The 56,313-nt window shown below is 43.0% G+C and overlaps 3 protein-coding genes and 1 long non-coding RNA gene across 6 annotated transcripts; 2 read left to right on the top strand and 2 right to left on the bottom strand.

Annotated features, from left to right (window-relative positions):
* Positions 1–7,266: 7,266 nt before the first annotated feature.
* Positions 7,267–12,733, bottom strand: RPS12 (ribosomal protein S12). Its single transcript, XM_079971063.1, has 6 exons — positions 12,626–12,733; positions 12,422–12,467; positions 10,246–10,362; positions 8,980–9,082; positions 8,456–8,557; positions 7,267–7,356 (listed from the first exon to the last, which is right to left on the bottom strand). Exons 2-6 carry the CDS (start codon positions 12,433–12,435, stop codon positions 7,294–7,296), a joined length of 399 nt encoding a protein of 132 aa, XP_079827189.1. The 5' UTR covers positions 12,436–12,467; positions 12,626–12,733; the 3' UTR covers positions 7,267–7,293.
* A 2,576-nt stretch (positions 12,734–15,309) lies between these two features.
* On the top strand, positions 15,310–32,629 carry SLC18B1 (solute carrier family 18 member B1). 3 transcript variants are annotated; one of them, XM_079971239.1, is made up of 14 exons: positions 15,316–16,875; positions 18,419–18,558; positions 19,945–20,040; positions 21,072–21,145; positions 21,806–21,953; positions 22,721–22,877; positions 24,781–24,917; positions 25,997–26,098; positions 26,633–26,724; positions 27,789–27,884; positions 28,565–28,639; positions 30,580–30,673; positions 30,768–30,817; positions 32,068–32,629. In XM_079971239.1, the coding sequence occupies exons 1-14, from the start codon at positions 16,842–16,844 to the stop codon at positions 32,132–32,134; spliced, it is 1,362 nt and encodes a 453-aa protein (XP_079827365.1). In that variant the 5' UTR covers positions 15,316–16,841; the 3' UTR covers positions 32,135–32,629. The 3 variants fall into 3 exon arrangements, with proteins under 3 accessions (XP_079827367.1, XP_079827365.1, XP_079827366.1); XM_079971241.1 differs by lacking the exon at positions 30,768–30,817 and having other exon boundaries at positions 15,310–16,875; XM_079971240.1 differs by lacking the exon at positions 15,316–16,875 and having other exon boundaries at positions 18,432–18,558; positions 19,949–20,040.
* LOC307213382 lies at positions 17,221–18,403 on the bottom strand. Its single transcript, XR_013837496.1, has 2 exons — positions 18,134–18,403; positions 17,221–18,099 (listed from the first exon to the last, which is right to left on the bottom strand). It is a non-coding gene; the product is annotated as an uncharacterized lncRNA (long non-coding RNA).
* Positions 32,630–35,166: 2,537 nt separating the features above from the next.
* On the top strand, positions 35,167–53,175 carry LOC307213025 (pantetheinase-like). Its single transcript, XM_079970683.1, has 7 exons — positions 35,167–35,422; positions 35,680–35,810; positions 40,611–40,803; positions 41,776–42,070; positions 43,225–43,595; positions 45,027–45,197; positions 51,742–53,175. Exons 1-7 carry the CDS (start codon positions 35,207–35,209, stop codon positions 51,856–51,858), a joined length of 1,494 nt encoding a protein of 497 aa, XP_079826809.1. The 5' UTR covers positions 35,167–35,206; the 3' UTR covers positions 51,859–53,175.
* The last annotated feature ends 3,138 nt before the right edge of the window (positions 53,176–56,313 follow it).

Below are 56,313 nucleotides of genomic sequence, written 5' to 3' on the forward strand. Positions count from 1 at the left end.
GCGGTCTAAGGTTTAAGACATAGAGCTGCACGCCACGGCTTTGAAATGGAAACTGAACTTCAATAAAGACTTTTGTATATAACGACGACCTGGCATTGATCCTCTGTGAGCTGGGATCTTGGGCAGCTCTGACAACTGAGATCACAAATATGTAAAGATCACATCATTTTTACTCCTAATTGCTCCATCCAAAATAAACAAGCATCTCCTGGCTGTGTACTCAAGGGAAATTTAAAACCACTATTCTACACAGCAACACAAGTCAAGAAAGTAGCTCCCATAGTGCTGGTCTGCAGGCTGAATTAGTGGCTTCTTAGTGCTGAAGCTCGGCTCTCAATACAAAACTGAGCTGGGTCTACTTGTTTACAACTAATTCTTCTTCTTCTTCTTCTTCTTCTTCATCATCATCATCGTCGTCTTGTAATACAGAGTTCAGCAAAACTCAGAATGGATCACTGTGGTCCGCAAAACTAATGCAGTGGAAAACTATATAAAAAATGCAGCAATATTTTAATACAGATGCCATGCGCTCTCAGAATACAATAGTCCCAATGTGCTCCAGAGAGCGAAAGGAGCGTATATTTTAACAACACCCAGGACAAAAGCTGACAGCTTACTGTTCCAGTTTCTCTAAAGACAGGTGTTTATTGGGGGAATCAGGGGTCCTCACGTATATATTATTATTTTTGTGCAGCAGCCACTCAGATTAGTTGATATCAAAAGACCAACCTGTATTTTCCCCCATTTGCTTCAATAAGTTTAAATCAAAAACAAAAAAATCTAAACACCTTGGCAGTAACCTGTTTGCAAATTACGGATTTAAGCCCCCCTAGGCTTAGGGATGGATGGCTGTAAAGATCTTTCTTCCTCAGTCCTGATTCCACCACTACCATCACCAGCCCCTCTGTGTTACAAAACATACAGTAGGTAGAAAGAAAGGAGATGGAAGCTGCTGATTAAAAAACACCTTTCTAAAATTCTGTTTACAAAACAAAACTCATTTGAATATTTTTGCCAGGGAATGGGCCCCAATGTTGGAAAATGCACAGTCAAATTGCACTGTGTTCAGTGGCACTAAACAAAATCGTTTCACATTGGTTTCCTATGTACTCAACTTGAAGAAATCACAGCAACACCTGCTGCTAAAACTCCACCAGCAATCAGCACCGGCTCCCCGACTGCTCTTGGCATGCACTTGCTGCTTCTGATCTGCAGCAACACTGCCACCTTCTGTTTCACCCAATTTTAGGAACTCACTATCCTTCCTCATATACTGGAGCGTTCCTGGTGGTAACACTGTCGTATTATTATTATTATTACAGAGTATACTACAGGGCGCGCCTTCCCATAGAAAGTAATGCAAAAAGGATTCATCTGTTCCAGACTTTTAAAAACAACCCCTAAAATAGCAATTTAACATGAATTTTACTATCTGACGAGACCAGTGATCCTTAAAATGAAAGCAATAATCAATGTACTGTACTATAAAATAAATAAGACAGTATTGTAGATGATATTTATTTTTTCTCACCTGCGCTGATGATAGTCATTGTTTGAATGGTTTTTTTTTATCCATTTCTGCAGTCCATTTTTTTATCCATTTCTGCAGTCACATAGTCAATCAATCAGTATCTAAACTGGGTTCCACACAGTCACAAAAACAAATTAACCGGAAAAGCCTCAAAAATAAAAACGCAAAATAAATAGCAAAAGCAAAAGCGCCAAACTTAATCTGTTCTGAAAGTCTGTTTGACTTCCGAAACGTTCAAAAACCAAAGCGCAGCTTCTGATTGGTGCAGGTGCCCTGGAAACAATAGTCGGCAACTGCATCAGACGTTTGGCTTCCGAAAAACGTTCAAAAACCAGAACACTTACTTTCGAGTTTTTGGCATTTGAGAACCAAGGCATTTAAGTACCAAGGCGTTTGATAACCAAGATCCCACTGTACTGCAAAGGTTATGGAAAGGTATTGAAAATACTGGTCAGGCCTGAAAACTTCACGTTTCCCTCCCCTCTTAACAGAGCAAACCAATTCCTTTTCACGATGCTAGGGGTTGCTTCCACGGGACCTCTTAAATGACCATTCATATGGATTTGTTTGTATGGGGGTTAGATGACCTCCCTGATAATGCCACATTTGTAGGTTTCATCCCCGTATGAGACAGCTGCATTGCAGGGGGGTTGGACTAGATGATTCTCAGGGTCCCTTCCAACTCTATGATTCTATGACCTGGCTTGCTATCTCACTTTCCTGTGTCTTTTCCCACCGCTGTCCTTATTGCAAAAAGTCCCCATCTTTGGGGGAAGTGGGCTTGTCATGCAAAACCTCCCCAACTGAGTGTAATTCTGCAACCAATGGCTTCAAGTTACAAGAAATGAGATCCCAATGAAACATCAGGAATAACTTTCAGGTGGTAAAGGTAAAAAGAAAGATGGTCCGAGCTGTTTGACAGTGGAACGGACTCCCTCAGAAGGAGATGGACTCTCTCCCATTGGAGGTTTTTAAGAGGAGGTTGAATGGCCATTTGCCATGAACCAGGGTGCCATCTTGAAGAAAATATTGGGTAGGGAGGTCAGACAAGGAGAGTGATATGGGAGAGAGGTTGGGGACAGGGAAGGAGGAAGAAGTACAGCTAAAAAGAAATTGGTAAAGCTCTGGACAATATCTCTCAGGGCATTCTGGGGCGTGCCATTCTTGGATCAGCAGAATCTCAAGGCACTGTCCCTCCTGAAACTATGCCAGTGCTGGAGTTCCATTGTTCATTTCCCTCCCATTGTGATCAACCACTTTGGGAAGGGGGGAAACAGGAAGAGGAAGAGGAAGAACTAAAAATCATCCTCACCTTCCATCCTGGTCACAGTGAGCAAACAGGATTTTGAATGTAGCACAGCAATTGCCACAGATTCAAGCCCCCTGCTCCCCGCTGAGAGGATTTTGGCCTTAGAAATTTAGGCTTTACCCCAAAATGTTTTCTACACTTAAAAATGTCAACCTGAATGCATTTGTCATTTGTTTCCCTATGAATTCCCCACCCCCCACATTGAATAAATGTGCCCCTCACCCCTCAGCAGTCCTCCAGTATATTTATTAATCAACTGTGTAAATCTGAAGTCTAAAATTCCACAAGTCAGATCTGTTGCTACTGTAATGCCATTAACTTGAGCGTAACTACAGAATGGATTAATTGTTCCAGATACCGTGCTTGCTGACCCAGTGAACTCATATATATACACACATATAATTTTTAGAGACAGCACACATCAAAATCAGAACAAGGTTGTAATTTTGCATTAACGTTGATGTTAACATTTACTTTCTCCATTATGGAATACAGTATTTATTATTTTTATATCTCCCCTTCACACATAATAATCTCATATGTCAGCAATATGAAATATCATAAACCTTTTTAAAGAATGTTTGTATAATAAGCCAACCAGGTATAAGTAAGATTTTTATAACAGTTTATAAATTTTAAAGCATGCAGTGAGGTTAAGTAAAGGGGAAAATGGGATAGTTACAGAAGGGGGGGTGGGAGCCGTGTTATACAATCCCACATTGTTTGTGTGTCTCATGGCAAAACTATTTAAATACTTGCACTTTAAGTGTGTAAAAATAATGTTCTGATTTAGGTAACCTTTTGCTAGCCTCAAGGGTCTAAAATCAATTTTAAAATTATTTTTGTTACATCTTTTAAAATGTAGACTTGAAGTTTTATAGCATAGCTTTTCTGGGAGTGGAAAAAAGCAGGTATGGGTCTTAGTGCCTGAAAAGGAATCTGAAAAAGCAACAAAGACCCTACCTTCCAGAATGGCATAAAATGTTTACTGAAAGTAGCAATAACCAACTTCCCACCACCCCAATGGTCTATATCTCAGTGTGGTTCTGTTTCTACACTATCGAGCAAGGAAACTAGCCATCGCACAACACTGGAGGCAACCAGGAATACACGCCTTGGCAATACCATTGTCTGGTCTTCAGTTCCACCAGCTTCAGTGTGTGTTGTTGCTACTACAAGAAATTGGCCATCTATGATCTGTAATAATAGAGCAGGATTTCAACCTGCTTTCCATTATCTGAGCTGTGTCACTGCTGCCACCTCTATTATAGTTGTTCTCAGGGTACTCTGGTAATGTGTAAAAACTCCACTATATGCATCTGGCAAGCAATTTGGTTGTGTGCCCACACAACTTGGAGTTCTAATCAAGGGACCTACTCTAATCGTGTGCAAGTTTTGCCTCTTAACAGAATGACAGCAACCTGTCATGGCTAGTCTCACCAGATATACTGTAAAAATCTAGTCACCGCTAGACGAGTCCAAGATTTTTAATCGGAAACTTGCAGATAAGGTTGTTACTTGAAATGAATCAATGCTGGAAGCAACCAGAAATTCAACCACTGTTCCAGCTTCTCTATTTTTTATATTTCAAGTAACAAAACATACCCATACAAGGAATACAGAGCTTACAAGTGGTCCAGAAAAGAAAGGAAAATATCAACTGATGGTTGTAATTTTAAACGTTCCAAGAAAGGCAATCAAATTTCAGCGTTTTAATGCTAAGGATGTTGGCATGTTTGAAACATATGGCAACAGACCGGCTGGAATGAGACAGGTCGTGTCGGAGCCAAAAAAATGAAAATGAAGATTAGGCATAATTGGCTCTTCTCTGAAAGCACCTAGACATCATGACATTTGTACAAGTCCTGAATTGTATTTCTCCTTACAAAGCTTTAGTGCAATCTTAAGGTTTTGCTTTGGGGTAACTTACATTTTGATTTTGAATGAATGTGCGCCTGACTTGCAAAAGTGTGCAAGTAAAATAAGCAAAATGTTTTTTAAATGTTTTGTAAGGTATGAGGGGTGCTAGAAAATGTAAAGTGCAATGTTTCTCCTTAACTTGCAAACACAGGATCTTGAAGCAACATTTTAAAATTACTTATAGTAAAAACATTAGTTCACATAAACTTCCATACCTATTTGCATTTTGTTTGTTGCTTTCTATTAAAATATATGGGCCATTCTGTTGCTCACCCATCCTTTTGGAGCTTGTGTTTTCACCATCCTGAATAACTGGGTGCCATTCACAAACTTGACCAATCTATTCTTCAATGAATTTAATCAAATACCAGCATATGCATTTGAAAAACACCCAGCAGGTAGAGATGGCCAGAGAGATGGTCCACTCGTAAGCCCTCCATAGACCACTGACAACCATTTGGTAATTAGCAGACAGATGAAGGCAACCTACTGTGGTCTAAACCACAAGCACGTGAGCTCCATTTGCTCTGTTCCCAGTTCCTGCCAACTTAGTAGTTCGAAAGAATGCCAGTGCAAGTAGATAAAATAGGTACCGCTGCAATGGGAAGGTAAAGGGTGTTTTGTTGCGCCAGAAGTGGTTTCATCATGCTGGCCACATGCGAATTGTCTGTAGACAAACACTGGCTCCCTCAGCCTGAAATGAGATGAGCATCATACCCCTCGTCATCTTTGACTGGACTTAACCACCCAGGGGTCCTTTACCTTTACTGTGCAAAGCATTTGAGTGCATTTTTACTACCAGATTGTGTATTCCTTCATTGACAAGGATATAGTGTAGCTTAAAAGGAATGACTGGAACCAGCAACCAAGTGCTTGCCCAGTCTGATTTCTTGCAGTCAGTCCCAAAATCTTTGCCACTGCAAAACTTAGCAGTGTATTATATTGGGAAATCTTAATGTGAAATGAAAAGATCTGTCTGCATGATAGATTTTGAAGTTATTTATGCAGACATTCAGCTCTCATGGAACACTGGCAACTTGAACTCGTTTCAGTACAATTTGCATAAGGGACAAAACTCAAACATTAGTCACCCAGTTTCAAAATGCCACGCAAGAAGCCACGTTGAGAGAAATCTTGGCAAGAACTAAGCAGGAATATTAAAATCTTTCTGCTGACCTGTCGCATTACTGCAAAGTGATACTGAGTGTTCACAACACCTTGGTAACACCCTAATTTTGTGCGCTATGGGAAAACGTGAGATATGGATACCCAGGTAGTTGCTGACACCACAGTAGAAAAAGCTGGGAGCAGCTAAAATGGTGCCATCATTTGGAGCAATGAGCACGGATACTAGGCATGCCGTTTCTGCGTTTTTCTGAAATGACATCAGACCATTTTGTGCTTCAGCACAAAACCAAGTTTAATGTCTCTCAGCACATGTAAAAAACCACCACTGTGCTCTGTATTTGACATACCTGTGTTCTCTCTTGCATCACTTTTTTTAAAAAAAATCCTTTATTTTCTGTACATTCATTTGATAAAATGGACTCTGGCCCATTAAACCTATAGCCTCAGTACATTTGTTCTTTCTGGCAAAGACTCTTATGAGAACCTGAACAGACTATGCTTGCAGTCCTATTCATACTTATCTGGGAATACCACCATTAAACCCAAACACTGTGGAACTCAGTGGAGCTTGTTTCTGAGCAAAGTGCATGAACTGCAGTGTTGTGTGGCCGCCCCTTAAAACAGGCTCCCAGCCAGACTGTTTGGCTGAGCAGGCACTGCCTGCCCCTACCAGAGGGTCCAATGCGAGCAGAGGTGGGTGGTGCCAACTATCCTCTGAAAGATGGCAGCACCTGCACTTTTCCCATCTTAAATTAGTATCCCAGCTAAGACCCAAGACCAATAACCTGGCTTTAGTCCAGAAACTTCTACTACTGAACAATATGGCAGCAATTATGACCTTATTGCACTGGTTTGCTCCTTGACTGGGTTTTCATTAGCACATGTTCTGCCTATACACCCCAGCATGGCATGGGACTTCCATACCAAAAAGGAAGACACGGCTCTCTAAAGTGCCTACTTAATGGAGGGTGGTTTCAAAGAGTGTTCAAACCAGCTGTCTCAAACATGTCTGCAAGTAGAGACAGCATTATGTATAATCTGATTCAAGTTGCTTCCTGTATGGTTTCTCAATAAACTTACTGAGATTGACTTACGATTACATACATACAAAACTGTCCTGGAAGAAAATGGGAGTAATCTATCTGTAGCCTCTCTACATAATTAAAAGTCCAGAATGAACACAATACCCATGAACATATGACATAGAATTCAAATCACTCCATTCTTCAATTTTCCTTGTATTAAGACAGACAATATTACTGTTCCAAAACATACACCGGTACTTTAGAAATTAATGCATGTGAAGAGACCAACTAGTTCCATTGGGGCGGAGGGGGAGGGGAGGTTGTCTATCTCAAGACCAGCAAAACACAAACACTGTCAGGCGCAAATATATTTTATTGGTTCATTTCTTGCACTTGAAGTACTCTTCGATGACATCTTTGGCCTGAGATTCCTTGCCATAGTCCTATAATAAGACAATGCATTAATAAGACAATAAGCCAAATGTCAGAGCCCATTTTGGGGTACTAAAAACAGGGCATTCAGTAAAATAAAGTCAACCCATATTTAAAAACAAAAATGTAGCCATTTATTGGGACCTCAATGACTACCTAAGTCTTCAAGGCTCGTACCCTGGCTTTATTATTGCCAGCAATAGTTTGCATTTCTGCAGAACACTTGAAAGTTAAGCAGATTTTATCCAGCTGGCAGTGCTGCCCATTAAACAAAAAAGGGAACAAATAATCAGTTTGTGCGCCATTACAGAACAATCATTTAAAATGTTTTACTTATAAGAAATATGAGGTGCACGTTTTAAATTTGGCAAGTATTTAGAAGATTAAAAGAGCAACAAAACATCAGTTAACTGTATGGGTAGGGAAACTGCATCTCTTTCAATATTCCCACATGCAGAAAGCCCCCTCTAACCCCAATTTCTCATTCACCCACCACAGGCGCCAACCAAAAATTTATTTCTCTTCAAACAGTAGCAAAGCAGCAAGTGGTGTGCTTCTTTGCTGTTAACTTTTATGCTGATAGGGACGCAGGTGGCGCTGTGGGTTAAACCACAGAGCCTAGGACTTGCCGATCAGAAGGTCGGCGGTTCGAATCCCTGCGATGGGGTGAGCTCCCATTGTTCGGTCCCTGCTCCTGCCAACCTAGCAGTTCGAAAGCACGTCAAAGTGCAAGTAAATAGGTACTTGCACAGGAAGGTAAACAGCGTTTCCGTGTGCTGCTCTGGTTCTCCAGAAGCAGCTTAGTCATGCTGGCCACATGACCCGGAAGTTGTCTTTGGACAAGCACCGGCTCCCTCGGCCTATAGAGCTAGATGAGCGCGCAACCCCAGAGTCGGTCACGACTGGACCTATTGGTCAGGGGTCCCTTTACATTTACCTTTATGCTGATAACAGTTAAGACATTCAGGTCTGGATTAATCAAGCTCAAGAGCTGCAATTTGAGACCAAAATGTAGGCAACAGTATGTAAAGGCACAATAAAACACTTAGCGAATAAAACTGCTCTAAAATATGTACCCATTTTTTTAGAAGAGCACTTTCCTCAACTTACTTTGACAACGACACAACTGCAGCCCACAACTTTACGGGGTTTTCCTTCTCTGTCGATCTTGCAGAGACCTACCCATTCACCCAGCTTCTTGTTGTCATCAACCTGTCAAAGATTTTTATATTCCATTAGTACTGCCTTCAAAATACGATGGTAAGCACAGAAATCAAGCAAGCTGTACACTCAGAAATAAAGGGTAACGTTAGTGGTTGTTCTCCTCACAAGTCTCAGTAGAGGGAGCCAAGTTATCATCACTGTACAGCGTGAACAGTACTTAAAAAGTCAAGCATCTAGATCAGGCATAGGCAAACTTGGCCCTCCAGATGTTTTGGGACTATAACTCCCATCATCCCTAGCTAACAGGATCAGTGGTCAGGGATAGTGGGAGTTGTAGTGCCAAAACATCTGGAGGGCTGAGTTTGCCTATGCCTGATCTAGATGCTACATTCAGTAGAAAATATTTTACTGAACGAGCAAAACAGCTTTTGCATTCAATTATCAATCTAAAAGATGTACATAATCATTACCTTTATCAGGTTGATTTGATGTTCAGCACAAAGTGCTTCAACCAGTTTGACATACATGGGCTCGTCACAATTGGATGCAAGAACACAAAGGTGGGCTTGGCGTCTAAAACAACAGACCATTATTAGTTACACACTGGACTACAGCAAAGATCCAATTCCAAGTTGCTCTTCTGTTCACCCAGAGAGGCCAAATTCCACTGACTCCCCACCTGCAGTTTCCCCAAACCATTCCCATTAGTCCACAAATCAATAGGACATTATCTGGGCAAGTATAACAGGAAATCTCTTTCTGTGTGTTCTTTTCAAGTAACATGAGGGAAACTGGGATCAATGTCATGGATCATAAACAGTATTTTTCTTTTCTTTAGACTTTGAAGTTAGTACCAAAGAACGGCACAACCAGTATACTAGTGAATTTCATACCACTGCTGCAATTTAAATGTAGCTTAAAGTACCAGATGCCCTGTCAGTAACAATTTAGTCCAGGTTTTTAAATGTGTTTTATTTACCTAGTTATCAGTAATGTTAACACAACCAATTAGAATTTTTCAAACCACACTGGGTGCTTTTACCGTATTACTCCCTCCACCATGACCTTACTAGACTATTTGTGGCTCCTACTCTTAAGACCAATCTGTATGTACAGGTTTGTCAGACTATTATTCTCACTCATAGTAAGAGTGAAGGGGTATCCGACTTTTTAAGAGAGTCATCATTCAAAACCTGTAGCTCTCATCTCATAAACTGTTGAACACTTTGTCCTGCAAGCCATAGAAGTTCTTTCTCTACCCGTCTTTCACTAATTTCTAAAGACATTTTTATTCTAGCAGCCTGTTACCTGCTAAATACAGTGGTACCTCGGGTTACGTACGCTTCAGGTTACAGACTCCGCTAACCCAGAAGTATTACCTCGGGTTAAGAACTTTGCTTCAGGATGAGAACAGAAATCATGTGGAGGCGGTGCGGCAGGCCCCATTACCTAAAGTGCTGCTTCAGGTTAAGAACAGTTTCAGGTTTAGAACGGACCTCCAGAACAAATTAAGTACGTAACCAGAGGTACCACTGTATATGCGGTTTTAATTTTTATTTGTGGTCTCTGCCATGGTTGTATTTTAATTTTAATTATATCCTGTAAAAATTTACAGGATATAAGGGTTTTTTTTTACTATTGTAAGCTTCCCTGAGCAACTTTCTTATCATTTACAGGAAATGCACGACCAAACTCCAACATGGAGGCACACATACTAGTTAACATCCAGCACTTACTTGTCTAAGGCTTTGGCAGCTTCACGTATTCCACGGGCTAAGCCATCGTGGATAAGTGCGGTCTTCAGCACTTCTTGAAGGGCGGTGTTGACATCCATTACACCTCCAGCAGCAATGCTAGCAAATGAAAAATCACAGAAGAACATGAACTTGCTTTATCTCACCAACGTTCACCTAGGCCCCTTTTGCTGTTAACATTGGCCAGCCAGATATTTTTGAACTGGCATGGCACTTAAATCAACATCTGGAATTGGACATACATTGTACCCAAACACTGATTCATTCAACTGCTACAGCAACGAGATTTTTTTGGCACAGGTATTAACAAAAGGTCATGGCTTAATTTGTTAAATGCATGTATTTCTTAACAAAGCCCAGATCAGCAAATGTCTAATACTTAAACAATACAATTAGAACTTCTAAAAACACCTTACTTATAACAGTGGACTCCATGACGTCTTTGCATTCTAGTTCCTCCTGGCTACCCCAAACTATCATTTTCATTGACAATTTGGGTTTTAGGATGGCAGGCAATACCAATGTCTTCTTACGTATATTAAAAGTACTGAGAATTTCAAAAGACTACTTCTGGGTATCTTTTTAAAACAAAAGCAACAGCAGCTTATACCTTTCCTTATAGGGGAGGTCTGCCCTTGTTCATCTTAGTTGCACTTTCCTGAATATTTTTGAATTTTATGATCTCATGAGAAAGAGCTACCAGAACTGTACGAAATATTCTACATATGGGCACAATGCGTATTTATGTTTCCCAGATTGTTCTTTCCTAGAAGCTCCTAAAATTGAATTCCCCACATTACTGACAACTTTAAATGTTTGGGAACACAGAATATTAAGTTTGCACACCACCTTGTTTAGTAAGCAACACTACCAGACTAATAAGATCTGTTTAAATTGTGTATGCACAATTTAAAAATAATGTGCCATGGAGTTTTTGTTACTTGCAAGCTTGCTAACCTCACTGATCATTTCCCCCCCAGATCAAGTAAGAAATAAAGTCACTGTCACTCCAAATATGTTATCCTTTCACTTCTCAAGTGGCAAAAACTGTATCCCCAATCCCTAATTTTGGACCCAGTTTTCATAGGTGTCTTTAATAAGAGTGGCTGGAAAAGGACAGTTCTCTTTTAAACAGTCCCAAGTTCAAAACTGCAGCTTATGAGGCACAATGCTGATTTTAAGCTGATCAAGGCCATAAAAAGAATGAGGTCTATATGAATTAATGGAGTATTGTTTCGTAAATTACAATTCCAACTCTTCCACTCTGCATGCAGCAACCCATGAAGCTGCTGACTACAGCAAAATCAGCACCCTGATAATTTAATATGTGGGAGAAAGGGCAATAAGCCAAACACTGGAGATATACCACTAGTAACAGTGGTTTGGGATGGGTTTGTAAGGAGCATATCAACACAACCAATTACAACTCAGAACACTAATAATTCTGGGATAAACTTCTACAGACTTTAGTGCAACTTTATTCTTAAAACAAAGAGGCAATGAAAAATACATGGAGTAACACCAAACCGTAACACTCCTAGGGTGCCATAGGGTTACGTTGCATAGATTAAATAGGAAGGAGGATCACGATGGAGGATCAATGCTGTAATAATGGCAATAGCAGTGAAGTCTACACGGGACAGGATGCTTTTTGAGTCTCTGTACAGCAGGCTAAAAACCCCTCTGAAATTTGCCAGGACCATTTGCTGCTCCGCTGGGATCCCACGATAAATCAAATTAATGTTTACAGACGTCCAGTTTCCCATCATCCTCCCCATCTCACATTGGCGTCCAGAAAAACAACAACCCCGTTCCCTTTCACCGCATGGAGACTCCGGATTCGCGGGGGGGGGGGAGGGCGCGTGCGCGCACAGGTGTCCGCAAAGAAGAACTGGAAACTTTCTTCCTGCAAACTTTCAAGCCCTCCCGCAACACGGACGGAGTGGCCTATTTTGCACTGAAGCGCCGTGTTCCAGTTATCTGAAAGAGGAGAAAGGCTCTGCGGGGCCTTCGCTAAGCACGTGGTTCAAGCAGCCGCGAGGAGAGCAACTTGGGCCCAGCCACGTGCAGCCAGAAGGCGAAGTCCCCGCGCGGGGCCCGGAAATGGGGGAAGAGAAGGAGGGAAGCTTCCGCCCCGTCGCCGCCCGCTCGCACTTACCCTTCCTCGGCCATGGTTGGTGGTGACTCTCCCGCCCGGGGGGTGGCTGAAACAAAAGAACGGAGCCTGTTAAACGGGGAGCGGCAGAAAACGAGAGGAAGCGAGCAGTAAAGAGAATCGTCTTTTCCCCTCTCCCCCCCCCCCTAAAAACAAGGAGAAACGGGGGGGGGCGAGAGAAAGAGACGCGACACGCGCTGCACCCACCTCACAGCTTCCACGAACCGATGGTGAAAAGGAAGGGGCGGAGCAGCCCGCCCGCCTATTTAAGGCCGCGAGGACCCCGCTCTCCTTCCTCGCGCAGCCGCGCGCGCGCGCCTGCAATTTTAGGCGTCCTACCATTTCGCCTGCTCGGAGGCGAAAAAAACAAACGGAGGTTAAAGCCCCGTTGCCGGTAGTTCCTCAGGAAACCTTGCGGTTTTGCTGAGCGAATCATCAGTTTGCCTTAATATAGAGGAGCGCCCCGGTGCTATAAATGCCCGCTATATTGCCCGGCTGGCGGCAGCGGCTGAGCGAGGCACTGAGTCCCGCCGTGCCTGCTCCGCCTCCAGCTTCCCCGTTGTCCTGCGCAAACACGCAGCGCTCCTCACACTCGCAGTTCGAGACTTCTTGGCGGTTACTGCGCGGAGAGGAGGAGGCTGCCTAATTCTCCACGCTGGATAGACAAAAACACACACACACACAAAAACACCGAATCATTCAAAAGGCACCGGCGGGAAAGTCGGCGGGCGGACCAGGCTGCTCCGGAGGAGGTTCGGGTCTCTGCGGAGACGCCCCTCCAGGGTCGCCCTCCTCCTCGCCAAGAGTCGCTTTTATTGTGGATCTTTCGGGGTCTCTTGGGTAGATTAAGTCGGTGTAGGAACGGATGATTTGGGGAAGAAGAGTCCCGAGATAATGGCAAGAGATGCGCCCCACTGTTCCTTGGAGCGCCTGCTGAGAATTGGCCGGAATGGGCAGGAGGGGCTGGGATTGTAAAGATGGACCTTTGCCAAATACCGTATTTTTATACCGGTGGTTGGCTGGGAGAGGTTTTTTTGTTTTTTAAAAAACTTAAATGGTGTAGGCATAAGTTGGCCACATCACTGGTCACATAAGTTGGCCACATCACATACACGTGGTAGCTTTGGCGCTTCCTAAAGGCTGCTTGGGGTGTTTGTGGAATGCCCTACGCAGAATCCAGAACAAGTGCATTTGCTGGACTAAGATTTAGATTATCCAAGTAGCAAAAGTAGACTGCATCATGTCCTCAAAAATGCTGTGCTCTGCAGAGATGGCAGGATCCAGTGCAACACACAAGAAACAATGTGTGTGTACTGTACATCGTGCTAGAAAGTACACACACATTTGAGTACACTCTGCTACATGCAATAGGAAGGTTTTGGTTTTTTGTATTCTTAAAACCTTCTGAGTGACAAGTTCATTTGTTATCAAGAAGTATATCCTGCCTTTATAAAAGATAGTCAAGACAACTTACAACAAACCAGCAAGGAAAGTGTAGTCAATGGTGATTATGCAATAGGCAGTTATAATTCACAAAACAGTTGTTGGTAACACAGGCATCCTGGTACAGTATTGGTAAACCACTGAACACATATACCATGCAAATCATTCATTGTATTGCTTTGTATTAAGTCATCTTGAGTAAGGAGGACAGAGGAGCATCCATTTCAATGCAATTTGCTTTAAGTAAGCGTGTTCAGTATTTCAGGCAGCTCATATTTCCTGATCCATCATGTAATGATTTTGGGGCAGATGTCCAGCCAGCAGAATGAGTAGGACTCTCCCCAAATGGGGCTGGCTTACCACACTCTGGAACACACATGGCCACCTAAAGGGGTGACCCTCTGGAAGGCATGGTTGTCAAACAATAGAAATACTTAACTAACTGACCAATCACGTCAATTCTGCCCCAGCCCCACAAAAAGCCTGGCTACGCCCATGCTGGAAGGTCAGTTAATGCAGAGTCTAAAATTACCAAATTGCTTCTGGTAACAAGTTATTTTTAAAAATAATAGTTCTATCCTCCTTCTCATTCCAAAGATGCTCAAGCTGGCTAACAGTAATACACACAGAATAAAAACAAACCTAATCCCTACAAACTCCCAATGCACACTGACCTTAACAAGTTATCAATAACTAACAATTCTGCCTTTGATTATAAAGTCAGTGATACAGAATAAGCAATTAACTATTTCTGATCTGACCTTGCAGTTTTGAATTTCTGCTTCTGCCATTATGTTAATGAGGCACAGCATTACTTGGAATACTATTGACCATATTTTGCTTTAGAGAGAAAACTAAGAGTTAATACCCTTGATAACCTCTGAATCTCCACCAAGTGTCTTCATTACTTTATTTCTACTAACATCTTTGGCTTTCTTTTCTTTTCTTGTCTATCTGTGATGGAAAACAGACATACTAGGAATATTGCTGTTCTCTACTGAAAAGCTGAATCTTTTAATTTGTTTCATGTTCAGCAGTAACTTGAAAAAACATAGTATGCTGCAGCTTAAAAGCCTAGCATGCAAGTGGGTTGGATTTGAAGGAGGTGGGGTGGTGAAGTTATACCAGACACAATTACAACTGCTCAAAAAGAAATGAGATGCTTGAAAAGAAGTGGGAGAGCATCCCTCCCCATTTCAAGAACCTGGTGCATCAGATATTAGTTTAAAGGCCTGCCACTCACTTTGAAGCAAGGCATTTTGATGACAGGACTGGAATATAAAACAGCCCAATTACAGGGTTGGGAATTTTAAAACCAAGAAATGAATCCTACAAAGATACACATTTTTTTTTTTAAAAAAAAAACAACTTTATTCCACTGTGAGTAAATTGTACACATATATAACTGCAGAAGTAAGCCAACCATTCTAGGCCTGAAAATTTAAATACATTATACGTGTGTGTGTGTGTGTGTATGTGTATGAAGTCCTAGGTGCCACTCCTAAGCAGCAGTGTGGTGAAGCAATACCACTTACATCACAGCAAAGGTCAGTGATATCAACTCTTGGTGCAATAGTCTGTGTGCCAAATAAATGAGCTTTTGTTAGAGAGACAGAAAAATACACACTAATGAGGCTGAAACATGCATAGCTAAGTCTTAAGCTAACACATTTATTCTGGAAAATCCCAGAATTATTTTAGTGCAACCAACCAAAATATCACAAAATAGTGAGCAAACTCTGAAGTGAGCAAACTTTTTATAAGGCTGGATGCTTTGTAAATGGGGTGGGGAAGCTGCCTTGATTCCGAAGCCAAATTGGCTGCATTGATTAAAAGTTCATTTTTGACATATAGTCTTAGAGGTGTGTTGCCATCATGAAATGAAAAACACAGCACTTAGCTCTGCTCCTACATTTATGGAAGAGGAAAGAAAATTCATTGATGAAGTGGGTTCAAGGCTGGACTCAACACCATTTGGTTAGAATTACAATGGCAATCAGAGAGCATGTGCATTGCACTTTTGAGAATACAAATGTTTGAACTGCTCCTGGGCTGAAACCACAGAGAGGCAAGTTGCCCACATTTCCGTATGAGCGCTCCATCCTAGGTAGTTTTCCACAATGCAGTTCAGACATTTGCTGGAGATGCTTCACATATAGAAGAAATGAGGTCTGTTTTAGCTTTCTTCCTATTCTGTGGTCAACACGTCCACCCCCTCACCCCCTGCCCAGAGGCATGCAAAAATAGCCATTGAAATACATTGGCTCCTTCCAGAGGAGGGAATCACATTTCTGAATGGCCACTGAAACCAGAGATGAGCTGCTTACATCACTGTCGCGAATGGGTCGGTTGCACCTTGGGAGTTGGAGACACCCACGTACCTGGGAGTAAGATACATCGACTTCAATGGGTCTCACTTCGAAATCAGGCATGCTTGCAGTCGCAGCCAAGTTAGCCCCACTGAAATAGCTCCATCAGATTATCAGCAAGACAGTTTACGGATGTCTTAAGTCATAAAAAACGAAAAACCCCTCTTTTCAGCTGCAGGGTCACTTCTAAAACTCCCAGCGGCCTCAGGCTCTAAGACTAACAGTACCTGTGGCTGAACCAGAGGAGGAAGTTTTACGCCTTTAAAAAGCCCCCACCCCGAGGAAAGCTTGCGGGATGAGGCAACTTCCGAGCGCAGCTTTCAACTAACCGAAGTGAAGCCTGCCGGGATCCGGAGCGGGATCAGAGTTCGGCGCCGGTTTGCTTCCGAAGCTGTTTCCTCGCTGCCGCCCGGCAAAACCATTCTGCCGAGTGGATGCCCCGGGCTTGAACCTACTGGGTCGCAGCAGCTGAAGTCGTTGCCCCTCCTTGCTGGGAAGATCCGGTTGCTACTTGTGGAAACCCGGGGAGCCATCGCTCTTTTCTCGCGGGGGGGAGGAAGTTGCCTGAAGCTACAGCATCCAGCCTTTTCTTCCCTTTTCCTTATTTTACTATGGGCAGCCCCGAAGCGACGGGCGAGCTTCCAGGTGGGTGTAAAAATGCTCGGAAAAGCTGCTGTTGGGTTAGCCTCGCTTCGAGAGAGGTCTCTTTCCCTCTCCCCGCGCTCTCTATCTCCAAATCCCCGGGAGGGATTGAATCCTAATACTGTAGCGAGTTGACTTGAATCCTAATAGCGAATTGCTTTACTCAGAAATGTATCCCACTGGTTTTAGAGTTTACTCACAAGTAAGGGTGATAGGGTCGCAGCTCGCATGCAATTAGTTATGCTTTAGCAGCCTTTTGCTATACTACACTCCAAACAAGATAATCAAAACAAAAATAACAAGGTAAATTGGCTATAATCCCAACAATTAATCCGTGTTTTTTTAAAAAATTGTGGAGTTATATACAATGACGGGGTAGTTTTATTCTGGTAAATATATGTTGCTAGAGAGCTAATTACTTTGTGCTAGGCTTCCTTTCAACATCTCATTAATTTGACTTTCTGCCTTTTTACCTAACTGTATACAGTTACATGGGAGTAAGTCCCATTTGACTCATTGGGGTTTACTTCTGAGTAGACGTACATAGCACTAGGCTGTTACTTTCCCCCACCTGAGCCAACTCCTTCCAATTTTATTCCCCAAGAAGTGAATAAAAGGGGGTGGTCTTAAGTTTTGAGTGTGTAAAGATATCTGAATAGTAGAAATGACATGAGTCTCCCTGAAAAAATGATTAAATCACAGTAGGACACACCCACTGACACTGCAATTGCATGTGGGCTTATCTTACATTAGAACATGAAGGTAACAAGGTACAGCTATTTTAGACCCCTGTATGTACTGCTAGCCTGCACATGTTGCTTATTTCACTGTACTATTAGACTTAGGTGTGGTCCTTTCTCAATGGAGCTCAGGGTGGTTCTTTCATACATTATCCACATAACCAAACCGGAAAGGTAGGTTATGGAATAAACTAGTGTGTGTGGCTAATCAAAGGTCAAACACAGGTTTTGTCTCTTCATTTCTCCCCACTCTCAAATATTAATCTGCTTTCTGCAATAGCATTGTACTATAAATATTGCAAGAAACGGTCTTTTGAATGGAAGAGTTTACTAATTTGGACAAAATGCATGTATAGAAATGCATTCTCCTTTCCAATGTCAAACTTAAAGCTAGTACCTCAAGGATAATCTCCAGCTCACCATGTTTGTTAAGAAATATCTCTATGACTTGAGTTTCAAAAGCTCTTAGCAAATTAAGCATGTGGATCTTAAACTGTATGTTCTTGATCATACCAGAAGACTTTCTCAGGCTAGTACAAAAATACAACCTAATATGTGCTTTACAACTTAATAAGTTTCTTATTTCTACCCTTTTAGCACAAGTTTATTTAGAATGTTGGCCCAGATTACTGGACTCTGAGGGTGCAAGTGGATCAAAGGGAATTGCACTGGACTCTTGAAAAATCTGAACTTTTTAGTATTTCTAATTTAACCTGTGAAAACTGTACATGTATTTGTTTCTACTTTTAAAGTCATATGCTATCTTGCTTTTTACGTTCTAAGAAATATATTGTTTTCCTTCTAAGACAATGACATACCACAGGTGGCAACTGAAGAATCCCGAAGGCTCTCTAAAGAACAGATATTTATACTGGTAGCTACAGCATCTATCAACTTCAGTTCAATGATTTGCTACTCAATCCTCGGACCTTTTTTCCCAAGAGAGGTAAATGGATATACAACTTAGCAATCCAATGCTTACATCATTACAACTTTTTAAATGAAACCTTTGATAGAATTGCTTGATGACACTTTGCCCAGCAACATGTCTAACAAAAGTCTCGTTTCCCATCGTCTTTTAAAAATCGGGTTTTTCCTTGCAATTTTCCATTGAACTGCAAATAAGGAAAAATGAGGGAGGAGACACTATATAATTAGAATCATGAAAAGCAAAGGTGGAATACAAGGAGGGTTGGGAGGAAGAGAAGGTTAGAGAGGAAAGTGTGCTGTGGTGTTTGATGAAAGAAAACCCAACAGATAAACTGCAAAATGTTGCTGGTGAATCCAATTTCTCTACCCATAATTTTTTTAAATCTTATATTTGGGAGGTGTCTGAAGGCACTTTTTGCCATTTGTTCTCATGGATAATACTTGAAGGGTTGTGAATTCTCTAGACCAGGGTTGGGGATCTTGTAGCCCTAAAAATGTTGTCATCTCTAAAGAACAGATATTTATACTGGCAGCTACAGCATCCAGCATCCATTAGTCATAGTTCCTGACCATTGGCCATGCTCTCTGGGGCTGATGTGAGTTGGGAGTCCAAGGACTTCTGGAGGCTTCCAGATTTCCCATGCTTGCTCTGCTAGACCTCTTCCCGGAGACCTGTCCCACCAACAACTTTCTACTGTGGGAGAAAATATTTAGATTTCTACTTTTCGTGTAGGTGCATTCATACACCCCTGTGTATAAAATGCAGTGTGGGAAGCAGCTTTGAACCCATGCATAACAAATGCCGTATAAGCAGAGATGGGGCATGTGGTGTGGTGTGGTGTTTTGTTTTCTTTCCATGACTAGGTGCAGGGCACATTCTCTTCTTCAGAAAATAAAACACTTTGGCTAAGTGCCTGGTAGATTGCAGGTCTGTTACAAAGTTCTGCTCAGGTGAATTTTGCTTTCTCTCTCTCTCTCCTTCCCACATTCATTTGGTGCAGAGATTCATAGATCCACAACCACAGGGTTGTTCAGCAGCAAGCCAGCTGTTCTGCTACTGTGTTTCTTTGGACTTCCTTGTCAATACTAAGGGAGACTTGAGAGACTTCTGAATTGGAATTCCAATGTTCAGCAGCAACGTTTTGTAACAATTAAGCCATTTTAATTGCCAGTATTTCTGGCTTGACATAGATTTTTTTGTTCCAAGTCATTGTGTTTAAAGGAAACCTTTTCTCTGGTGGAATCCACACACACATAAAAACGCTGTAAAAATGCTTTTAAAAAAGTTTTAAAAATACATTGAATTTTGCATAGCTCACTATTTGTATATTACACTTTACAACACATTTAAAGTGTTTTATTTGCATCTGTGCAGCTGAGTACTCTTTCTTTCTTGTTTAAGGCAGAAAAGAAAGGTGCTAGTAACACTGTAGTTGGACTCATTTTTGGATGCTTTGCTTTATTCAACTTCTTGACTTCTTTGATCATGGGAAAGTATGTAAGTATGTTTGACAATTTCCATAATGTAAGCTTCGAATATCTTCAGAAGAGCAATGTCATTTTCATTTGACTATCTTAAACTCCTGTCTGTGTACATCCTTACTAAGGTGTTCTAACACATCTAGAAAATCTCAAGCTTCCTAAATGAATTGCCATAAATTAAAGGGAAGGGTTTTCCATGCTTATGGAGTCGTTACTTTGAATACCTTTCAGTCTGTCTTGTACCCTTTGCAAACAGGTAGACTCATTTGAAAGGTCCTCTCAGCAGATCCCAGAATGTGATGAGACAGGAGGTCTGTAAAATTCATACCACCCAATGAATCCAGATCACTATAGCCTCATACCCATTATCCTGAATTGTACAGACAATGAAGAGACATGTGGCTTGAAGCAATGTGCTCCCATTGAGCTTCATCCACCATCTGCTATACCAGTTCTTGGAGGTGGTGATGGACTTAATGCGGGACAATAAATGGAAGGTGAATCCTAAGAAGACACAGGTGTTATGTGTGGCAAGATCTTGAGTCCAGGAGGTATAAAGGCAACCTGTTCTGGGCAGGGTTATAGTCACCTGGACAGAATAGATCTATACCTTGGGAGGATCCAACATGGTCACTGGAGGCTCAGGGAGCCTTTGTGGCTAGGAGTGCTTTTTTCCATCTGTGGCAGGTTCACCCCCGTGACCCCCTCTTGGACAAATGACTTGACCTTTGTGTTTGGACTACTGCAGTGGATTTATTAGCTAATGGGAGTGCTGTGGTGCAGCATGGAAAGTAGCAGCAGCAAAGAGTGTTGTAACAGTTAATTGCACCTGTTGCTGTTGTGAAAGTAGGTTAATTCACTTATCCATTTAGAATATTTTTAGGTGTGATAATGAGCTGGATGTAAATCTGTAGAGTGGGGATGTTAAGCTCACAGATTTGTAATTTTGTTTTCATAAAAAACTGAAGGAAGAACAGTAAATTTGAGTACTAATCCTTCTATAAAACTTGCAGAAGCACTATAACTTTATTGTTCTGTAATTTGCAGCTTGTACAGATTGGTGCAAAGTTTATGTTTGTTGCTGGAATGTTCATCTCAGGAGTTGCCACAGTTCTCTTTGGGTGAGTGTGTGTTGGGATTATGATGCATCTTAAAAAAATAAAAATAAAAATTACTAAAAGTATACAAGACTTCAACTCAGTAAGCTAGGGCCTAAACCATTGCTGTTCTCCTGGACCTTATATATTTGGCAGGATATAGCATCTGTTAATATTTTTTATATTTTTGGCCATTATTGGAACTGCATTTTTAAATTTTCCATGCTTTAAGAAATATAAATCTATACATCGTTTGTATGATCCAAAAGATTACTTAAATGCTTTGCCCAAAGCAGCTCCTAACCCTTACATGCAAAACGACACAGGCTCAAGATGTGGATATGGATTCTGCTTCACTCCAAAGTACATTTCCCTTTGAAATCCCGAAAAAGTGGAAATGTAAATTGGTTATGGGTCTGTTCATTGATGCCTGATGTCTTGTCCAAAGCAGCTCCTAACTTATCAACCTTTGCTTAATTGCAGTTCAATTCTCAGATATCTTTTATGGATTCACTGCAGACGACAACTTTGCCAGGCAGATTTGACCCAATACTTGCCATAAGGTGCAGCCTTCGCTACTTACGCAAGAGGGCCCTGCCAACATGTCTGTTATACGAGAGCACTGTACTAGATGTTTATGCATAAGAGGCCTAGGAGCTGTATTAACTTTTCTTTTGATTTTAGGATGTTGGACAGAGCACCCGATGGGCCGATATTCATAGGGTTGTGTTTTGTAGTTCGAGCCATGGACGCGATTGGCTTTGCCGCAGCCATAACAGCCTCGTTTTCTATTCTAGCAAAGGCTTTCCCCAACAACATTGCTACAGTTATGGTATGTATGAAGCCAGTAGCTGATTTTGAGTAATCACAGTTAATAGGTAATGTGGCATGATACTGCTTTAAATGTGTGGCAGCATTCTCTGCAGGGTTCTGGGCTGGAGTCTTTTCCATCCCTGTCTGAAGAGACAAAAGGGGGGAGGGGTTGAACCTTTGACCTTTTGGCTATGAAGCAGAAGTTCTAACACTTCAGATGCTCTTGGGACCTCTTTGCATCACACAAATAACATCTTGGGTGTCGTCTCAATACACTGAAATTAACTTGGGAAAGTTTCATTTGGTGAGGGATGTTAAGGTCGTGACGTTTTTATTTTGCATGACAATCACAAGTAACTAAACTACAAAGGCAGGTCTGTGTTGCTGCTTTAAGAGCTGACCTTTTAGCTGAATGCTGATAGCACCAAACCAGAAAAAATCATGACTAGATGATAGTATATAATAGCTTTCACTACACCATGTGAGCTTAGCTTTAGTATCCTTGGACCAATATTGTTGTTCTCTCCACCCCCTTTTACTTTAAGAAAACAAGCTTGTGCTTTGGCATTGGGGTAAAGATTTATTTTTTAAAAAGAGAGATTAAAGGTTTATATATATTCAAACGCTCCATAAGCCAAGGGGAAAAATAGTTAATACATTCATAGAAGCAAAACTTAGCACTTCATTGATGCTAATGAAATTTGTACTTATCACTAATTCTGTCCTGCTGCACCAATTAGGCCACCTGATCTGATGTAATTGTTGTCCTTTCTTTCTTTTTTTAAGGGCAGCCTTGAAATTTTTACTGGACTGGGACTAGTGCTGGGCCCGCCTCTCGGTGGCTTTTTATACCAGTCTTTTGGCTATGAAGTCCCTTTCATTGTACTTGGGTGCCTAGTGCTTATCTTGGTGCCGCTGAACATGTTCCTCTTACCAAAATATGGTAAGTGGTATCTTTATTGCCTTTCAGTTCGAATTGGGTTGGAACTTCCCTATTCTCCACTGTGAAGATTGTCTCTTGGAGCCTGCTTTTCCACACATTAATGTAGGAAACTTTCCTCTCACCTGTGGTAATACTGGTGATGGTAATAGCTGTGCCCAGTCTATCTCGCCATGCACACTATCTCGCCAGAGTGGTGCATGCTCTAGTTATCTCCCGCTTGGACTACTGCAATGCGCTCTACCTGGAGCCCCACGTAGGTGATCCAGAAACTGCAATTAATCCAGAATGCGGCAGCTAGACTGGTGACTGGGAGTGGCCGCCGGGACCACATAACACTGGTCCTGAGAGATCTGCATTGGCTCCCAGTATGTTTCTGAGCACAATTCAAAGTGTTGGTGCTGACCTTTAAAGCCCTAAACGGCCTCGGTCCTGTATACCTGAAGGAGCGTCTCCACCCCTATCGTTCAGCCCGGACACTGAGATCCAGTGCCGAGGGCCTTCTGGCAGTTCCCTCATTGCGAGAAGTGAAATTACAGGGAACCAGGCAGAGGGCCTTCTCGGTAGTGGCACCCACCCTGTGGAACACCCTCCCTTCAGATGTGAAGGAAATAAGACGTCTTTTAAAGATAGGATAGCTGCTTAAGGCAGCCCTGTTTAGGGAAGTTTTAAATATTTAATGCTGTACTGTTTTTAACACTTGATTGGGAGCCGCCCAGAGTGGCTGGGAAAACTCAGCCAGATGGGCGGGGTATAAATAATAAATTATTATTATTATTATTATTATTATTATTATTATTATTATTATATTACAGTGCCATGTATTATAATAAAATAAATAAAATAATAACAATAACAAGAATATACCATTCTTCAGCAAAACATCACAGTATAAAACACAAAATACATAACATAATAGCAAATAAAAAAAACCCCCAAAACATGCATACTCAGGAGGGTTTTTCCAGTCTATCCTGAATGCTAGCTTTGCTTTATTTTCCCTACCAAAGGACAGGACAGTACTGGAAAGGAGGATATGCAGCTGATTTGGGAAGCGTAGTAAAAAGTCCCTTTGGGTGTTGCAGGCAGTGGCTTTCTGTGTGTTTCTGTGATACTTTTGAAGTGCCTTAAAGCTGGAGATGAAATTGATGCAGGTATTTGTAGCATTTTGAAAGCCTGAGAAACCTGTTTGGCCCAAGTCAAGATATTGGCAGTTTCGTTTTCAATTCTTTTCCTAATGATCCCAATTGTGGAATTTGCTGTTTTCACTGCAGCCGTACATTAGCTCTGTTTTCACTGAACTAGCCATCGCAACCCCAAGATTGCTTTCCTAGTAATCACTTCCACCTCAGAGATCCTTGTTATATATGTATGAAGTTAGGATATTTTTTGCCCAAATGTGCCTCAGTATGCTCTTGTTTGCATTGAGCCAGCATTCTAATGTTCATTCCCCTAGGGCGAAGAGATCCTTTCGGAGCTCTTTGCTATTCCAATAAGTTGGTGCCATCAATGAACTTGGCTGTCACAGTATTCACTTCCTTCCTCTAGTCTACATCATTTATGAGCAATATAAAAAATAGTGGTGCCTACTAGTATTGATCAGGTGGGGGTGGAACGCACTGTTCACTCTTTATTGCAAGAACTTTCCACTCCATTTATTTCTACTTTCTGCTTCCTGGTCTCTAATCAGTTAGGGATCCATAAGACAATCTCTATGCTTTCCCCATGACTGCTAACTTTGCTCAGGAGTTTTGTTTTCCTTTGTCTTCCTCTGTTTTCTCAGTATCAACTTTAAAAATTGTATGCTCCTTTGGGGCAGGGCCCTATCCCATTCTGTAACATGTTATTCATACCGAGTGTGATTAAAATAAACCTGCCCAAAATGTCACTCTTTGTCTTGTTACAGATTCCACTCCTAGCAAAGATTCATTCTGGAAGCTTGTTGTTCTTCCAAAAGTTATTTTCCTCTGTTTAACTATGTTCACACTGAGTGGATGCTTGAGCTTTCTGGATCCTACCATGTCACTATTTGTCTTGAAAAAGGTAGGTGCAATTGGGGGAAAAGCCTTTCATACAAATGCTTTATCTAAAATTATCAAAATCAACTAAAATTGTATAAGATTGTCAATTTTGCGAGGGTCCTGGTGGGAATTTCATAAGGGTCAGTCGCAAGAGGTGTCCTAATGGCAGTTGCTGTCTTGTAGCTTTAAGGCCAGATGCAGTAGTGGAGTAGGAAGTGCAGTGCTGCAGGTAGAGCTCAGCCAGGTGAGCAGATGACAAGCTCTTCCTCTATATAACTGCAAAGTGGAGCCAAGTTAATTGAGTTAGTGGACATTCCTAGCATTCATAATGCTAAAGCCTAAGTGAAATAAACACAAATACAATTTTCTGCTGCATCCTAGGCAGATAACAACCCTTAATAATTTTTGTTTGGTTTTATTTTTGTTTTTAAAGTACTAGGTTTAAAAATAAATAAATCTGTTACTCATAACAAAGTTGTGCTTTGTGTTCCAGTATAATTTGTTTGATTTCTGACACAAAGAATATCTGACCGGTGTACAGAAATAAAATGTGAAACATCATGCCAATGATAAAAGAGTCTTAAAACTAAAAAACAAGATTCTTTAAATGCAGAGATTAAATAGACTAATCTTGGAGAAAACTAAAAGTATTCAGCAAACACTGAAAATATTAAACTGTTGGGGCTTGTTTCAATTCTAAATAAGAGCCCATTTCTCTACCAGTGAACTTTTTCATTTTGTCCAGTTTTGTTGAGGTTAGAGATAGGAAGGCCTGGGGGAAAACACGGGGGTGGGGTGGGGGGTGGGATGCAGATTTTTGCCCTCCCCCCCGTTCCCCCCCCCCCAAAGTAGTTTTATTTTTTTTATTTAAAAAAAGTTGCAAGTTTTTCTTTTAAAAATGCAGAAATGTTGCCTTTTCATTTTTATGTTTGGTTGTGTGTGTGTGTGTGTGTGTGTGTATGCATGCATGTGTGTGTGTGTATAAATTGCATAAGAATATATTGCTTGTAAATCTAACTTTGCCCTGCTGCAACAATGAACTTTACTGAGGGTCAGATGCTATTTTTATGAAATATCAAAAAATCTGCTTTCTTTTTCTAGTTCAAATTGCCTGCTGGTTATGTGGGATTGGTCTTCTTGGGGCTAGCACTCTCCTATTCCTTATCTTCACCATTGCTTGGTTTTCTCAGTGATAAATTCCCGGTGAGTTCAAAATCCTGCTGTGATTCTACATTATAGAGTGATTAAAGTTCAGTAGGCTTCATAATTAGAAATTCCTGTTCTGAAGTCAAAACACAACCAATCCCACAGGCCTCACTATGGGTAGAAACAGTGGTGCCTGGTGCCCATTTCAGCCAAGCCATATCCCACTGCCTATTATGTAAGATTTTGGTGATTGTTCTAGGTCCTGGAACCTCTGCAAAATGCAGATGCCCCCTTTAGACAAATGAACAGGGAAAACTTTAAATTAATGGGTAAAAGCTGCAGTGACAATAGAAAGCTGGAAAACCAACCGGTTTTGAAATGACTCCATCAATCCCAAAGACCATCTCAAAGTATGAGGCTGGATGCTGGTTTTGTTTGTACATCACAGCCTGTCCTGAATCTCACTGTTCTCCCTTAGAAAATATGAAGTGACACTTAAAAAGTACATAATTTTTCCTCCTGTCAGTTGAATTAATTCAAATGTAGTTATTTTGACAAAATTCAAGTCTTCCACTTCTCTGTTTCTTGCAGTACTTAAGGAAGTGGCTAATGATTTTTGGAGGCATACTGACAGCGTTATGCTACTTTATGTTAGGACCAGCTCCCATCTTGCACATCGAAAGGTAATGCACACTTGATGTATGTGTCTCTGGCACTGGCAGTCTGCCCGTGTTCTGAAGCTTTCAAACTTATTCAGAAATCAGTAAGCAGGGCAGTGTATGTTCTGCCCTCAAATATTCATATTTTGTACCCAAAAGCTGTTGAATTCTAGCATCACATATGTGGTCCCCTTATGACCGTATTCAGCCTGTACACAGCCTGCTGTTTATTCTGCCAAGAAAAGAGTGTGTACTATTGAGATTTTGGTATTCCTTCCCTCTTACTTTTAACTTGAAATGTTTAGAAGCATGCACCCCCTTTTTGAAATAAAAATGAAGACATTTACTTCCATCTCATTTGTGTCTAAGGAGCTTGGGAGATAGTGTAAATGGGGGTTATCCCAGCAGTTAATGCCACAGATTCAAGCTTGGCCTTCCCAATTCATGCTCAGAGTGCCCTGACAAACAATATTTTCTCATTCTGTGGGAGGTAAATTTGAGGTCCTTTCCTTGAGCTGAAAGGCTAGTTATGGAGCTGGCATTAGGCAAGTCGTCATGCCATACATCGCCTCTCAACTCAACTCCTCATGGCAAACATAATCTCTGAACTACATTTGGGAAGCTGCCTGCTTCCCAAATGAAGTTCAGAGATTATGAAGGGTTTGTATGTTCAGCACAGTCCAAAAATCATGACGATTAGCCTAGAACTTCAGGTGCCTGTCTGTGACTAACAAAATTGCAATTGCATTTTAGGAATTTTGTATTCTACATTATTGGTTAAAATTTTGGCTCTTAATTGATTTTATCTGTTTTTTTAATTTTATATAAAGCAATTTAGCAAAAGTCACTAACACACATTGTTGTCAGAATATATTATTATTAATACTACAATTGGGGAGGGGGGAGGGACTCCTATAAAAGAAATGTTGCCATTGCTAAAAAATGTTAATATATGAATTAAAGGTATAATGAAGTGTCTGTTTGCTTATTTTTTTATTTATTAAATCTATATCCAGTACCTTCCTCCAAATGAGGAATGTTGCACCATTTCCTCAACTTATTTTAGGATTTTGATTTCCCTCCCCCAGCAAACTCTGGCTCTTTGTTCTAATGTTGGTCCTGATGGGGTTTTCCCTTGGAATGAGCGGTATCCCGATATTCCCTGAAATGCTCAATCATGCATAGTAAGTTATCGTCTCTCCATACACTTTGGAAAAAAAATGTTATTCTTTGGCAGCTCATTGCAAGCTAATTGGAATAGGGTTCCCTTGTTCTGTAGTGAATTCCTTTGATGATTATAGGTCTGTGCCAGGAAACTTTATATTGAGAGGCAGAGAGTCTGTTCCTCCAAGATGTTGTTGGACTCCCAGCCAATATGACCCAAAGTTCAGAGATGATGGGAGTTGCAGCCCAGTAACGTCCAAATGACCACAGGTTCTCTACCCCATTTCACGTGCAAAGCTAAGCTAAGATAATTAAGATAAGATAATTAAGATTATGGCAGTGCTTTTATTTTTTAGAAGAACGGCCTCCCCCCCTGAGCTAATGAACCCTTTCCCCAGTGCGAGTACCACTGGAGTACCAGTGTGGTACCTTACGCGTGCCACAACCACGTCTCACTACAGAATGAGATGTGGTTTCATGGACGCAGAGAAGATTTTGAAGAGACAGCACTTCATTCCTTTATTCTTCCTGCAGGGAAGATTGCAGCTGCTTTTGAAAGACAAGGCAGGTCTGTTTTGGATGCTGCTACTTTGTGATTCTATGACTTGTCTTCCAAGCTGCAGACCTCCAAAACTTGCATTTCAAAATGAAAAGTTGGTACCTTTGGAAATTATCTGTTTGTTTGCCTTTTGTCCTGCAGTGAGAATGGCTTTGAGGAAGGATTAAGCTTGTTAGGCCTGGTATCTGGACTCTTCAGCGCAGTATGGTCACTTGGGTATGTAGAAGGTCATGGGTGGCCTATCATTTGCACTCCCATGACTTCCTCTCTTCTCCGTGTGTTGATACTTGCAGAACCAAAGCAACCCTGCTCACTCACAGGAGGAGAGGTCTCAGTAGGTTTGGGGGTGGGGGGGTGAGTACACATCATGAGTTTACGTGGGTTACATAAATAAGAGTTCCATTGGAGAAAACCCCCAAAGTATTCATTGTGTAAGAATGTGAGTGTTGTGTGCAGGGCCAGATTTAGGTTTGATGAGGCCCCAAGCTACCGAAAATAATGGGGCCCTTTATATGTCCACCTGTCCTTTGTCAACAACAAATTGTCGCTGTTTTTTGTGTTGAATATATGCTATATATGCCCATTACTTACACAATACACTGTTGCTGTGTGTAGGTTTTATTTTGTTTTGTTTTTTATCTTCTATTTTGGAAATGTACATCCAATTTCCCCTCCCCCTTAAAATGTTTTTGGGCCCCCAAGAGAGTGGGGCCCTAAGCTATAGCTTGTTTAGCTTCTACGTAAATCCAGCACAGTATATTGACAATGGGGAAGAAACTAGAGGGGAAATCATACAAGTAAAAATAAGGACCCTTTCAGACTCTTAGCACACATTTCTAAGCCTCTATTCAAATAATTCAAAAGACCTTTTTGTTTCTAGAAATAGATACTGGACTTGATCCAACAGACCACGAGCACAGCTCAGAACACAGAACTGTTTTGACCAAGGGGAGGGGCAGAAGGGGGGCATGCCCAGGTCACCCTTTCTTATAGTTGTTTGATTAGGGGCACGCCCTGTTATGCCCTTTGGGGACTGGGTTGAGCCCATGCATTTCTAGACTCTGTGGCAGCATTAGGTATTCTAGGACACACCCACAACCTAAATTTAAAGCACAAAGCTTTCCTACCCCAAAGAATCCTGGGAAACGGTAGTTTGTTAAGGGTGTTGGGAATTATAGCTCTATAAGGGGGGAAACAGCAGCTCTGATGATTATTTGGGAGAAGCCATAGCTATTCGATTGGTAAAAATGTGCTTTAAATATACCAAAATTGTGGAAACCTTTTGGAAAAAAAGTATTTCTGAGGTTAGATGGCTCATAACACCACTTTTTTTTTGAGTAATACCATCAAATTATTCAATGGAAAGATAATTCAATGAAGAATATCATGCAACAAAGTTTGTTCAGTTTTCTGTATTCTATCAAAAGGAAAAGGAAGCACAACTTTCTTAGGTTGATAAGCAGCAGCTTTCCCTCATTTGAATGTAGCCAATGAGCACGAGTGTTTAGAGAGCCAGTCAGGTGTTATGAGCCATCGAACCTCGGAAATACACTTTTTCCAAAAGGTTTCCACAATTTTGGCCACTAGTGTGTGGTGTGGATGTGAACCTAGGTAAAATAATTTATCTGGATCCAGAGGTGATTAGTGATGTGGAGCAGAGAATAAGGGCGGGAAGGGTACCAGTTCAGAAGACTTGAAAAATTTATTGGAAATCTAGGTTTCAATCCATGATAAGTTAATTGCACTTTGTGAAAAGTTACTCTTGACTAAGTGAAGTCCCATTGAGAACTAAGAGTGACTAACGTAATAATAGTTTATAAACTCAACACGTTTTGAGCTGTCAACATGTTTTTTTTAGGGGCACTAACTATGCAAACCAGTCTTTTATAATGTCTTGGGCTAGCCACACCTTTCTGGTCTCTTGTCTTGCAGAACATAGTAAGCAGCTGCTGCTCTGGCAGGGGGCAGAATTACCCGGGATCCTTCCAGTGGCCCATACTGGGGGGAAGGGATGTTTTCGCTTAGCTTTTCTTAAGAAGTGGTGCAATTCTTCAAAGCACCTTGAATCATAACCCGGGATGCAAAGTCTGTGCAAGCTGCATTGGTCATTATTTCTCAGACCTACGTTAAATGTGTGTTTCGCTCCCTTCTCCTAGGTCTTTTGTAGGTCCAACATTAGGTGGATTTCTAAATGACAAGCTGGGTTTTGAATGGGCTGCAGCCATACAGGGAGGATTTGCGCTGATAAGTGTATGTAAACCAGTGTTTTCTTGATATGAGCTTTTATTACGTTTGTATCTGAAAGTATGGCACATTGCAAATATACTATTTGTTTTCTCTTCAGGGGTTAGCTCTTGCAATATATTATATCTACGAGACCTTGCACAGAAGAAGGTACTGTGACTACTTTTTTTATTTTAAAAAATGAATTAAAGGGGGAAATGACTATTTTCATTTAAACTTACAAATAACCATTTGAGCAAATTGTTAAGTCTTTCCTGCTTTACTTCTGGATTATTCAGCTTGCTGTAAACTAAAAATTATTTATTTATACTTATAGCCCACCTTCCCCCCCCCCAAGAAGCTCAAGGTAGCAAACAAAGCCCCTTCCCATTTTATCCTCACAACAATTCTGTGAGGTAGGTTGGGCTGAGAGAAAGCACGACTGCCTCAGAGTTGCCCAGGGAACTTCATGACTGAGTGGGGACAATATTTTTAACAGGAAAAAGAGACCCAGCAGTAGAAATACACAATAAGTCAGAAACCAGACTACAAATGATTTCAAAGGCCTGGGTGAATTAAAAAAAGGCACCCTCCCTATGAAGAAGGAACCGAGCGAGCCGCTGTGAGAAGACTATTCCACAACTGGGATACCCCCCTCACTGCTATGTTTTCTATCAAAATACAGCTGCTGGGGGTGGGGGAAGCTGATCAGGATAGGGGCCATGGCATAATCCTGATGAAATCTGTTATGTACTGAAGTTCTCACCCTGGGCCAGCAGGGGGATATTGTAGATAGTTATGTAAATGAAGGATCGAAAGTGACGTTCAGTGATTGGATAGTTTTAGAAAGTTGTTACAATAACGTTGTACTGGAGCTCTATATAAGCAGGCTGACTGAGCCTTTCAGTTCAGTTCTGTCCTGGCCTGTGAATAAACAAGAGCTGTTTGAAGAATCGCTGTGTCGTCTGATATGTTCACCCACAACTTAACAAAATCTTTCATCTAAAGCTGCTATTTCCCACAGGAGGGAAGTTCCCAACAGCAACTTCAAGGCAGCTTCAGGGAGAGAGATTTTTCCTGGGACTGAGGCATTGGCTGGTTTAGCTCTGGCACTTAGCCATATTAGCTGTGGCAGCTTGTTTTGATTCCCCCCACATTCAAGTCCAAATATTGCTGTGTTGTGGTGGTGTGTAAAACCGTGTGTGTCATCACAGCCACTAAGACTAAATCATGGTTTGCAAAAGAAAGAGGAAGGAAGAATGTGAAACCGCACTGAGGCAACACAAATCCATTTGCAGCTCTATAGCCTTTTAACAGGCAATTTTTTTGTGGGCATTTAAAAAATTTATTTCGCCTTTCTGTTTTAATATTGCTGTGGATGCTGAGAACATTTCGAACCTTGTCTTTCTTCTTTTGTGCAGATCCCATCCCCAAAACCTTCCAGGCACAGAGGAAGAAAGGGCTTGTCTTCTGCCAAGTGCAACGTAGCTGGAAGCCTTCCCTGCTGCCAGTTTAAAGCTACTTTTGTACGGATAATTTAGGAGCTTGATACACAGGCAAGAAGCAAGCAAGTAACCTTTGCCTCATGCCACATGGTGGGCTGTAGGTTCTTGACCGCTGTACTGTGGCATTCTGTTTCTAGAGGGAATGCCTGTGTTTTTGGACAGTCGTGTGATAGACCTCTTTGGGCTGGTTCTACGTGAGAGCAGCAAGGTTGTCTGGCGGACAAAAGTACTTTGCACAATGTGAAAATAATATATTCCACTATGTGAAATATGTTCTGTAATGCTCTACTTTTGTACTCTAATATCACCGATGGTCAGCACTCAATAAACTTAGTTTCTTCGAAAGTGTGTGAGATGTTCTAGGGCATTTTGCTAATATTTTTTTAAAAGATTAATATTCTTAGAAACTTTTAAAGGTATATTGTGACCTAAAATTTTTGTTTGCCTGCTAATTTAAAATAAAGAACACTAAAAGCTGTTTTATGTGTACTTTTTTCTGAATGTGGAAAATTACTGATTGTCTGAGAAATTGATTCGTGTCCAGCAAAATTGTCCCATTGATGCAAAACCTTTTGCTTGTGCAACTGAACTTCCATTCCCTTTTCTCTTTCTCCACACACCCCAGTTCTGTTCTGTTCTGGTGGCTCACTGTAGCCCCCCTGAGCAGATTGGTGGGGGGATTTAGAGAGAGGGGAAAGGAAGGAGAAGTCAGATTCTACAAGTGGAAGCCCTTGTGCAAATGGGGCAGTGTCCTTAGATGCCCTCATCATGCCCCAGCTGCTTGTATTGCATGCACAGTCTAACCGCAGAGAATTGTTTTGCATTCCAGTGTGTGTGCTCAGCTCCAGTAAATGTGGACTTTTCCATTACCTTCAATAAAAGAGACAAGCACATTCCTTTTGCAAGGTGTAGAGCTGCCCTCTTCATTTGAAAAACATTGCTTCCTGCTTTGTTAATTATAATAATTTAATAATAATTTATTATTTATACCCTGCCCATCTGGCGGGGTTTCCCTAGCCACTCTGGGCGGCTTCCAATAAAAAGATTTAGAATACATTAAAACATTATTTTATTCATTGCACTTATATCCCACCTTTTCCTCCAAGGAACTCAAGGTATACATGGTTCTCCACCTCCTTGTTTAATCCCTTCAACAACCCTGTGAGGTAGGTTAGGTTGAGAGAACATGACTGGCCTAAGACCACCCAGTGAGCTTCATGGCTCACGGGGGAATTGAACCTGGTCTCCAAGATTCTAGTCTGATACTGCTTCCAGCAGACATTATATAAGAAAGAGGTCTTGGAGGAAATACACATGTGGGTACCTTGCAAATAAAAATCTAATTCAATGTAGCCATAAATTTGTCTGGCTTCTGTTGAAGGTAGATCTATGACTCCTGTTAGCAGGCAGAATTGCCGTTCTACAAGTGGATGGTGGGGCTCTGCCAAGATGGCATTAAGTTTTGAGTTTCCCTAAATATATTAGTTCTATATTTAATAAGATGTTGTTAAAACTTGTCAGAACACAGGAGGATGCTTTCTGCTGAGACACACACCACTGGTTCCTTAAGGGATTGTGTACACACGGGATTTTCAGTAGCTTGGCAAGATGTTTCCAATTCCCAACTGTTAGCAATAGCAGCAACCAAACAGATGTTCCTACCTAAAAGTAGCCTGCTGAAATGAAAGCGAAGCAAGAGAGGATTTCTGTGCAAAAGGACAGACTGTAGCTCTCCTCTTATCTTGAAAAGTTCCTTAGCTCTGAACGTATTCAGAGGCACACTGGGTGTTTGTTTAAAAGCACTTTTGAACTGTTTAAGAATGCGTACAAAGCTATACAAAAAAATGCCCCATAAAAACAAAGGGTGGGATTCAACTAAATGAGTCTCATCAACAGAAACCCTTCACAAGAACTTGCACAGTGGGGCTTCTAACCTTTCCTCCCTCCTGCATGCCCCATTAAATTGCCTTGGTGGAGGGGGTCAGGAAAAACAGCATTGGGGGTGTGTGTGGAAGGGGAGACTGTTCCATCTGGCAAGCCAAAATGCAGCGGAAAGATTGCCTTAGAAGGAGATTGAATAAAAAAAGATTTATTGGTAGAAATTCAAACTGTGTGTATTGGGCTTCTAGCTCTGGAAGGTAGATCTTCCTGGGCTTCCAGTTCAAATAACAAAATACACAAAGTAGATTTGGCAAGTCTGCCCAGCCTCAGTCTACACTGGCTGGCAACGGCTCTGTTCCGTTTCAGACATGACTCTCAAATCTGCCTGAATATGCCAGGGATTAATATGGAGCCCCCAAAGCAAGTTCTCCAACACTAAGCTATGGTCCCATCCCCTAGGATCACTGATCACCTGCAGGTCGCATAGGGAGCCACCAGCATGTGATTTCAAAAGATGGCAACAGAGCTTTCCCCCCATGAAGCATCATCATCATCATCAGCTAACAAATCATCCATCATGGTGATGACTGGGTGGGAGGGAAGGACCAGATGTTGCAGTTGTCCTTAAGGAGGACTGGCCACCAACTTTTGGGAGCTGTGAGCAAGTTCGAGGTACAGTACTTCAATAACTGAAAGTAGACACAGGACAAAGGAAGCAATGTTGCCACAGAAACTCTGCCCCATGTTCTTGTTGATCTCTGCATCTGGGATTCAAGACATTACCTGGATCCCATGAAAGTCTTACTGCAGGAAAAACCTGCTGTGACTCTGCTCTGACTTTCAAAGTAGTCTATTTGCTTTTTTAGGATGAATCTTTGAACCACAAATTTCAAGTTCTTTGCCTGTTCTGATGCACCTTCTTCAGCCCTCTGCATGAACTCACCAGCTTTAGATTGGCAGCGCTTGCTTTTAGGTCAACAAACACTGTTGTTAGAAGAGCCTGCTTCTCTGCCTTGTGCAAGACTAATCCAAGGTTAATTCAGTTTGTTGAGTTTGGCAATCTGCATTTCACAATTTTACCTCCCCATGACTGGAGCTTCAGGAACGTCTTTAAAAATCAGGTAACCTCCTAGTCTTTCTCATTTTGAGCAGCAGACGGGCAGATTCCACCAGCATGGCGATCTTCCAGCTTCACATTTGTGCTGTGTTTCTGATGGGAATGATTCTCCCTTCTTCTGCCTTAGAAGATACCTTCATTGCCGCTGTCTATGAGCATGCTGTGATACTGACAGGAGACACTCCGAGAAACGTCTCTCGAGCAGAAGCCTTGGAGCTGATGAACAGAAATCTAGACATCTTAGAAGGAGCCATCAAAACAGCTGCCCAGCAGGTGTTACTGCATACCAGTTAGAGCAGATCAGCAGCAGCAACATCAGGGACTAGTTATCCTTTGGTCCTCCAGATGTTTCTGGACTGCAACTCCCATCATCCCTGGCCACTGCCCATGATGCTGTCTGGGGCCAATGGGAGTTGGAGCCGAACAGTATCTGATGGGCCACAGATTCCCCCACTCTGAGTTGGATAGCAACCTTTAGATGGCAGTATTTGTCCTGGGGTTAATATGTCTGAATTGATGTCTTTTTGCAGGGTGCCCACATCATTGTGACACCTGAGGATGCCCTTTATGGCTGGGTCTTCACCCGAGAAACTCTATATCCTTATCTGGAGAATATACCAGATCCGCAAGTAGACTGGATTCCATGCAATGAGCCAAAAAGGTATTTTCTTGCCTGTTTCATGTTATTCATTAAGATAAAAACAGCAGCAGCTCCGGGGTGTAGCCTCAAAATCAGAAAATATGACTCAGATTCTTCTTTACAAACACACCTTCATTTGTTGTGGTGAAGTAATAGTGGAGTTCCCTGGTGCTTTTCAGGATATGTGCAGAATGGCAATTCTAGTACAATGTGGCATTTGTTCCTTTTTTTGGTTGGTTAAGAAATCCTGCCTAACACTATTGACCTGTTTAACCTAGAGAAGAGGAACTTAAGGGAGACATGGGAACAGTCATTCATCAAATATCTGAAGGGCTGTCAGGGAGGAGACGGAGCACACTTGCTCTCTGTTACTCCAGAGTAGGACTAGAACTAACGGTTGGAAATGGCAAGGGAATAGATTTCAGTTAAAGAAAACTTCCTAACAGTAAGCTGTTTGGCAGGAGCACAAAGGGCTTCAGGAGGTGATGAGGAAGTTAAGCAGAGGCTTAAGCAGAGGAACGCTGTCATCAGGCAAGTCCCAGCAAAGGAAGAATGGATACAAAAACTTATGGAATATGAAGAAATGGTGAAACTTACTGGAAGAATAAGAAATCAGGATAAACTTTTTATAAAAGAATGGAAATAGTTTATTGAATATCTACAGATAAATTGTAAACAGATTAAAAAAACCTGGCAGGATTATTGTAATAACCTGCAGCTACATAAGAGTATATATATATATATATATATATAAAGAAAATAAATAAATGAGTAAGTTAAGTTAAGTTGGACATGCAGAAGATATTAAAAATAGATTTAAGGAACTGCAGAAAGAGGGGGAAGGAAATAAAGTTTTAAAATGTCAAAATGACTGTAAAATCAGTGAAATATATATATCTGAAAAATATTTATTTATTTTTTAAAAAAGGAATGCTGTCCTCAGGCAAGGGGGGTAGGCTGGATGGCTAATTGGATCCCTTCTAACTCTATGATTCTATGTTCGCACACTTTTATTTATTTAACAAAACTTATTTATACTGCTGGATTGTAAAAAGCCTCCAAACAGTTTACAAAGAGATAAGATGAAACATTGCAGATTATAGATTTTAAACAGTTTTTAACAGGTTTTTTCAAAATATATGAACAATGATTAGAATCAACAGTAGCTAAACACACACGTGACATTTACATTAAACAAAAGTATATTAAACAGGTGCCAAAAAGAGTACAGGGAAAGTGTCTGCCTGAAGTCAATTGGTATGGGATTCCAAATGAGAAGATAAAAACCAGTTTGAAAATTCATGTCAGCATTCTGTTTGCCTGGATAGGCTTTCTGAATCAATATATATATTAAGCAGGCAGCAAAAAGTACAGTGATGACACCAGCCTAAAAGATTTATTGCTTATACATGAAAAAATGAGTATGATGTACATGCAACAGTGCAAGTTCCGCAAGTCAAAGCAATTGTCTGGGCAGATACAAGGTGGGGCAATCCTGCAAATAAACCGACTCCAAGGTGTTACGGATTTTATATGCCAATAGTGACACTTTGAATTTGGCCTGGTGACAAATGGGCAACCGGGGCAGAGATGCACCATTTTGCGCCAGCTGCAGTTTCCAGATCAAGCACAAGAGAAGCCCGACACAGAGTGGATTCCTGTAATCCAGTCTTGAAGTCAGCAGTGTCCCAGCTTCCGTGACCACGCTCTCCAGTTCAGGAACAATTGCAGATGCTGCACCAATCACAGCTGATAAAAGCTCTTTCTAGCCACTGAGGTTACCTGGCCCTCCAGTGACAGAGCTGGACCCAGAAACACCTTCACACTGCTCTTGTTGTTGTTGTTTAGTCGTTTAGTCGTGTCCGACTCTTCGTGACCCCATGGACCAGAGCACGCCAGGCACTCCTGTCTTCCACTGCCTCCTGCAGTTTGGTCAGACTCATGTTTGTGGCTTCGAGAACACTGTCCAACCATCTCGTCCTCTGTCGCCCCCTTCTCCTTGTGCCCTCCATCTTTCCCAACATCAGTGTCTTTTCCAGGGAGTCTTCTCTTCTCATGAGGTGGCCAAAGTATTGGAGCCTCAGCTTCACAATCTGTCCTTCCAGTGAGCACTCAGGGCTAATTTCCTTAAGAATGGATGTGTTTGATCTTCTTGCAGTCCATGGGACTCTCAAGAGTCTCCTCCAGCACCATAATTCAAAAGCATCAATTCTTCGGCGATCAGCCTTCTTTATGGTCCAGCTCTCACTTCCATACATCACTACCGGGAAAACCATGGCCTTAACTATACGGACCTTCCTTAACTATTCAGACCTTTGCTCTTGTTAAGAGTACTAAAATCAAGGAACTCTTTTGGGATTGCTCTCTTGCATTTTATTTGAGCAGTGTTTCCATTCACAAGTTTTGATAGTAACCTCATTGGGGCAGCCGCCACTTAAAAGGAATTCTCAGTGAAAGCTGGAGATGCATCCATCTACCTATGAGAATCCATGTCATTTGATTTTAAAAAATGCTTACCAGATCCCATTAAAGGTGGGATCTGGTTCCTAGGAATAGTGATCAAAAAGCACACTATACTTAACCATGAACCTAGTAAATTTGCTTCAAGTAAACACATTTAGGAGCAGATATCAGATTACCTACAACGGGCAAACAAAACAAAACCCAAAATTCTAGACTTCTGTAAGTATTGTATAGTACCTGATTCAATTTAGAAGCAATGCATCTGTTTGCTCAATTGTCTGCCACGAGGTGGCAGCAAAGGGGCGCCTTTTCCGCATGTCCTGTGAGATTTTCCTTAGTCATTCACCGGACTTTCCCTGCTTATTGGATCTTGGTTCTCTATAAAAGAGAAATTCAGTCATGTGCTGATTCACTCCTAGTGAATTATTTAGCAATAATACTAAACAGAAAAACAAAACTGTCATTGTATAAGTGGCCTGATTCATGTCTGCCAAATAAACTTTGCAGGAAGTATTTCTTTTAACAAATTTACTTGGTTAAAAATAGCATGTTGAAAAAGTTTTCCTTTTTAAAAAGAACAGTTTAGAATGCAGTCCTGTGCACCCTTACTTGGGAGTAAACGCTGCAAACTCAGTGAGACTTACTTCTGTGTAGGCATGCATAGGACTGCATTACCTGAAACTTATAATTCAAACTAAGTTGCATTAGTGCAAAATTACATGTAAATTTTTAATCATTTGCTGATAAATGCCGCAAAGGTAGTTGGCAGATGGCTTAAATTATATCGAAGTCAACTGGGTTTTAGCAGCTTGTTGGCAAGATTGTAGACAATGGTCTAGTAACAGGTAATAATGTTAGTAAGATGCAAAGGTTGCTCCTGGTTTCAAAAAACTGTTCTTTGCTCAGGGTGCTACATTAGAAGACCCATAGAAAAATAAATTAAAGAGGACAGGTTATGCATGATCACAGAATTATCTTGAGGACAGGTGTCGAAAGGACACTATGGATCCTCTGAGCCAAACCTGAAGCATTTTAAGAGCATTATAAAAAAACACCACTCAACTGCCTTAAAACAATAATATGCATTGTAAAAATTATTAGTGGAGAAACAAAGCTCCTCATCGTAAAATAAGTTGCTATATGTCCCAGGTCTTCTCTGCTTACATCATTCATTCTCATAGTATAGTCCTTCAATAAATTAAGATAATGAATTAATTAGCATAATGAGCATGAAGGAAGCTGATAAGCCCAGACTTGCAAGTTGGACAGAAGAGAGTATCTGTACTGGATAATCCAGGCTGTTCAAGACTTCTGCTGATGCCCAGTTACATCCATATGCTTAGCACCAGAGCTGCCAGTTCAGTCACAGTCTGCACTGTACTCTGTGACTCATTTTACTCTCTCTGCACTTATATTACCAGCATGTCCTGCCTACACTGCCCACATGCTACAGAAGGTGGATGGATCATATGGGAAGGGTATACTTGCAGTCGTACCTTGGATTGTGAATGCCTAGACTCCTGAACAAATCAGCTCCCAAATGACTGAAACCTGGAAGTGAGTGTTCCAGTTTTTGAACAATTTTTGGAAGCTGAACATCCGATGGGGCTTCCGCAACTTCCGATTGGCTGCAGGAGCTTCCTGCAGCCAATCAGAAGCCATGCTTTGGTTTTTGAACTTTTTGGAAGTCGAACGGACTTCTGGAATGGATTCTGTTCAACTTCCAAGGTACAACTATATGGGCATAGGCATCATTTTACACCAAGGAGACTACATGCAGTGGAAGAACATGCACAGGCCTCAATCTTGGGCCTGTGCTGCATTCAAAATAGAGCCAGTGTGAACCAACTCAGAGACAACTTGTTTGGGGTTTTTTTTTTTGTTTTTTTTTAAATCTTATACCTGTCATTGTCACTATAATATAAACAGAAATGTGACACAGTTTTATTGCTGCTTTAAGATATTCTTGATCTTTTCTCTGGTCTCTTCAAGATCTTTTCCCACTCACTCCATCTCCATCCCTGGACAAGATCTTTCCAAAGCAACATTTCCCAATCTGGTGCTCTCCAGATGTTTTGGACTACAACTCCCATCAGCCACTGCTAGTATGGTTGGTCATTTCGAGGGCACCAGGTTGGAGAAGGCTGATCTAAAGCCATGACTATTTATTGGACCAACTTTTTTTTCTCTGTCCCCAGCCTGGTAAAAACGGTCTTTATTAGACCTGAAACCGTGCGTTCTTATTTTAATCTGCCACATTCTGAACTGATAGGGTTCACAAATGATCAGAATTAAATTGATCTCTCCCCATTTTAATAGACTTTGTATCGATGATTGACTTCTTCCTTTCAACATTAGGTTTGGGTTGAATCCAATACAGGGAAGACTCAGCTGCATAGCAAAGGAGAACTCCATCTATGTGGTTGCCAACATGGGGGACAAGAAGCCATGCAACCGCAGTGACCCCCAATGCCCGAGTGACGGTCGCTATCAGTACAATACAGATGTTGTTTACGATACAGAAGGGAAATTTGTGGCACGTTACCACAAGGTAAGCACTCTTCTCCGTTTTGGTTCAGATGTTGCTGGACTCTGTCAGGCCCAGTCAGTTTGGCCAATGGTCAGAGATGATGGGAGTTTGTGCTCCGGGGGGCTGCAGGTTCTCCATTTACTATAGAAAGCACAGTAATGCACCCTAGAGTTGACACCAGGCATAGGAAAACTCGACCCTCCAGATATTTTGGTACTACAGCTCTCATCATCCCTGACCACTGGTCCTGTTAGCTAGTGATTATGGGAGCTGTAGTCCCAAAACATCTGGAGGGCTGAGTTTGCCTATGCCTGGTCTGCACAAACACAGATAGTAATGCAAATTAATATACGTAGCTCAATTTGAATTAGAAGAAAATGGAGCCCCCATTTCTCCCACCCAAATAAGAGATAGGTATGCACTCATATGGAGCAGGCAGAGAAGCTGCACCAGTATGCATGGATGTGTCTCATTGAAAGAGAAATCACAATATTTGAGATGTTTGCTGTAAGGACTTTACTTGTAGATGGTTTTCACAAGATAATCCAGGTCTTGTAAGTGTGCTGAAAAACAGAGGCAACGCCACCAACTTCTAGGAAAATAACTGTAGATCAGTAGTAGACTATCCTCTTTGCACACAGAAGGTCCCAGTTTCAGTCCTGGCATCTTCAGGTAGAGCTGGGAATGTCTCCTACCTGAAATCCTGGAAAGCCACTGCCAGTCAGTGAAGACAAGAGTAGGCAACACAGTGCCCTCCAGAAAGTAGCAGACAGCATCTTCTATCATCCTTGACATTGTCCTGGCTGACTGGGGCTGGTGGCCTTTTGGAGGGCACCATGTTGGTTTCCCTGGTCTAGACAATATTGAGCTAAATGGACCAATGGTCTGACTCAGTGTAAGACAGCTTCCTATGTTCCTAATACTATTTTTCCTGTCTCCACGAGGTGCTTTTCTTCCAATAATATCTGTATATATTTTCTGTCTTATAAACAGTACAACCTTTTTGCTTCTGAAGTATACTTTAATTACGCCAAGGACCCACAGTTTGTCACCCTCAACACCTCCTTTGGGAAGCTTGGCCTTATGACTTGTGCCGACGTTCTTAATTATCGTGAACCTGCCATCTCGCTGGTGGAAAAGTACAAGGTGGACACCATCCTTTTCCCAACTGCTTGGCAGAATGGCCTGCCACTCTTGTCTGCTGTTGAGTTCTACTCAGCCTGGGCAATGGGGATGCGTGTCAACTTCCTTGCTGCTAATATAAACAAGCCCAGCTTGGACATTACTGGTAAAGTGCTACCTTGAATAATTTCAGTGTAGACAGAGATTTGGCAATTTGAGTGTGGGAAAGAGCACAGAGCGGGGAAAGGATTAACCTATTAATTGCTATTTTAAAAATGTGATTTCCTTCAGAGATCAACCTTATAAAATAATGATGGCAAACTGTGGCCCTCCAGATGTTGCTGCACTATAGCTCCCATTGGCCATGGTGCCTGGGGCTGATGGGAGTTGGAGTCCACCAGCATCTGCTACCAGTGCTAAAGTCACAGTTATGAACTCTCTACCTGCCTCTTTCAAGACGGGCGATGAGCGCACAATGACATTCTGCAGGCAACACATTATTTACATTAATACATTATTTGTCTTCACATGCCCAGTGCTGACCCAATACTTTTTGCAGCTTGAGGCAAATGACAAAATGGTATGGACCAATTCCACGTACAGAAGCAGTTGGACTTTACTTCAGCACTGGCAAAGGGACAGCATCCTCCACTGTTTGTGTGTGTCTTTGCTTAATGAATTTATACCCCACCTTTCCCCCTATTTAGCTCAAGGTGGTGTGCATGATTCTGTCTCCTCATTTAATCCCCTCAACAACCCCATGAAGTAGGTTACTCTGAGAGGCAGTGACTGGCCCAAGGTCACCCAGTGAGCTTTATGGCTGAATGGGGATTTGAAACCTGCTACCCCAGGTCCTAGTCCGACACTCTCACCACGACACCCCACAGGCTTTGAGGATAACATGCTAACTTAGGGGGTTGCACACAGCTCTATTCTAAGTAGAAGAGAACATCTGGGGACTAAGGCCAGTTCCCAGGATCTGTTGCCTACCTTGCTTTGTCTAATGAGATGCATTCCCTGCTGAAGCTATTTGTGTGGGGGACCTTTGGCTTTCCAGATGTTGCTGAACTACACAACCCAGCATCCCTGGCCATTGGTCATGCTTGCTGGGACTTATGGGAACTGTAGTTCAGCAATTACCTACACCTGCTCCAGTCACTACCCACCATTTGCCCTATGCATTAGCTTCTAGCCCCAAATCAGTGAATTGAGATTCTGCTCTACTTCCCTTTACCATTGCTGTTAATACTCCGTTCATTTGGGTAAAGGAATGGAATAGTAAAACTTATGCCTCACCCCAGTGTCTTTTGCCATCCACAGGGAGTGGTATCTTTACACCTGAAGGAGCCAAGGTGTATCGCTTTGATATGAAAACGCAGACTGGAAAACTCCTGGTTGCGGAAATCAATGCTCGCCCCCGTCTTTCCCCCACATACCCTCCTGCAGTCAACTGGAGCTTATATGCTTCAAATATCAAGCATTTTCCCGGAAGCCCAGTGTTTACTGCAAGCTTCTATTTTGATAATTTCACCTTCACTGAACTCTCTCAAGAAGCTGGAAACCACACCGTCTGCCAAAAGGGCCTCTGCTGCCACTTGAGCTACAAGATGGCAGAGAAGCGAGAGGATGAGGTTTATGCATTCGGCGCCTTTGATGGGCTTCATGTGATCGAAGGGGAATATTATCTGCAGGTAAAGGGTTTTGTGAGGTAGGGTGAGCAGGCCATGTAGAAGGGAAATGCCCTACCAGTGGGAGTGGTGGAGAATGTGGCTCAGTCCTCATTTAAAGGCAAACCTACCCAGCTCGGAACAATATGTGAACCAAAACACAGCCATCATTTTAAATGGCACATTCCTGAATTTTGCACTGCACTTCTCCGGCCAAGTAATATGTCCAGCCAAGAGGAATATATTCTAGTAATATGTGCATAAAAATGCAAATATGAGTGAAAACAACATACAGAAATGCATTATATTAGAGGGGGGAAATCTATATATTGGGCCAAATAGCCCGTTAAAAATTAGTTTATTAAAATGCTGGTGAATTTTCTTGCGAACTTCTTTAAAAGAGAAAATTCACAAACTGATGTGAGAATATGGAGAATTGAATTTAAGACTGGAAAAACGAGAAACCGAGAGAAAAAGAAACTAATAGCGTTTCCCATCCCTATCTACCAACAACGTCTAGGATACATGTGTTTCATGCTTTCATTGTGGCAGAGTCTTTGAGGAAACCAGAAGCTGTACTCTCCAGAAGCTTTTCCAAAAGCCTGTAAGAATCATTAGAGGGATTACTACTGAAGACAATAAAAATCCCTGTAAGACACCTCCCTTCTTTAGAGCACAGCTGCTGCTTAGAGCCAAAATGGCTGTAGTCGTTGGACTCTTGTTCCTATCATCTCTGATCATTGGCCTCGCTGTATGGGGCTGATAGGAGCTGAAATCCAACAAATCTGGAGGGCCACAGATTCTGCACCCCTGATATAGGGGGTGGGGATTATATATTACATTCATAACATAATTTTTAAAATTTAGTAGGATTCTGGGGAAAATAAGTCTGCTGAAGTCATTGGAGATGGTAGTCCCTTTACTTTACACAGTGCCACCATGTGGCTTCCTGCTTAACATCATATTCTGTCTTGGGTTTGTTTGCTTTTTACTGCAAGTGTCATGCAAATGCTAAGTACTCCCAGTATTGCATAGAGTTTTTTGAAGGATGCACACAAAAGCACAATGCATTTTATTTTATTTTTACAGAAAAGGGCCTAGAATTCTCTGTTGATTCAAAAGCAATCCTTGTTTGTTGGTCCTCACAAGGGAAACAGAAAGAAAGACCCCCCCCCCCAAAAAAATCCCATAACCTTAATACTGTATTGCAAAAAGAATACTTGTTTATTTCTTCCAAATATTCTAGTTGTCTCAAAATAATCAGCGAAAGTGATCTACTTCTTCAGGCTTAGTATTGTGCAGTGTTAGCATTGGTTTATGTACTGTTTTGAACACAGAAGCATCCTGTATGGCCCACTTACATGGGAAGTATCTTCCTCCATTCCATAAACACAGGGCTCTTTGAATGGCTTAGTTCCACAAAATAACCTTTCCCACAACCCTCTCTTTCCATAGATATGCACACTACTGAAATGTAAGAGCACAGACTTGAAATCTTGCGGGGAGCCAGTTGAGACAGCTCATACAAGATTTGACTCCTTCACCCTCAGTGGCACCTTTAACACAAGCTACGTGTTTCCGGAAGTCTTGCTCACTGAGACTCAGCTGACCACTGGAGAATTTCAGGTAAGGGCCAAAATGGCTTCAAACCTCTGCAAAAGCAGTGTGATGGGATGATGAGCTGCTTGTGCGTAAAGCTTAGTCCCTCAGAGTTTGACTTGGTTATCAAAGCTCTGTCTATAGCGGAGCCCCTTAAACATGACTCCCTCAATCGCTGGCAGAATCCGACAGTGGGCGTTTACGGAAACGCTTCCAACATAGAAGCTCCTTAACGGAAACGCGTCTGCGGGATTCTCCGCACGACAGTTTCCGGCGAGGGGTGGGTGTCCCTATAGGAGGTCCTGAAACTTCCCCACTGTTTTCACTGGAAGTCTCTCTGAGCCATCCCTCCGACTCACTTTCCCTTGGAGCTCCTTCTCTCCCCCTGCTGGTTCCCTCCTCTGCTGCCAAGTCTCTCCTAACCTCCGTGAGCCCTTCCACCACCTGCCCTCCTGATGGCAGTTCCCTGACATCCACCTCCCCTCCAGGGCCCCCTTCACCCCCTCCCGTCCCTTCCTCCACGGGCGGTGAGGGTGCAAAACCCCGGAAAGAACCTCCCTCATCTTCCGAAGACTCGAACACTTCCCTCCACCGGTTGCCGCCCCTTGTCCCCGAGTACTCCTCCTCCTCGGAGTCTACTCCTTCTTCCAGCTCCGATTCTGGGAACCCTTCGAACTCTTCTTCCTCGTCGGTGGTGCCAAAGTATTCCCTCCGGAACCTCGTTACAGACTGAGGTTTCCTTGGGAACCGTTGATGAAACGTTTCTATTAAAACCTCGTCATTGACTTCCTCTGCAGTTACCCAGGTGTTTTCTGATTCTGGTTCCCCTTCCCAAGCCACCAAATACTCCACCTGGTTACCCTTCCACCTGGAGTCAATGATTTCCGCCACGTGGCTGTTGCGTTCCCTTTCTTCTATGACTGGTCCCTGTGTGACCTCCCCTTCACGTCCCCCCCTGTACGGTGACAGTAATGACCTGTGGAACACTGGGTGTAGTTTCATGTGGTTCGGTAACCTGAGTTTGAACGCCACTGGATTGACCTGTTGTATGACCTCAAATGGTCCCAATCTTTTGGGTCTCAATTTCTTACAACCCCCTTTGAACGGCAACCCTTGGGTCGATAGCCACACCTGGTCCCCCACCCTTATGGTTTCACCTTCCTTCCTGTTCCTGTCTGCCTGCTTCTTGTATTCTTCTTTGGCCCTTTCTAGGTTGAGTTGGAGCTGATGATGGATCGCTTCCATCTCTTCTACAAACTGTTCTGCTGCCGGGACGCTCCATCTTTCCCCTCCTTCCCCTGGAAATGCCCTGGGATGACACCCATAGTTGGCCAAAAAGGGACTCATCCCTGTGGACACATTCTCCGCATTATTGTAGGCAAATTCTGCCAGAGCCAACTTTTCTACCCAATCATTTTCTCTGTCATTGACATAACACCTCAAGTATTGTTGGAGGATACTGTTTGCTCTTTCCGCCTGCCCGTTGGTTTCTGGGTGTCGGGCAGTCGAAAAATTAACCTCTATGTGCAGTAAGCTCATGAGCTTCCTCCAGAACCTGGACGTAAATTGTTTCCCTCGGTCTGAGACCACCCTCAAGGGGGCGCCATGCAACCTAAAAATGTGTTCTACAAACAACTTGGCTGTCTCTTCTGCCGTGACCGCATGTGAGCATGCTATAAAGTGGCACATCTTGGTTAACAGGTCTACTACAACCATGATGGTTGTTTTTCCCTTGGATTTCGGCAGATCCATCATAAAATCTATGGATACTGCCTCCCATGGTCGTTCTGGTGTGAGTAGTGGTTCCAATAACCCCGCCGGTGCCCGCCTCTCCCCTTTTGCTCGCTGGCATCGGTCACACCCTCTTACATACTCCCGTACATCTTCCCGCACCTTGGGCCACCAAAACTCCCTGGTAACCAACCACATGGTTTTGTGTTGCCCGAAGTGCCCCGCTGTAGGGCTGTCGTGCAACTGTTTGAGTACCCTCTCCCTCAATTCTCCTTTGGGTATATACAGTGCTCCTTTGTAATACAATGCCCCGTTCCTTTCCTCAAAACCTCCTGGGTTCTCTCCCTCCCTCCGGAGTCCTCTGAGCTTATCCTGTGCGTATTCATCATTCTCAGTTCCCTCTACCAGTTCTCTTTGCCCCACCAATGCCGCCCCACACACCCAGTGGTCCTCTGGGATGATATGTCTCTCTTCTGGCGCTCCCTCCCCCTCCAAATATTCTGGTTTTCGAGAGAGAGCGTCCGCCCTGACGTTTTCCGGGCCTAGCACGTAGCAAATTTCAAAGTGGAATTTGGAGAACTCCTGGGCCCATCTCACTTGTCGTTGGTTAAGTACTCGTGCCGTTCTCCAATACTCTAGATTCTTGTGGTCAGTGCACACTTGGACTTTGTGTTGTGCACCAATTAGTAAGTGCCGCCATCTTCTGAACACTTCATGAATGGCGAGTAGTTCTCAGTCATACACGGTGTAGTTCCTCTCGGATTTATTCAACTTTCGCGAGAAGGCACACGGTCTCCACTCCGACTCACTCTTCCCCGGCTGCAGAAGCACCGCCCCTACCACCCGGTCTGATGCATCAGTTTCTACTCTCATCGGTTTTTGTAGATCCACATGCAGGAGCTGTTCTTCAGACGCGAATGCTTTCTTTAACTCTTCGAACGCTCGCTGCGCCTCTACCGTCCAAACAAATTTCTTCTTGCTGCTGAGACAATCAGTGATTGGAGCCGTCAAGTGGGCAAAGTTCTTGATGAACTTCCGATAGAAGTTTCCAAACCCTAGGAACCTTTGCACGTCCTTCTTCGTTTTCGGGGTCTTCCATTCCAGTACCGCCTGAACCTTGCCGGGATCCATGGCCAATCCCTTGTCTGACAAGCAGTACCCCAGGAATTCCACCTCCTTGGTATGAAACTGACACTTCTCCAGTTTCACCCACAGCTGGTTTGCTTGCAGCTTGCCCAGTACTTCCCGGACGTCCCGTACATGCTGCTCCTCGTTCTCTGAGTATACCAACACGTCGTCTAAGAAGGCCACGCAATTCTTGTAAAGCAAAGGTCCCAGGACGTGGTTCATGAATGATTGAAAACAGGCTGAGCCTGCTTGTAGACCGAAGGGCATAACGAGATACTCAAAAGCCCCTAAAAGGGTGAACATGGTGGTTTTCCATTCATCCCCCTTCCTCATCCGTATCAGGTTATACGCCCCCCTCAGGTCCAGTTTGGTAAAAATCTTTCCCTTCCTCACTCGGGTCAAAATGTCATCAATTCTGGGCATGGGGAAAGCCACGGGTTCTGACACGGCATTCAGGGCCCTGTAATCCACTACAAGCCTGGGTTTATCCATGTTTTTTTGTCCACAAAAAACACTGGGCTGCCCCCCACTGCTCTTGACTCTCTGATGAAACCTCGTTTCAGGTTTTTGTCAATGAACTCCCTTAACTCCTGCATCTCCCTATCGGACATGGCATACAGCTTGCCCACTGGCAGCTGGGCCCCAGGGAGTAGGTTGATTTGGCAGTCAAAGGGTCTATGCGGGGGCAGTTTATCTGCTTCTCTTTCGCTGAAGACGTTACCCAGGTCGGCATATTGTCGGGGCACCTTCCCTTTATCTGTTACTTTCGTCCCTGCTAGAGTGGCCTTGGCTCCTCCCTGAGCCTTCCCCTCCTTGCAGTGTTCTAGACAATGTGCTGACCCAAAGGACACTACCCTCTGGTGCCATCCCACTAGCGGATCATGTAGCGCTAGCCAGCTCATCCCCAAAATAATAGGCGCTCCCCCCAGGGTGGCCACATTAAACGCTATCAGTTCCGTGTGTCTTGCCACCTTCATTATCATTGGGATAGTCTGTTGGTTGACTTCTCCCCCCAACAGCTCCCTCCCATCAATCGTGGTCACTTGCAAAGGGTTACTTAAAGGGATAGTCTGTATCTGGTGTTCGGCTGCAAACTCCTTACTCATAAAATTACAGGAGCTGCCTGAGTCCAATAGCGCCTTTATCTTTAGTGGGTGTCCATTTGGCAGCTCTAGCAACACCTCTACTACCAGCGCTGGTCTTGGGGGTTCCGGCGTGGGCACATTCACTGCTCTTTGGCCTGGCTGCTGTGCCCCGATGCTGGCAGCCAGGCGTTGGCTTTTACTTGCTCCTTAACCCCCTCCTCCTCACCCCCAACAGCTCCCGCCATCCCTTGCCATTCCTTCCTTTGCGGGCAGACTCTGGCAAAGTGACCTGGCTGTTGGCAGAGGAAACATTTCTTGGCGCTCTTTCCCTCCTTCTTCCGCCCTTCATTGGGGTTTGAAACTCCGCGCACGCGCGCTGTTCCAATTTCCATCGGCTCTACTGGCGGGGAATGCTGCTCTGGAATCCCTGGAATGCGGAAATCACTCCAACGTTCCCCTTTCCCTTCCCGCTTCTCCAAAGCTCTCGCCTCCTGGCGTGCTCCTATGGCCAGCGCAGATTTGGTCAGCTGGTCCATAGACTCCACCCTGGGTGCCCGGGAAAGTTCGTCCTTCACCGCTGAAGATAGCCCTTCTTCGAACAGCATTTGTATCGGTTCCGCTGACAGGTCCCACCCCAATTTATGGATCAACATGGTGAACTCAGTCCAGTACTCACGGACGGATCGGTTCCCCTGTTTACACGCCATTAACTGTCTGCGCACCACTCCCTGCTCAATCTCGCTGGAAAACATCAGATCCATGGCGCGAAAAAACTTTCTCGAGTCCTTTAGGGTGTCCTTATTCGCTGCCATCAGGGGCCTCACCCAGTCTTTCGCCCCCCCTTTGAGATGCCCAATCACAAACGCTACCCTCGATTCCTCATCGGGAAAGTCATCAAACTGCAGATTGAGGGTGTATTGCATCTCTGTCCTAAAGGCTTGATAGTTTCTGGGATCACCCCCAAACTTTTGTACCAATCCTGGCACCTTCCTTGCGAGTGGGGTGGTCTTCCCCTTTTCTGCATCCTGAGCCCGCCTCTCCTCGAGCCTCGCCGTTTGCAGCGCTAGCTGGACTTCCAACACCCTGTACCTTTCTTCCAGGCTTGGACCCGCTCCAGCTTCTCCTGCGTCTCTGGCTCCGGTTGGGTTGCTCATGATGCCTCTCCTTGCACAAGCGGCTTTCAGGGACTGTCGGATTGCTGTGATGGGATGATGAGCTGCTTGTGCGTAAAGCTTAGTCCCTCAGAGTTTGACTTGGTTATCAAAGCTCTGTCTATAGCGGAGCCCCTTAAACATGACTCCCTCAATCGCTGGCAGAATCCGACAGTGGGCGTTTACGGAAACGCTTCCAACATAGAAGCTCGTTAACAGAAACGCGTCTGCGGGATTCTCGGCGCGACAGTTTCCGGTGAGGGGTGGGTGTCCCTATAGGAGGTCCTGAAACTTCCCCACTGTTTTCGCTGGAAGTCTCTCTGAGCCATCCCTCCGACTCACTTTCCCTTGGAGCTCCTTCTCTCCCCCTGCTGGTTCCCTCCTCTGCTGCCGAGTCTCTCCTAACCTCCGTGAGCCCTTCCACCACCTGCCCTCCTGATGGCAGTTCCCTGACAAGCAGTGACCCAAGCCATTTGTTAGATTAGAATAGCTCCTCCTCCTCCATTTCTCAAAACAGTTGTGCTCCTAATCATTCAATAGTCGCAGCTTTGTTTCTACCTAGCACTAAACTTTTTGAACAGCTCTCCCTGCTATGTGTGTGAATTTGGTCTCTCTCATCTTGCCTGTAGCAGAGTAGGGTAGTGAACTTGTGGCCCTCCAGATGGGAATGAAAGCCCAGCAGCATCTGAAGCACAGGGATGGAGTTTGGTCATATGCCACCCTGGGCAAGGCCGTTTGATGCCCTCCCTCCAGCTTACGGCGGGCATTGGGAAAGAAGTGTGGGGTTCTGGAAGGGTCTTAGAGCCTTCCCACCTCTTTCCCAAAGCCTGGCAAGCACTTGCCCAGCTTTGGGAAGGAGGACTCTAGGACCCTGGCAGAGCCCTCACACCTGCTTCCCAAAACTGAGCAAGTGCCCTAAATCTGCCTCTGTGAAGGGCCACAGGTTCTCCAGCCCTGGCCTACAGTATTCAGCAAAGAAAGGCAGGCTGAGGCCTAGTCTACCCACTTTCCTTGCTTGCTCATTGACAAACAGTCCATGGAAGCTGCTGTTATGCACGTCACTCAGTAATTCTAAATGTATTTTGGGTGCAGGCACATGACTCTCACAGAAAACTGCTACAACTTAAAAAGAATTGCATTACTTTTCACCATAGTGGGGAAGACTGCGGCCAGGTGACCGGCTGGCTCAGTCTGCTGTCTAGGTGACAGGTGTTGGTGGACAGCTATTAGGGCCCTGCTCACCCTTCTTTATTTTTAAACTGGACTTGGACTGGGCAAGGATGCCTTCAAACAGGAGGATGTCCTGTGCAAAGAAGGATGCAAGGCCACTCTGTATCAGAGAACAAGAAAAAAACAGTTGATTGCAAGCACCTGTAACTTTCCAGTAATAAACGTTTGTCTGTATTTTCCTATGTATTCTAAGCCAAACATGCTTCCCAATGTATAACTTTTTGCCTGCCCTTTCCATCCTCCCAGGTATTGACTGACGGACGTTTGACAAGCAATGGCCTATCAAAGCCAGTCCTATCTGTGGCTCTTTTTGGAAGGTGGTATGAAAGGGACCCGCCACATCCAGAGGGTGCTCCTTCATAAGACTCATCCAATCACTATCATGACTTTTGTGGGTGCTTGTACAACAAAGGCGGAATGAACAGGATCAGTGTGTTCTGTTGCAGGACAAACCAAATAGCTTGTTTTAGGAGCAGTTATCAGCCACAAAGAGGAGATGAACACACCATCTAGCTACATGGCAGTTTCCCATTGCTTCAAACAGGAGCATGGGGCATACAATGAAGGAGGACTTTGGCTTTAGACTTTATTAATATTTGTGTTCCTCCTCTTGGTTGTACCCAAAAGAAATCTGCTGCTAGGGCATACATAATACATAATTCAGGGTGGGGAACCAGTGGCTCTCCAGAGGTTGTTGGACTCCAACTCCCATCATTCCTGACCTCAAGCCACACTGGCTGGGGAGGTTGATGGGAACTGGAATCCAGCAGCATTCAGAGGGCCACAGGTACCCTCCTCCCTGCTGTAAGCATTCAGACGACTAATTTGTCGTCTATCAGAAATAAATAAACATTTATTTGCTTTTCCTGAAACCTGTACCCTGCCCAATACTTGATAAAAGGTCTGTCGTCTGGTTCATTCTGAGAAAGCACGTGAAATGAACCTTTGTTGTTTGTGGGTGAGTGGTCAGTCTTGCCCACACTTCATGAAGATACTAAGCATCCAAGGCCCTCTGTAGGTCCAGGACCGAAATTTGTGAGTTTGTAATCTTCCTGTTGCCCAAATCATATGTCAGATTCCAAAATGGAGTCAAACTCAAACTCAGTCCCCAAAAGGATTCTGGGAAAGATGTGCTGCATGTGTTCTGATCCAGTTTCTTGTTCCTTACTTGGGTCTCCAGCTGCGTTGTTCAGAGACTTATGCATACACTTGGGGAGGAATTCAACTAAACAGTCCTGCTAGCAGGAGCCCACAAAATGGCTTCTACTAGTGCAATATGGCTTTCTTCCTCCTCCCCCATGTATGCCCCCATGCTTTCCAAAATTGGCTCTGTGGGGTCAAGAGAAGCCCCCAAATAGTGCACAGAGGAAGGAGAGGGGAGATTGTTACATCAGCCAAGCAAGAATACTTGCACAGACTAAGTGCTGTGTTAAATTTCTCCCATGGTTTCTTAACTCATGGAAACTTGCAATTACGTAAGTTGATGAACTTTGTTTTTCATTTCAGGCTTAATCAGTTAGATGTGCAATTTACTTCTGGTTGTTAGATGTCTCTGTGAATAGTCAGTTTGAGTGGAAAGGCGACTCACTTACTTTGTAATGAATAAAATGTTTTGAATTGTCATTTCTATGTTTACATTGCTTTTGCCCTTAAAATAAATATCATGCTTTAGTAAAGTAATTCCCCTTGGCTTATTTTGACATATATACACTCTGGTCCAAAACACCATTTTGTTATAAGTTGCTACACTGCACTGTGGTAAGTAAATCTTAAAAGAGAGAAGAATAGTGAGCCTGAAAAAATAGCCTATAAATTAGACTGAGAGATAGTGACTGGCCCAAGGTCACCCAGTGAACTTCATAGTTGACAAGGGATTTGAACCGCAGTGTCGCAAGCTAACCCACCATACTGGTCCATTGATCTTTCTTTTATTTATTTAGTACCGTTTTCTTCAAGGAAGTTGGCAGTATTATATATTTACTTACTTGTTCGTTTGTTTTGTTAAATTGATGTGAGAAACTTTGGGACTGCTATCCGTAAAACAGGTGTTCTGAGTCTCTGACCTATGAATCATCCGTTGGATACACGTTGGCTGTACGTTGGATACACGTTGGACATACTAAGCTAAGAAATGGGAGGTATTCAACTAAGTTTTACACGTTGGATACACGTTGGACATACTAAGCTAAGAAATGGGAGGTATTCAACTAAGTTTTACTAAAGGAGACTTGTTGAAATTTAATGGACCTAACTTAGATATGTTCATTAATTTCTGTGGGTCTATTCTGTTGTTGTTGTTGTTTAGTCGTTTAGTCGTTTAGTCATGTCTGACTCTTCGTGACCCCATGGACCAGAGCACGCCAGGCACTCCTGTCTTCCACTGCCTTCTGCAGTTTGGTCAAACTCATGCTGGTAGCTTCGAGAATGCTGTCCAACCATCTCGTCCTCTGTCGTCCCCTTCTCCTTGTGCCCTCCATCTTTCCTAACATCAGGGTCTTTTCCAGGGAGTCTTCTCTTCTCATGAGGTGGCCAAAATATTGGAGTCTCAGCTTCAGGATCTGTCCTTCCAGTGAGCACTCAGGGCTGATTTCCTTAAGAATGGATAGGTTTGATCTTCTTGCAGTCCATGGGACACTCAAGAGTCTCCTCCAGCACCATAATTCAAAACCATCAAACCCAATAGTTATAGAAATATGAATAATCGCTCTAGATGTTACCATTTTGATTTTAAACAGCTTTAGATTTAGCTGAAAACCACAATCCTGGCAAGAGATTGAAAACTATTGGCTGACAGGACTGTGACATCATTGCTTAGATTCCACAGCCACTGCAGATCAGTTTGTAGGCTATTCCATTTGGAGTTTCTGTTTACAGCCTTGGCCCAGTATACCTGAAGGAGCGTCTCCCCCCTCATCATTCTGCCTGGACACAGAGGTCCAGCGCTGAAGGCCTTCTGGTGGTTCCCTCACTGTGAGAAGAGAAGTTACAGGGAACCAGGCAGAGGGCCTTCTCAGAAGTAATGCCCTACCTGTGGAATGCCCTCCCATCAGATGTCAAGGAGTTTAAGAACTACACAACTTTTAGATGACATCTGTATCAAGAAGTTTTTAACGTATGACGTTTTATTATGTTTTTATATTCTGCTAAAAGCTGCCCAGAGAGGCTGGGGAAACCTAGGCAGATGGGCAGGGTATAAATACTACTACTACTACAACTATTATTATTATTATTATTATTATTATTATTACTTTCATTGATATTTCTGCTGTCAGCTGTCAGGTCCCATAATCCTGATGGACATAATCGTGTCACAGTCCATTATAAGGGAGGAAGGTGAGGCACCTGCTTTTCCAGCTACAGTTACTGAGCTGAACTTTCACTGCTTTCCCCTTTCCTAATCAATCTGTTGCCACTTTTTATCAGATGCAAAAATCTCGCTTTGAGGCAGCAGACCACCTGAGGATGAGAGGCTCCACTGTTAGAGACATTATTCTTTTGAATAACTGTTGCTGGAAACAGCAGGATGGGAGAGTGTTGGCGTGCTTGCAGTCTTGCTACACGCATCTGGTTGGCTACTACAACAAGATGTTGGCCTAAAGGAGCCAAATGCCCCGATCTAGCAGGCTCTGAAAGCATTCTGGGAAAGAGAATATGAAATCTGAGTGAAAGGATAGTCAATGGAAGGTGTATAGCATTCCATGTTGGGTGGCGGACCCCTGGGCTGGGTGGGGTGAAATGAGATGAGAGCAAAGAGGGAAGGACTGTCTAAATGTAGGGAAGGGGAGTAGGGAGAGGATTAAATCTCCTTTCACTATCTTGCTAAAAACTAGTGGGTGGGAGGGAAGAAATTCCTCTCCAAAACGGTACCAGCTAGGCTTAGGACAATGCTTTAATTTAGATACTGATTTCCCATCCCAGCAAAAGAAAGGTGATGATGATTAAATTTCTATATGTCCTTTTATCTGAGGAGCACACGGCAGTTCACCATTTAAAAATACAAAAATAAATAACACAGTAACAAACAATGTATCCTCCTCCAGTTTAAAAGGCCACAGATTGTTTAATTAGTCAAAGACCTTGGAGAAGATGAATGTTTTTGCTTGGTGCCTAGCGTCATCTACCCTGTAGGCTCTTCGGTCACAGAAAGGGGCTGTGGCAGAGCACAAACTTTTCACTCAGAAGGTCACAGCAATTCTCAGCAATTTCAAGTAGGGCTGGGACTGACTCCTGCTGGAAACCCAGGAGAGTCAACCCACTATGGTGTAGAGTAGACCAAGTGTTGTTGAACTACAACTCCCACCAGCCCCTGCAAGCATAGGCAATGGCCAGGAGTAATGGGGCTTGTAATTCAGCAATATCTGGAGGCCTAAAAGTTCCCTCAGTAAACAATACAGAGAAGAGGAATGGAAGAAGCAAAAGTCCTTAATTATGTGTGCCATTTTGTCATATTTCCTTGCCATGTTTTTCTCCCTCCCCTCAATACTACCTATTGAGGCACCACCACTCCCCCACCCACCCATGGCTGTTGGATCCTTCCCCATCCAAACAAACACCTCAGAACCTGAACCCACTTCAGTTTCTTCGTTTTCATTCCAGAGACATACTACTACCAACAACAAGTCAATGTAGCCTACATTACATTCCCCACAGTGAAATTAGACTCCCCACTCTCAGTGGGAAGTCTAGTCAACTAGCTGTCTTGTTCATTCACTCTCCTTGGGTGCCTAACAACTAAAATATCAGTTAAAATCAGGCAGAATCTTATGCCCACACCAAAAGGATGACCCATTATGACCACCCCTTCTATTATTATTATTA

The sequence above is a fragment of the Podarcis cretensis genome (genome assembly GCF_951804945.1).
Source record: "Podarcis cretensis genome assembly, chromosome: 3".
Lineage (NCBI taxonomy): Eukaryota > Metazoa > Chordata > Lepidosauria > Squamata > Lacertidae > Podarcis > Podarcis cretensis.

What these genes read in the sequence shown, in the direction of transcription:
- RPS12 (XM_079971063.1), bottom strand. An exon ending in ATCAAATCAACCTGATAAAG is followed by an intron (nt 8,558 to 8,979) that starts GTAATGATTATG and finishes AATCTTTGACAG; the next exon opens with GTTGATGACAACAAGAAGCT. An exon ending in GCAGTTGTGTCGTTGTCAAA is followed by an intron (nt 7,357 to 8,455) that starts GTAAGTTGAGGA and finishes GTCTTATTATAG; the next exon opens with GACTATGGCAAGGAATCTCA.
- SLC18B1 (XM_079971241.1), top strand. Translation starts at nt 16,842, where the DNA reads ATGGGCAGCCCCGAAGCGACGGGCGAGCTTCCAG. An exon ending in CTTTGATCATGGGAAAGTAT is followed by an intron (nt 20,041 to 21,071) that starts GTAAGTATGTTT and finishes TGTAATTTGCAG; the next exon opens with CTTGTACAGATTGGTGCAAA. An exon ending in CACTATTTGTCTTGAAAAAG is followed by an intron (nt 24,918 to 25,996) that starts GTAGGTGCAATT and finishes TTCTTTTTCTAG; the next exon opens with TTCAAATTGCCTGCTGGTTA.
- LOC307213025 (XM_079970683.1), top strand. Translation starts at nt 35,207, where the DNA reads ATGGCGATCTTCCAGCTTCACATTTGTGCTGTGTTTCTGATGGGAATG. An exon ending in TCAAAACAGCTGCCCAGCAG is followed by an intron (nt 35,423 to 35,679) that starts GTGTTACTGCAT and finishes GTCTTTTTGCAG; the next exon opens with GGTGCCCACATCATTGTGAC. An exon ending in TTGTGGCACGTTACCACAAG is followed by an intron (nt 40,804 to 41,775) that starts GTAAGCACTCTT and finishes TCTTATAAACAG; the next exon opens with TACAACCTTTTTGCTTCTGA.